Below are 67,988 nucleotides of genomic sequence, written 5' to 3'. Positions count from 1 at the left end.
TGCTGCTGCTGTTGTATTCCTGTGGCTGTTCCTTCTGCTGCTGCTGTATTCCTGAGGCTGTTCCTGCTGCTGCTATATTCCTGTGGCTGTTCCAGCTGCTGCTGTTTTCCTGTCACTGTTCCTGCTGCTGCTGTATTTCTGTTGCGGTTCCTGCTGCTGCTGCCGCAGTCCTGTGGCTGTTCCTGCTGTTGCTGTATTCCTGTGGTTGTTCCTGCTGCTGCTGTATTCCTGTGGTTGTTCCTGCTGCTGCTGCATATCTGTGGCTGTTCCTGCTGCTGCTGCTGCTGCTGTATTTCTGTGGCTATTCCTGCTGTTGCTGTATTCCTGTGGCCCTTTCTGCTGCTGCTGTATTCCTGTAGCTGTTCCTGCTGCTGTTGCTGCATATCTGTTGCTGTTCCTGCTGCTGCTGCTGTATTTCTGTGGCTATTCCTGCTGCTGCTGTATTCCTGTGGCTCTTTCTGCTGCTGCTGTATTCCTGTAGCTGTTCCTGCTGCTGTTGCTGCATATCTTTTGCTGTTCCTGCTGCTGCTGCTGTATCTCTGTGGCTATTCCTGCTGCTGCTGTATTCCTGTTGCTTTTCCTGCTGCTGTTGTTGCATATCTGTGGCTGTTCCTGCTGCTGCTGCTGTATTTCTGTGGCTATTCCCGCTGCTGCTGTATTCCTGTGGCTGTTCCTGCTGTTACTCTATGACTGTGGCTTTTCCTGCTGCTGCTGTATTCCTGTTGCTGTTCCTGCTGCTGCGTACCTGTGGCTGTTCGTGCTGCTGCTGCTGTATTCCTGTGGCTCTTCCTGCTGCTGCTGTATTCCTGTCGCTGTTCCTGCTGTTGCTGTATTCCAGTGGCTGTTCCTGCTGCTGCTGTATTCCTGTGGCTGTTCCTGCTGCTGCTGTATTCCTTTGGCTTTTCCCGCTGCTGCTGTATTCCTGTGGCTGTTCCTGCTGCTGCTGTATTCCTGTGGCTGTTCCTTCTGCTGCTTCATTCCTGTGGTTGTTCCTGCTGAGGCGACTGTATTCCTGTGGCTGTTCCTTCTATGGGTGCTGTATTCCAGTGGCTGTTCCTGCTGCAGGTGCTGCTGTATTCCTATGGCTGTTCCTGCTGCTGCTGTATTCCTGTGGCTGTTCCTGCTGCTGCTGTATTCCTGTGGCTGTTCCTTCTGCTGCTGTACTCCTGTTGCTGTTCCTGCTGCTGCTGTATTCCTGTTTCTGTAACTGCTGCAGCTGTACTCCTGTGGCTGTTCCTAATGCTGCTGTATTCCTGTCACTGTTCCTGCTGCTGCTGTATTCCTCTGGCTGCACCTGCTGCTGCTGTATTCCCGTTGCTGTTCCTGCTGCTGCTGTATTCCTGTGGCTGTTCCTGCTGCTGCTGTACTCCTGTTGCTGTTCCTGCTGCTGCTGTATTCCTGTGGCTTTTCCTGCTGCTGCTGCTCTATTCCTGTGGCTGTTCCTGCTGCTGCTGTACTCCTGTGGCTGTTCCTGCTGCTGCTGTATTGCTGTGGCTGTTCTTGCTGCTGCTGTATTCCTGTTACTGTCCTGCTGCTGCTGCATTCCTGAGGCTGTTCCTACTGCTGCTGTACTCCTGTCACTGTTCCTGCTGCTGCTGTATTCCTGTGGCTGTACCTGCTGCTGCTGTATTCCTGTTACTGTACCTGCTGCTGCTGTATTCCTTTGGCTGTTCCTACTGCTGCTGTATTCCTGTCACTGTTCCTGCTGCTGCTGTATTCCTGTGGCTGTACCGCTGCTGCTGTATTCCCGTTGCTGTTCCTGCTGCTGCTGTATTCCTGTGGCTGTACCGGCTGCTGCTGTATTCCCGTTGCTGTTCCTGCTGCTGCTGTATTCCTGTGGCTGTTCCTGCTGCTGCTGTATTTCTGTGGCTATTCCTGCAGCTGCTGTATTCCAGTGGCTCTTTCTGCTGCTGCTGTATTCCTGCAGCTGTTCCTGCTGCTGTTGCTGCATATCTGTTGCTGTTCCTGCTGCTGCTGCTGTATTTCTGTGGCTATTCCTGCTGCTGCTGTATTCCTGTGGCTGTTCCTGCTGTTACTCTATGCCTGTGGCTGTTCCTGCTGCTGCTGTATTCCTGTGGCTGTTCCTGCTGCTGCGTACCTGTGGCTGTTCATGCTGCTGCTGCTGTATTCCTGTGGCTCTTCCTGCTGCTGCTGTATTCCTGTCGCTCTTCCTGCTGTTGCTGTATTCCTGTGGCTGTTCCTGCTGCTGCTGTATTCCAGTGGCTGTTCCTGCTGCTGCTGTATTCCTCTGGCTGTACCGGCTGCTGATGTATTCCCGTTGCTGTTCCTGCTGCTGCTGTATTCCTGTCGCTGTTCCAGCTGCTGCTGTTTTCCTGTCACTGTTCCTGCTGCTGCTGTATTTCTGTTGCGGTTCCTGCTGCTGCTGCCGCAGTCCTGTTGCTGTTCCTGCTGTTGCTGTATTCCTGTGGCTCTTCCTGCTGCTGCTGTATTCCTGTCCCTCTTCCTGCTGTTGCTGTATTCCTGTGGCTGTTCCTGCTGCTGCTGTATTCCTGTGGCTGTTCCTGCTGCTGCTGTGTTCCTTTGGCTTCTCCCGCTGCTGCTGTATTCCTGTGATTGTTCCTGCTGCTGCTGTATTTCTGTGGCTGTTCCTTCTGCTTCTTCATTCCTGTGGTTGTTCCTGCTGCCGCGGCTGTATTCCTGTCGCTGTTCCTTCTACTGGTGCTGTATTCCTGTGGCTGTTCCTGCTGCAGGTGCTGCATATCTGTGGCTGTTTCTGCTGCTGCTGTTGTATTCCTATGGCTGTTCCTTCTGCTGGTGCTGTATTACTGTGGCCGTTCATGCTGCTGGTGTATTCATGTGGCTGTACCTGCAGCTGCTGTATTCCTGTCGCTGTTCCTGCTGCTGCTGTATTCCAGTGGCTGTTCCTGCTGCTGCTGCTGCTGTATTCCTATGGCTGTTCCTGCTGCTGCTGTATTCCTGTGGCTGTTCCTTCTGCTGCTGTACTCCTCTTGCTGTTCCTGCTGCTGCTGTATTCCTTTGGATGTTCCTACTGCTGCTGTATTCCTGTCACTGTTCCTGCTGCTGCTCTATTCCTGTGGCTGTACCTGCTGCTGCTGTATTCCTGTTTCTGTACCTGCTGCTGCTGTATTCCTGTGGCTGTTCCTACTGCTGCTGTATTCCTGTCACTGTTCCTGCTGCTGCTGTATTCCTGTGGCTGTACCTGCTGCTGCTGTATTCCCGTTGCTGTTCCTGCTGCTGCTGTATTCCTCTGGCTGTTCCTGCAGCTGCTGCTGTACTCCTGTGGCTGTTCCTGCTGCTGTTGTATTCCTGTGGCTGTTCCTGCTGCTGCTGGATTCCTGTGGCTGTTTCAACTGTTGCTGTATTCTTGTGGCTGTGCATGCTGCTGGTGTATTCCTGTTACTATACCTGCTGCTGCTGTATTCCTGTGGCTGTTCCTACTGCTGCTGTATTCCTGTCACTGTTCCTGCTGCTGCTGTATTCCTGTGGCTGTACCAGCTGCTGCTGTATTCCTGTTTCTGTTCCTGCTGCTGCTGTATTCCTGTGGCTGTTCCTACTGCTGCTGTATTCCTTTCACTGTTCCTGCTGCTGCTGTATTCCTGTGGCTGTTCCTGCTGTTACTCTATGCCTGTGGCTGTTCCTGCTGCTGCTGTATTCTTGTGGCTGCTCCTGCTGCTGCGTACCTGTGGCTGTTCGTGCTGCTGCTGCTGTATTGCTGTGGCGCTTCCTGCTGCTGCTGTATTCCTGTCGCTCTTCCTGCTGTTGCTGTATTCCTGTTGCTGTTCCTGCTGCTGCTGTATTCCTGTGGCTGTTCCTGCTGCTACTGTATTCCTTTGGCTTTTCCCGCTGCTGCTGTATTCCTGTGGCTGTTCCTGATGCTGCTGTATTCCTGTGGCTGTTCCTTCTGCTGCTTCATTCCTGTGGTTGTTCCTGCTGCCGCGGCGGTATTCCTGTGGCTGTTCATTCTACTGGTGCTGTATTCCTGTGGCTGTTCCTGCTGCAGGTGCTACATATATATGGCTGTTCCTGCTGCTGCTGTTGTATTCCTTTGGTTGTTCCTTCTGCTGGTGTTGAATTCCTGTGGCTGTTCCTGCTGCTGGTGTATTCATGTGGCTGTACCTGCAGCTGCTGCATTCCTGTCGCTGTACCTGCTGCTGCTGTATTCCAGTGGCTGTTCCTGCTGCTGCTGCTATATTCCAATGGCTGTTCCTGCTGCTGCTGTATTCCTGTGGCTGTTCCTTCTGCTGCTGTACTCCTGTTGCTGTTCCTGCTGCTGCTGCATTCCTGTGGCTCTTCCTGCTGCTGCTGTATTCCTGTGGCTGTTCCTGCTGCTGCTGTATTGCTGTGGCTGTTCTTGCTGCTGCTGTATTCCTGTCACTGTACCTGCTGCAGCTGTACTCCAGTGGCTGTTCCTACTGCTGCTGTATTCCTGTCACTGTTCCTGCTGCTGCTGTATTGCTGTGGCTGTACCTGCTGCTGCTGTATTCCCGTTGCTGTTCCTGCTGCTGCTGTATTCCTGTGGCTGTTCCTGCTGCTGCTGTACTCCTGTTGGCCTTCCTGCTGCTGCTGTGTTCCTGTGGCTTTTCCTGCTGCTGCTGCTCTATTCCTGTGGCTGTTCCTGCTGCTGCTGTATTCCTGTTACTATACCTGCTGCTGCTGTTTTCCTGAGGCTGTTCCTACTGCTGCTGTACTCCTGTCACTGTTCCTGCTGCTGCTGTATTCCTGTGGCTGTACCTGCTGCTGCTGTATTCCTGTTTCTGTACCTGCTGCTGCTTTATTCCTGTGGCTGTTCCTACTGCTGCTGTATTCCTGTCACTGTTCCTGCTGCTGCTGTATTCCTGTGGCAGTACCGGCTGCTGCTGTATTCCCGTTGCTGTTCCTGCTGCTGCTGTATTCCTGTGGCTGTACCAGATGCTGCTGTATTCCCGTTGCTGTTCCTGCTGCTGCTGTATTCCTGTGGCTGTTCCTGCTGCTGCTGTATTTCTGTGGCTATTCCTGCTGCTGCTGTATTCCAGTGGCTCTTTCTGCTGCTGCTGTATTCCTGCAGCTGTTCCTGCTGCTGTTGCTGCATATCTGTTGCTGTTCCTGCTGCTGCTGCTGTATTTCTGAAGCTATTCCTGCAGCTGCTGTATTACTGTGGCTCTTTCTGCTGCTGCTGTATTCCTGTAGCTGTTCCTGCTGCTGTTGCTGCATATCTGTTGCTGTTCCTGCTGCTGCTGCTGTATTTCTGTGGCTATTCCTGCTGCTGCTGTATTCCTGTCGCTGTTCCTGCTGTTACTCTATGACTGTGGCTGTTCCTGCTGCTGCTGTATTCCTGTGGCTGTTCCTGCTCCTGCGTACCTGTGGCTGTTCGTGCTGCTGCTGCTGTATTCCTATGGCTCTTCCTGCTGCTGCTGTATTCCTGTCGCTCTTCCTGCTGTTGCTGTATTCCTGTGGCTGTTCCTGCTGCTGCTGTATTCCTGTGGCTGTTCCTGCTGCTGCTGTATTCCTTTGGCTTCTCCCGCTGCTGCTGTATTCCTGTGATTGTTCCTGCTGCTGCTGTATTTCTGTGGCTGTTCCTTCTGCTGCTTCATTCCTGTGGTTGTTCCTGCTGCCGCGGCTGTATTCCTGTGGCTGTTCCTTCTACTGGTGCTGTATTCCTGTGGCTGTTCCTGCTGCAGGTGCTGCATATCTGTGGCTGTTTCTGCTGCTGCTGTTGTATTCCTATGGCTGTTCCTTCTGCTGGTGCTGTATTCCTGTCGCTGTTCCTGCTGCTGCTGTATTCCTGTGGCTGTTCCTGCTGCTGCTGCTGCTGTATTCCGATGGCTGTTCCTGCTGCTGCTGTATTCCTGTGGCTGTTCCTTCTGCTGCTGTACTCCTCTTGCTGTTCCTGCTGCTGCTGTATTCCTTTGGCTGTTCCTACTGCTGCTGTATTCCTGTCACTGTTCCTGCTGCTGCTGTATTTCTGTGGCTGTACCTGCTGCTGCTGTATTCCCGTTGCTGTTCCTGCTGCTGCTGTATTCCTCTGGCTGTTCCTGCAGCTGCTGCTGTACTCCTGTGGCTGTTCCTGCTGCTGTTGTACTCCTGTGGCTGTTCCTGCTGCTGCTGGATTCCTGTGGCTGTTGCAACTGCTGCTGTATTCTTGTGGCTGTGCATGCTGCTGGTGTATTCATGTGGCTGTTCCTGCTGCTAGTGCTGCATATCTGTGGCTGTTCCTGATGCTGCTGTAATCCCGTTGCTGTTCCTGCAGCTGCTGTATTCCTTTGGCTTTTCCCACTGCTGCAGTATTCCTGTGGCTGTTCCTGCTGCTGCTGTATTGCTGTGGCTGTTCCTGCTGCTGCTGCTGTATTCCTGTGGCTGTTCCTGCTGCAGGTGCTGCATATCTGCAGCTGTTCCTGCTGCTGCTGTTGTATTCCTGTGGCTGTTCCTTCTGCTGCTGCTGTCTTCCCGAGGCTGTTCCTGCTGCTGCTATATTCCTGTGGCTGTTCCAGCTGCTGCTGTTTTCCTGTCACTGTTCCTGCTGCTGCTGCATATCTGTGGCTGTTCCTGCTGCTGCTGCTGCTGTATTTCTGTGGCTATTCCTGCTGCTGCTGTATTCCTGTGGCTATTCCTGCTGCTGCTGTATTCCTGTGGCTCTTCCTGCTGCTGCTGTATTCCTGTGATTGTTCCTGCTGCTGCTGTATTCCTTTGGCTTCTCCCGCTGCTGCTGTATTCCTGTGATTGTTCCTGCTGCTGCTGTATTTCTGTGGCTGTTCCTTCTGCTGCTTCATTCCTGTCGTTGTTCCTGCTGCCGCGGCTGTATTCCTGTGGCTGTTCCTTCTACTGGTGCTGTATTCCTGTGGCTGTTCCTGCTGCAGGTGCTGCATATCTGTGGCTGTTTCTGCTGCTGCTGTTGTATTCCTATGGCTGTTCCTTCTGCTGGTGCTGTATTCCTGTCGCTGTTCCTGCTGCTGCTGTATTCCTGTGGCTGTTCCTGCTGCTGCTGCTGCTGTATTCCTATGGCTGTTCCTGCTGCTGCTGTATTCCTGTGGCTGTTCCTTCTGCTGCTGTACTCCTCTTGCTGTTCCTGCTGCTGCTGTATTCCTTTGGCTGTTCCTACTGCTGCTGTATTCCTGTCACTGTTCCTGCAGCTGCTGTATTCCTGTGGCTGTACCTGCTGCTGCTGTATTCCCGTTGCTGTTCCTGCTGCTGCTGTATTCCTCTGGCTGTTCCTGCAGCTGCTGCTGTACTCCTGTGGCTGTTCCTGCTGCTGTTGTATTCCTGTGGCTGTTCCTGCTGCTGCTGGATTCCTGTGGCTGTTCCAACTGCTGCTGTATTCTTGTGGCTGTGCATGCTGCTGGTGTATTCATGTGGCTGTTCCTGCTGCTAGTGCTGCATATCTGTGGCTGTTCCTGATGCTGCTGTAATCCTGTTCCTGTTCCTGCAGCTGCTGTATTCCTTTGGCTTTTCCCGCTGCTGCAGTATTCCTGTGGCTGTTCCTGCTGCTGCTGTATTGCTGTGGCTGTTCCTGCTGCTGCTGCTGTATTCCTGTGGCTGTTCCTCCTGCAGGTGCTGCATATCTGCAGCTGTTCCTTCTGCTGCTGTTGTATTCCTGTGGCTGTTCCTTCTGCTGCTGCTGTCTTCCTGAGGCTGTTCCTGCTGCTGCTATATTCCTGTGGCTGTTCCAGCTGCTGCTGTTTTCCTGTCACTGTTCCTCCTGCTGCTGCATATCTGTGGCTGTTCCTGCTGCTGCTGCTGCTGTATTTCTGTGGCTATTCCTGCTGCTGCAGTATTCCTGTGGCTATTCCTGCTGCTGCTGCATTCCTGTGGCTCTTTCTGCTGCTGCTGTATTTCTGTAGCTGTTCCTGCTGCTGTTGCTGCATATCTGTTGCTGTTCCTGCTGCTGCTGCTGTATTTCTGTTGCTATTCCTGCTGCTGCTGTATTCCTGTGGCTGTTCCTGTTGTAACTCTATTCCTGTGGCTGTTCCTGCTGCTGCTGAATTCCTGTGGCTGTTCCTGCTGCTGCTGTATTCCTGTGGCTCTTTCTGCTGCTGCTGTACTCCTGTAGCTGTTCCTGCTGCTGTTGCTGCTTATCTGTTGCTGTTCCTTCTGCTGCTGCTGTATTTCTGTTGCTATTCCTGCTGCTGCTGTATTCCTGTTGCTCTTCCTGCTGCTGCTGTATTCCTGTCGCTCTTCCTGCTGTTGCTGTATTCCTGTGGCTGTTCCTGCTGCTGCTGTATTCCTGTGGCTGTTCCTGCTGCTGCTGTATTCCTTTGGCTTCTCCCGCTGCTGCTGTATTCCTGTGATTGTTCCTGCTGCCGCGGCTGTATTCCTGTGGCTGTTCCTTCTACTGGTGCTGTATTCCTGTGGCTGTTCCTGCTGCAGGTGCTGCATATCTGTGGCTGTTTCTGCTGCTGCTGTTGTATTCCTATGGCTGTTCCTTCTGCTGGTGCTGTATTCCTGTCGCTGTTCCTGCTGCTGCTGTATTCCTGTGGCTGTTCCTGCTGCTGCTGCTGCTGTATTCCTATGGCTGTTCCTGCTGCTGCTGTATTCCTGTGGCTGTTCCTTCTGCTGCTGTACTCCTCTTGCTGTTCCTGCTGCTGCTGTATTCCTTTGGCTGTTCCTACTGCTGCTGTATTCCTGTCACTGTTCCTGCTGCTGCTGTATTTCTGTGGCTGTACCTGCTGCTGCTGTATTCCCGTTGCTGTTCCTGCTGCTGCTGTATTCCTCTGGCTGTTCCTGCTGCTGCTGTATTCCTCTGGCTGTTCCTGCTGCTGCTGTATTCCTGTGGCTCTTACTGCTGCTGCTGTACTCCTGTAGCTGTTCCTGCTGCTGTTGCTGCTTATCTGTTGCTGTTCCTGCTGCTGCTGCTGTATTTCTGTTGCTATTCCTGCTGCTGCTGTATTCCTGTGGCTGTTCCTGCTGTTACTCGATGCCTGTGGCTGTTCCTGCTGCTGCTATATTCCTGTGGCTGTTCCTGCTGCTGTGTACCTGTGGCTGTTCGTGCTGCTGCTGCTGTATTCCTGTGGCTCTTCCTGCTGCTGCGTACCTGTGGCTGTTCGTGCTGCTGCTGCTGTATTCCTCTGGCTCATCCTGCTGCTGCTGTATTCCTGCCGCTGTTCCTGCTGCTGCTGCTGTATTTCTGTGACTATTCCTGCTGCTGCTGTATTCCTGTGGCTGTTCCTGTTGTTACTCTATTCCTGTGGCTGTTCCTACTGCTGCTGAATTCCTGTGGCTGTTCCTGCTGCTGCGTACCTGTGGCTGTTCGTGCTGCTGCTGCTGTATTGCTGTGGCTCTTCCTGCTGCTGCTGTATTCCTGTCGCTGTTCCTTCTGCTGCTGTATTCCTGTGGCTGTTCCTGCTGCTGCTGTATTCCTGTGGCTGTTCTTGCTGCTGCTGTCTTCCTGTTGCTGAAAACGCTGCTAAAATATACCTGTGGCTGTTCCTGCTGCTGCTGTATTCCTGTAGCTGTTCCTGCTGCTGCTGTATTCCTGTCGCTGTTCCTGCTGTGGCTTCATTCCTGTGGCTGTTCCTGCTGCTGCTGTATTTCTGTGGCTGTACCTGCTGCTGCTGTATTCCCGTTGCTGTTCCTGCTGCTGCTGTATTCCTGTGGCCGTTCCTGCTGCTGCTCTATTCCAGTACCTGTTCCTGCTGCTGCTGTATTCCTCTGGCTGTTCCTGCAGCTGCTGCAGTACTCCTGTCGCTGTTCCTGCTGCTGTTGTATTCCTGTGGCTGTTCCTGCTGCAGCTGGATTCCTGTGGCTGTTCCAACTGCTGCTATATTCCTGTGGCTGTTCCTTCTGCTGCTGTACTCCTGTTGCTTTTCCTGCTGCTGCTGCATTCCTGTCGCTGTTCCTTGCTGCTGCTGCTGTATTCCTGTGGCTGTTCCTGCTGCTGCTGTATTGCTGTGGCTGTTCTTGCTGCTGCTGTATTCCTGTCACTGTACCTGCTGCAGCTGTATTACTGTGGCTGTTCCTACTGCTGCTGTATTCCTGTCAGTGTTCCTGTTGCTGCTGTATTCCTGTGGCTGTACTTGCTGTTGCTGTATTCCCGTTGCTGTTCCTGCTGCTGCTGTATTCCTGTGGCTGTTCCTGCTGCTGCTGTGCTCCTGTTGCTGTTCCTGCTGCTGCTGTATTCCTGTGGCTTTTCCTGCTGCTGCTGCTCTATTCCTGTGGCTGGTCCTGCTGCTGCTGTATTGCTGTGGCTGTTCTTGCTGCTGCTGTATTCCTGTTACTATACCTGCTGCTGCTGTATTCCTGGGGCTGTTCCTACTGCTGCTGTATTCCTGTCACCGTTCCTGCTGCTGCTGTATTCCTGTGGCTGTTCCTGTTGTAACTCTATTCCTGTGGCTGTTCCTGCTGCTGCTGAATTCCTGTGGCTGTTCCTGCTGCTGCGTACCTGTGGCTGTTCTTGCTGCTGCTGCTGTATTCCTGTCGCTGTTCCTGCTGCTGCTGTATTCCTGTGGCTGTTCCTGCTGCTGCTGTATTCCTGTGGCTGTTCTTCCTGCTGCTGTATTCCTGTTGCTGAACGCGCTGCTGAAATATACCTGTGGCTGTTCCTGCTGCTGCTGTATTCCTGTAGCTGTGCCTGCTGCTGCTGTATTCCTGTCTCTGTTCCTGCTGTTGCTGTATTGCTGTGGCTGTTCCTGCTGCTGCTGTATTGCTGTGGCTGTTCTTGCTGCTGCTGTATTCCTGTCACTGTACCTGCTGCAGCTGTATTCCTGTGGCTGTTCCTTCTGCTGCTGCTGTTTTCCTGTCACTGTTCCTGCTGCTGCTGTATTCCTGTGGCTGTTCCTGCTGCTGCTTTATTGCTGTGGCTGGTCTTGCTGCTGCTGTATTCCTGTTACTATACTTGCTGCTGCTGTATTCCTGTGGCTGTTCCTACTGCTGCTGTATTCCTGACACTGTTCCTGCTGCTGCTGTATTCCTGTGGCTGTACCTGCTGCTGCTGTATTCCTGTTACTGTACCTGCTGCTGCTGTATTCCTGTGGCTGTACCTACTGCTGCTGTATTCCTGTCACTGTTCCTGCTGCTGCTGTATTCCTGTGGCTGTACCTGCTGCTGCTGTATTCCAGTTGCTGTTCCTGCTGCTGCTGTATTCCTGTGGCCGTTCCTGCTGCTGCTGTATTCCAGTGGCTGTTCCTGCTGCTGCTGTATTCCTCTGGCCGTTCCTGCAGCTGCTGCTGTACTCCTGTCGCTGTTCCTGCTGCTGTTGTATTCCTGTGGCTGTTCCTGCTGCTGCTGGATTCCTGTGGCTGTTCCTGCTGCTGCTGTATTCTTGTGGCTGTTCATGCTGCTGGTGTATTCATGTGGCTGTTCCTGCTGCTAGTGCTGCATATCTGTGGCTGTTCCTGATGCTGGTGTATTCTCGTGGCTGTTCCTGCTGCTGCTGTATTCCGGTGTCTTTCACTGCTGCTGCTGTATTCCTGTGGCTGTTCCTACTGCTGCTGTATTCCTGTCACTGTTCCTGCTGCTGCTGTATTCCTGTGGCTGTACCTGCTGCTGCTGTATTCCTGTTACTGTACCTGCTGCTGCTGTATTCCTGTGGCTGTTCCTACTGTTGCTGTATTCCTGTCACTGTTCCTGCTGCTGCTGTATTCCTGTGGATGTACCTGCTGCTGCTGTATTCCCGTTGCTGTTCCTGCTGCTGCTGCTGTATTCCTGTGGCTGTTCCTGCTGCTGCTGTATTCCTCTGGCTGTTCCTGCAGCTGCTGCTGTACTCCTGTTGCTGTTTCTGCTGCTGTTGTATTCCTGTGGCTGTTCCTGCTGCTGCTGGATTCCTGTGGATGTTCCTGCGGCTGCTGTATTCATGTGGCTGTTCCTGCTGCTAGTGCTGCCTATCTGTGGCTGTTCCTGCTGCTGCTGTTTTCCTGTGGCTGTTCCTTCTGCTGACGCTGTTTTCCTGTCACTTTTCCTGCTGCTGCTGTATTCCTGTGGCTGTTCTTGCTGCTGCTGTATTCCTGTTGCTGATCCTGCTGCTGCAATACACCTGTGGCTGTTCCTGCTGCTGCTGTATTCTTGTAACTGTTCCTGCTGCTGCTGTATTCCTGTAGCTGTTCCTGCTGTTGCTGTATGCCTGTGGCAGTACCTGCTGCTGTATTCCTGTGGCTGTTCCTCTTGCTGCTGTATTCCTTTGGCTTTTCCCGCTGCTGCTGTATTCCTATGGCTGGTCCTGCTGCTGCTGTATTCCTGTGGCTGTTCCTGCTGCTGCTCTATTCCTGTGGCTGTTCCTGCTGCTGCTGTATTCTTGTGGCTTTTCCGGCTGCTGCTGTATTCCTGTGGCTGTTCCTGCTGCTGTTGTATTCCTGTGGCTGTTCCTGCTGCTGCTGTATTCTTGTGGCTTTTCCCGCTGCTGCTGTATTCCTGTGGCTGTTCCTGCTGCTGCTGTATTCCTGTGGCTGATCCTGCTGCTGCTGTATTCCTGTGGCTGTTCCTGCTGTTGTTGTATTCCTGTGGCTGTTCCTGCTGCTGCTGGATTCCTGTGGCTGTTACTGCGGCTGCTGTATTCATGTGGCTGTTCCTGCTGCTAGTGCTGCCTATCTGTGGCTGTTCCCGCTTCTGCTATATTCCTGTGGCTGATCCTGCTGCTGCTGTTTTCCTGTGGCTGTTCTTGCTGCTGCTGTATTCCTGTTGCTGATCCTGCTGCTGCAATATACCGCTGTCTGTTCCTGCTGCTGCTGTATTCTTGCAGCTGTTCCTGCTGCTGCTGTATTCCTGTGGCTGTTCTTGCTGCTTCTGTATTCCTGTCGCTGATCCTGCTGCTGCAATATACCTGTGGCTGTTCCTGCTGCTGCTGTATTCTTGTAGCTGTTCCGGCTGCTGCTGTATTCCTGTCGCTGTTCCTGCGGCTGCTGTATTCCAGTGGCTGTTCCTGCTGCTGCTGTATTCCTCTGGCTGTTCCTGCAGCTGCTGCTGTACTCCTGTGGCTGTTCCTGCTGCTGTTGTATTCCTGTGGCTGTTCCTGCTGATGCTGGATTCCTGTGGCTGTTCCTGCTGCTGCTGTATTCTTGTGGCTCTTCATGCTGCTGCTGTATTCCTGTGGCTGTTCCTTCTGCTGCTGTACTCCTGTTGCTGTTCCTGCTGCTGCTGCATTCCTGTGGTTCTTCCTGCTGCTGCTGCTGTATTCCTCTGGCTGTTCCTGCTGCTGCTGTATTGCTGTGGCTGTTCTTGCTGCTGCTGTATTCCTGTCACTGTACCTGCTGCAGCTGTATTCCTGTGGCTGTTCCTACTGCTGCTGTATTCCTGTCACTGTACCTGCTGCAGCTGTATTACTGTGGCTGTTCCTACTGCTGCTGTATTCCTGTCAGTGTTCCTGTTGCTGCTGTATTCCTGTGGCTGTACTTGCTGCTGCTGTATTCCCGTTGCTGTTCCTGCTGCTGCTGTACTCCTGTTGCTGTTCCTGCTGCTGCTGTATTCCTGTGGCTTTTCCTGCTGCTGCTGCTCTATTCCTGTGGCTGGTCCTGCTGCTGCTGTATTGCTGTGGCTGTTCTTGCTGCTGCTGTATTCCTGTTACTATACCTGCTGCTGCTGTATTCCTGGGGCTGTTCCTACTGCTGCTGTATTCCTGTCACTGTTCCTGCTGCTGCTGTATTCCTGTGGCTGTTCCTGTTGTAACTCTATTCCTGTGGCTGTTCCTGCTGCTGCTGAATTCCTGTGGCTGTTCCTGCTGCTGCGTACCTGTGGCTGTTCTTGCTGCTGCTGCTGTATCCCTGTCGCTGTTCCTGCTGCTGCTGTATTCCTGTGGCTGTTCCTGCTGCTGCTGTATTCCTGTGGCTGTTCTTCCTGCTGCTGTATTCCTGTTGCTGAACGCGCTGCTGAAATATACCTGTGGCTGTTCCTGCTGCTGCTGTATTCCTGTAGCTGTGCCTGCTGCTGCTGTATTCCTGTCTCTGTTCCTGCTGTTGCTGTATTGCTGTGGCTGTTCCTGCTGCTGCTGTATTCCTGTGGCTGTTCCTGCTGCTGCTGTATTCCTTTGGCTTTTCCCGTTGCTGCTGTGTTCCTGTGGCTATTCCTGCTGCAGCTGTATTCCTGTGGCTGTTCCTTCTGCTGCTGTATTCCTGTGGTTTTTCCCGATGCTGCTGTAGTCCTTTGGCTGTTCCTGCCGCTGCTGTATTGCTGTGGCTATTCCTGCTGCTGCTGCTGTATTCCTGTGTCTGTTCCTCCTGCAGGTGGTGCATATCTGCGGCTGTTCCTACTGCTGCTGTTGTATTCCTGTGGCTGTTACTTCTGCTGCTGTTGTATTCCTGAGGCTGTTCCTGCTGCTGCTGCTGTATTCCTGTGGCTGTTCCTGCTGTTGCTGTATTCCTGTGGTTGTTCCTGTTGCTGCTGTATTCCTGTGGTTGTTCCTTCTACAGCTGCATATCTGTGGCTGTTCCTGCTGCTGCTGCTGTATTTCTGTGGCTGTTCCTGCTGCTGCTGTATTCCTGTGGCTGTTCTTGCTCCTGCTGTATTCCTGTTGCTGAACATGCTGCTGAAATATACCTGTGGCTGTTCCTGCTGCTGCTGTATTCCTGTCACTGTTCCTGCTGCTGCTGTATTTCTGTGGCTGTACCTGCTGCTGCTCTATTCCCGTTGCTGTTCCTGCTGCTGCTCTATTCCTGTGGCCGTTCCTGCTGCTGCTCTATTCCAGTGGTTGTTCCTGCTTCTGCTGTATTCCTCTGGCTGTTCCTGCAGCTGCTGCAGTACTCCTGTGGCTGTTCCTGCTGCTGCTGGATTCCTGTGGCTGTTCCAACTGCTGCTGTATTCTTGTGGCTGTTCCTGCTGCTGGTGTATTCATGTTGCTGTTCCTGCTGCTAGTGCTGCATATCTGTGGCTATTCCTGATGCTGCTGTAATCCCGTGGCTTTCCTGCTGCTGCTGTATTCCGGTGTCTGTTACTGCTGCTGCTGTATTCCTGTGGCTGATCCTGCTGCTGCTGTATTCCTGTGGCTGTTCCTGCTGCTGCTGCTGCTCTATTCCTGTGGCTGTTTCTACTGCTGCTGTATTCCTGTGGATGTACCTGCTGCTGCAGTATTCCCGTTGCTGTTCCTAATGCTGCTGTATTCCTGTGGCTGTTCCTGCTGCTGCTGTATTCCTGTGGCTGTTCCTGCTGCTGCTGGATTCCTGTGGCTGTTCCAACTGCTGCTGTATTCTTGTAGCTGTTCCTGCTCCTGGTGTATTCATGTGGCTGTTCCTGCTGCTAGTGCTGCATATCTGTGGCTATTCCTGATGCTGCTGTAATCCCGTGGCTGTTCCTGCTGCTGCTGTATTCCGGTGTCTGTTACTGCTGCTGCTGTTTTCCTGTCACTGTTGCTGCTGCTGCTGTATTCCTGTGGCTGTACCTGCTGCTGCTGTATTCCCGTTGCTGTTCCTGCTGCTGCTGTATTCCTGTGGCTGTTCCTGCTGCTGCTGTACTCCTGTTGCTGTTCCTGCTGCTGCTGTATTCCTGTGGCTTTTCCTGCTGCTGCTGCTCTATTCCTGTGGCTGTTCCTGCTGCTGCTGTATTGCTCTGGCTGTTCTTGCTGCTGCTGTATTCCTGTTACTATACCTTCTGCAGCTGTAATCCTGTGGCTGTTCCTGCTGCTGCTGTATTCCTGTGGCTGTACCTGCTGCTGCTGTATTCCCGTTGCTGTTCCTGCTGCTGCTGTATTCCTGTGGCCGTTCCTGCTGCTGCTGTATTCCAGTGGCTGTTCCTGCTGCTGCTGTATTCCTCTGGCGGTTCCTGCAGCTGATGCTGTACTCCTGTCGCTGTTCCTGCTGCTGTTGTATTCCTGTGGCTGTTCCTGCTGCTGCTGGATTCCTGTGGCTGTTCCTGCTGCTGCTGTATTCTTGTGGCTGTTCATGCTGCTGGCGTATTCATGTGGCTGTTCCTGCTGCTAGTGCTGCAGATCTGTGGCTGTTCCTGATGCTGGTGTAATCTCGTGGCTGTTCCTGCTGCTGCTGTATTCCGGTGTCTTTTACTGCTGCTGATGTATTCCTGTGGCTGTTCCTACTGCTGCTGTATTCCTGTCACTGTTCCTGCTGCTGCTGTATTCTTGTGGCTGTACCTGCTGCTGCTGTATTCCTGTTACTGTACCTGCTGCTGCTGTATTCCTGTGGCTGTTCCTACTGTTGCTGTATTCCTGTCACTGTTCCTGCTGCTGCTGTATTCCTGTGGATGTACCTGCTGCTGCTGTATTCCCGTTGCTGTTCCTGCTGCTGCTGTATTCCTGTGGCTGTTCCTGCTGCTGCTGGATTCCTGCGGCTGTTCCTGCGGCTGCTGTATTCATGTGGCTGTTCCTGCTGCTAGTGCTGCCTATCTGTGGCTGTTCCTGCTGCTGCTATATTCCTGTGGCTGATCCTGCTGCTGCTGTTTTCCTGTGGCTGTTCTTGCAGCTGCTGTATTCCTGTTGCTGATCCTGCTGCTGCAATAAAGCTGTGGCTGTTCCTGCTGCTGCTGTTTTCCTGTCATTGTTCCTGCTGCTGCTGTATTCCTGTGGCTGTTCCTTCTGCTGCTGCTGTTTTCCTGTCATTGTTCCTGCTGCTGCTGTATTCCTGTGGCTGTTCTTGCTGCTGCTGTATTCCTGTCGCTGATCCTGCTGCTGCAATATACCGGTGGCTGTTCCTGCTGCTGCTGTATTCTTGCAGCTGTTCCTGCTGCTGCTGTATTCCTGTGGCTGTTCTTGCTGCTGCTGTATTCCTGTCGCTGATCCTGCTGCTGCAATATACCTGTGGCTGTTCCTGCTGCTGCTGTATTCTTGTAGCTGTTCCTGCTGCTGCTGTATTCCTGTCGCTGTTCCTGCTGCTGCTGTATTCCAGTGGCTGTTCCTGCTGCTGCTGTATTCCTCTGGCTGTTCCTGCAGCTGCTGCTGTACTCCTGTGGCTGTTCCTGCTGCTGTTGTATTCCTGTGGCTGTTCCTGCTGCTGCTGGATTCCTGTGGCTGTTCCTGCTGCTGCTGTATTCTTGTGGCTCTTCATGCTGCTGCTGTATTCTGTGGCTGTACCTTCTGCTGCTGTACTCCTGTTGCTGTTCCTGCTGCTGCTGCATTCCTGTGGCTCTTCTTGCTGCTGCTGCTGTATTCCTGTGGCTGTTCCTGCTGCTGCTGTATTGCTGTGGCTGTTCTTGCTGCTGCTGTATTCCTGTCACTGTACCTGCTGCTGCTGTATTCCTGTGGCTGTTCCCACTGCTGCTGTATTCCTGTCACTGTTCCTGCAGCTGCTGTATTCCTGTGGCTGTACCTGCTGCTGCTGTATTCCTGTTGCTGTTCCTGCTGCTAATGTATTCCTGTGGCTGGTCCTGCTGCTGCTGTACTCCTGTTGCTGTTCCTGCTGCTGCGGTATTCCAGGTGCTTTCCCTGCTGCTGCTGCTCTATTCCTGTGGCTGTTCCTGCTGCTGCTGTATTGCTGTGGCTGTACTTGCTGCTGGTGTATTCCTGTTATTATACCTGCTGCTGCTGTATTCCTGTGGCTGTTCCTACTGCTGCTGTATTCCTGTCACTGTTCCTGCTGCTGCTGTATTCCTGTGGCTGTACCTGTTGCTGCTGTAATCCTGTTACTGTATATGCTGCTGCTATATTCCTGTGGCTGTACCTGCTGCTGCTGTATTCCCGTTGCTGTTCCTGCTGCTGCTGTAATCCCGTGGCTGTTCCTCCTGCTGCTGTATTCCTGTGGCTTTTCCCGCTGCTGCTGTATTCCTGTGGCTGTTCCTGCTGCTGTTGTATTCCTGTGGCTGTTCCTGCTGCTGCTGTATTCTTGTTGCTTTTCCTGCTGCTGCTATATTCCTGTGGCTGTTCCTGCTGCTGCTGTATTCCTGTGGCTGTTCCTTCTGCTGCTGCTGTTTTCCTGTCACTGTTCCTGCTGCTGCTGTATTCCTGTGGCTGTTCCTGCTGCTGCTTTATTGCTGTGGCTGGTCTTGCTGCTGCTGTATTCCTGTTACTATACTTGCTGCTGCTGTATTCCTGTGGCTGTTCCTACTGCTGCTGTATTCCTGACACTGTTCCTGCTGCTGCTGTATTCCTGTGGCTGTACCTGCTGCTGCTGTATTCCTGTTACTGTACCTGCTACTGCTGTATTCCTGTGGCTGTACCTACTGCTGCTGTATTCCTGTCACTGTTCCTGCTGCTGCTGTATTCCTGTGGCTGTACCTGCTGCTGCTGTATTCCCGTTGCTGTTCCTGCTGCTGCTGTATTCCTGTGGCCGTTCCTGCTGCTGCTGTATTCCAGTGGCTGTTCCTGCTGCTGCTGTATTCCTCTGGCCGTTCCTGCAGCTGCTGCTGTACTCCTGTCGCTGTTCCTGCTGCTGTTGTATTCCTGTGGCTGTTCCTGCTGCTGCTGGATTCCTGTGGCTGTTCCTGCTGCTGCTGTATTCTTGTGGCTGTTCCTTCTGCTGCTGTACTCCTGTTGCTGTTCCTGCTGCTGCTGCATTCCTGTGGCTCTTCCTGCTGCTGCTGCTGTATTCCTGTGGCTGTTCCTGCTGCTGCTGTATTGCTGTGGCTGTTCTTGCTGCTGCTGTATTCCTGTCACTGTACCTGCTGCAGCTGTATTCCTGTGGCTGTTCCTACTGCTGCTGTATTCCTGTCACTGTTCCTGCAGCTGCTGTATTCCTGTGGCTGTACCTGCTGCTGCTGTATTCCTGTTGCTGTTCCTGCTGCTAATGTATTCCTGTGGCTGGTCCTGCTGCTGCTGTACTCCTGTTGCTGTTCCTGCTGCTGCGGTATTCCAGTGGCTTTCCCTGCTGCTGCTGCTCTATTCCTGTGGCTGTTCCTGCTGCTGCTGTATTGCTGTGGCTGTTCTTGCTGCTGGTGTATTCCTGTTATTATACCTGCTGCTGCTGTATTCCTGTGGCTGTTCCTACTGCTGCTGTATTCCTGTCACTGTTCCTGCTGCTGCTGTATTCCTGTGGCTGTACCTGCTGCTGCTGTAATCCTGTTACTGTACCTGCTGCTGCTATATTCCTGTGGCTGTTCCTACTGCTGCTGTATTCCTGTCACTGTTCCTGCTGCTGCTGTATTCCTGTGGCTGTACCTGCTGCTGCTGTATTCCCGTTGCTGTTCCTGCTGCTGCTGTATTCCTGTGGCTGTTCCTGCTGCTGCTGTATTCCTCTGGCTGTTACTGATGCTGCTGTAATCCCGTGGCTGTTCCTCCTGCTGCTGTATTCCTGTGGCTTTTCCCGCTGCTGCTGTATTCCTGTGGCTGTTCCTGCTGCTGTTGTATTCCTGTGGCTGTTCCTGCTGCTGCTGTATTCTTGTTGCTTTTCCTGCTGCTGCTATATTCCTGTGGCTGTTCCTGCTGCTGCTGTATTCCTGTGGCTGTTCCTTCTGCTGCTGCTGTTTTCCTGTCACTGTTCCTGCTGCTGCTGTATTCCTGTGGCTGTTCCTGCTGCTGCTTTATTGCTGTGGCTGGTCTTGCTGCTGCTGTATTCCTGTTACTATACTTGCTGCTGCTGTATTCCTGTGGCTGTTCCTACTGCTGCTGTATTCCTGACACTGTTCCTGCTGCTGCTGTATTCCTGTGGCTGTACCTGCTGCTGCTGTATTCCTGTTACTGTACCTGCTGCTGCTGTATTCCTGTGGCTGTACCTACTGCTGCTGTATTCCTGTCACTGTTCCTGCTGCTGCTGTATTCCTGTGGCTGTACCTGCTGCTGCTGTATTCCCGTTGCTGTTCCTGCTGCTGCTGTATTCCTGTGGCCGTTCCTGCTGCTGCTGTATTCCAGTGGCTGTTCCTGCTGCTGCTGTATTCCTCTGGCCGTTCCTGCAGCTGCTGCTGTACTCCTGTCGCTGTTCCTGCTGCTGTTGTATTCCTGTGGCTGTTCCTGCTGCTGCTGGATTCCTGTGGCTGTTCCTGCTGCTGCTGTATTCTTGTGGCTGTTCATGCTGCTGGTGTATTCATGTGGCTGTTCCTGCTGCTAGTGCTGCATATCTGTGGCTGTTCCTGATGCTGGTGTAATCTCGTGGCTGTTCCTGCTGCTGCTGTATTCCGGTGTCTTTCACTGCTGCTGCTGTATTCCTGTGGCTGTTCCTACTGCTGCTGTATTCCTGTCACTGTTCCTGCTGCTGCTGTATTCCTGTGGCTGTACCTGCTGCTGCTGTATTCCTGTTACTGTACCTGCTGCTGCTGTATTCCTGTGGCTGTTCCTACTGTTGCTGTATTCCTGTCACTGTTCCTGCTGCTGCTGTATTCCTGTGGATGTACCTGCTGCTGCTGTATTCCCGTTGCTGTTCCTGCTGCTGCTGCTGTATTCCTGTGGCTGTTCCTGCTGCTGCTGTATTCCTCTGGCTGTTCCTGCAGCTGCTGCTGTACTCCTGTGGCTGTTCCTGCTGCTGTTGTATTCCTGTGGCTGTTCCTGCTGCTGCTGGATTCCTGTGGATGTTCCTGCGGCTGCTGTATTCATGTGGCTGTTCCTGCTGCTAGTGCTGCCTATCTGTGGCTGTTCCTGCTGCTGCTGTTTTCCTGTGGCTGTTCCTTCTGCTGACGCTGTTTTCCTGTCACTTTTCCTGCTGCTGCTGTATTCCTGTGGCTGTTCTTGCTGCTGCTGTATTCCTGTTGCTGATCCTGCTGCTGCAATACACCTGTGGCTGTTCCTGCTGCTGCTGTATTCTTGTAACTGTTCCTGCTGCTGCTGTATTCCTGTAGCTGTTCCTGCTGTTGCTGTATGCCTGTGGCAGTACCTGCTGCTGTATTCCTGTGGCTGTTCCTCTTGCTGCTGTATTCCTTTGGCTTTTCCCGCTGCTGCTGTATTCCTATGGCTGGTCCTGCTGCTGCTGTATTCCTGTGGCTGTTCCTGCTGCTGCTCTATTCCTGTGGCTGTTCCTGCTGCTGCTGTATTCTTGTGGCTTTTCCGGCTGCTGCTGTATTCCTGTGGCTGTTCCTGCTGCTGTTGTATTCCTGTGGCTGTTCCTGCTGCTGCTGTATTCTTGTGGCTTATCCCGCTGCTGCTGTATTCCTGTGGCTGTTCCTGCTGCTGCTGTATTCCTGTGGCTGATCCTGCTGCTGCTGTATTCCTGTGGCTGTTCCTGCTGTTGTTGTATTCCTGTGGCTGTTCCTGCTGCTGCTGGATTCCTGTGGCTGTTCCTGCGGCTGCTGTATTCATGTGGCTGTTCCTGCTGCTAGTGCTGCCTATCTGTGGCTGTTCCCGCTTCTGCTATATTCCTGTGGCTGATCCTGCTGCTGCTGTTTTCCTGTGGCTGTTCTTGCTGCTGCTGTATTCCTGTTGCTGATCCTGCTGCTGCAATATACCTGTGGCTGTTCCTGCTGCTGCTGTATTCTTGTAGCTGTTCCTGCTGCTGCTGTATTCCTGTGGCTGTTCCTTCTGCTGCTGCTGTTTTCCTGTCATTGTTCCTGCTGCTGCTGTATTCCTGTGGCTTTTCTTGCCGCTGCTGTATTCCTGTCGCTGATCCTGCTGCTGCAATATACCGCTGTCTGTTCCTGCTGCTGCTGTATTCTTGCAGCAGTTCCTGCTGCTGCTGTATTCCTGTGGCTGTTCTTGCTGCTTCTGTATTCCTGTCGCTGATCCTGCTGCTGCAATATACCTGTGGCTGTTCCTGCTGCTGCTGTATTCTTGTAGCTGTTCCGGCTGCTGCTGTATTCCTGTCGCTGTTCCTGCTGATGCTGGATTCCAGTGGCTGTTCCTGCTGCTGCTGTATTCCTCTGGCTGTTCCTGCAGCTGCTGCTGTACTCTTGTGGCTGTTCCTGCTGCTGTTGTATTCCTGTGGCTGTTCCTGCTGATGCTGGATTCCTGTGGCTGTTCCTGCTGCTGCTGTATTCCTCTGGCCGTTCCTGCAGCTGCTGCTGTACTCCTGTCGCTGTTCCTGCTGCGGTTGTATTCCTGTGGCTGTTCCTGCTGCTGCTGGATTCCTGTGGCTGTTCCTGCTGCTGCTGTATTCTTGTGGCTGTTCCTTCTGCTGCTGTACTCCTGTTGCTGTTCCTGCTGCTGCTGCATTCCTGTGGCTCTTCCTGCTGCTGCTGCTGTATTCCTGTGGCTGTTCCTGCTGCTGCTGTATTGCTGTGGCTGTTCTTGCTGCTGCTGTATTCCTGTCACTGTACCTGCTGCAGCTGTATTCCTGTGGCTGTTCCTACTGCTGCTGTATTCCTGTCACTGTTCCTGCAGCTGCTGTATTCCTGTGGCTGTACCTGCTGCTGCTGTATTCCTGTTGCTGTTCCTGCTGCTAATGTATTCCTGTGGCTGGTCCTGCTGCTGCTGTACTCCTGTTGCTGTTCCTGCTGCTGCGGTATTCCAGTGGCTTTCCCTGCTGCTGCTGCTCTATTCCTGTGGCTGTTCCTGCTGCTGCTGTATTGCTGTGGCTGTTCTTGCTGCTGGTGTATTCCTGTTATTATACCTGCTGCTGCTGTATTCCTGTGGCTGTTCCTACTGCTGCTGTATTCCTGTCACTGTTCCTGCTGCTGCTGTATTCCTGTGGCTGTACCTGCTGCTGCTGTAATCCTGTTACTGTACCTGCTGCTGCTATATTCCTGTGGCTGTTCCTACTGCTGCTGTATTCCTGTCACTGTTCCTGCTGCTGCTGTATTCCTGTGGCTGTACCTGCTGCTGCTGTATTCCCGTTGCTGTTCCTGCTGCTGCTGTATTCCTGTGGCTGTTCCTGCTGCTGCTGTATTCCTCTGGCTGTTACTGATGCTGCTGTAATCCCGTGGCTGTTCCTCCTGCTGCTGTATTCCTGTGGCTTTTCCCGCTGCTGCTGTATTCCTGTGGCTGTTCCTGCTGCTGTTGTATTCCTGTGGCTGTTCCTGCTGCTGCTGTATTCTTGTTGCTTTTCCTGCTGCTGCTATATTCCTGTGGCTGTTCCTGCTGCTGCTGTATTCCTGTGGCTGTTCCTTCTGCTGCTGCTGTTTTCCTGTCACTGTTCCTGCTGCTGCTGTATTCCTGTGGCTGTTCCTGCTGCTGCTTTATTGCTGTGGCTGGTCTTGCTGCTGCTGTATTCCTGTTACTATACTTGCTGCTGCTGTATTCCTGTGGCTGTTCCTACTGCTGCTGTATTCCTGACACTGTTCCTGCTGCTGCTGTATTCCTGTGGCTGTACCTGCTGCTGCTGTATTCCTGTTACTGTACCTGCTGCTGCTGTATTCCTGTGGCTGTACCTACTGCTGCTGTATTCCTGTCACTGTTCCTGCTGCTGCTGTATTCCTGTGGCTGTACCTGCTGCTGCTGTATTCCCGTTGCTGTTCCTGCTGCTGCTGTATTCCTGTGGCCGTTCCTGCTGCTGCTGTATTCCAGTGGCTGTTCCTGCTGCTGCTGTATTCCTCTGGCCGTTCCTGCAGCTGCTGCTGTACTCCTGTCGCTGTTCCTGCTGCTGTTGTATTCCTGTGGCTGTTCCTGCTGCTGCTGGATTCCTGTGGCTGTTCCTGCTGCTGCTGTATTCTTGTGGCTGTTCATGCTGCTGGTGTATTCATGTGGCTGTTCCTGCTGCTAGTGCTGCATATCTGTGGCTGTTCCTGATGCTGGTGTAATCTCGTGGCTGTTCCTGCTGCTGCTGTATTCCGGTGTCTTTCACTGCTGCTGCTGTATTCCTGTGGCTGTTCCTACTGCTGCTGTATTCCTGTCACTGTTCCTGCTGCTGCTGTATTCCTGTGGCTGTACCTGCTGCTGCTGTATTCCTGTTACTGTACCTGCTGCTGCTGTATTCCTGTGGCTGTTCCTACTGTTGCTGTATTCCTGTCACTGTTCCTGCTGCTGCTGTATTCCTGTGGATGTACCTGCTGCTGCTGTATTCCCGTTGCTGTTCCTGCTGCTGCTGCTGTATTCCTGTGGCTGTTCCTGCTGCTGCTGTATTCCTCTGGCTGTTCCTGCAGCTGCTGCTGTACTCCTGTGGCTGTTCCTGCTGCTGTTGTATTCCTGTGGCTGTTCCTGCTGCTGCTGGATTCCTGTGGATGTTCCTGCGGCTGCTGTATTCATGTGGCTGTTCTTTCTGCTAGTGCTGCCTATCTGTGGCTGTTCCTGCTGCTGCTGTTTTCCTGTGGCTGTTCCTTCTGCTGACGCTGTTTTCCTGTCACTTTTCCTGCTGCTGCTGTATTCCTGTGGCTGTTCTTGCTGCTGCTGTATTCCTGTTGCTGATCCTGCTGCTGCAATACACCTGTGGCTGTTTCTGCTGCTGCTGTATTCTTGTAACTGTTCCTGCTGCTGCTGTATTCCTGTAGCTGTTCCTGCTGTTGCTGTATGCCTGTGGCAGTACCTGCTGCTGTATTCCTGTGGCTGTTCCTCTTGCTGCTGTATTCCTTTGGCTTTTCCCGCTGCTGCTGTATTCCTATGGCTGGTCCTGCTGCTGCTGTATTCCTGTGGCTGTTCCTGCTGCTGCTCTATTCCTGTGGCTGTTCCTGCTGCTGCTGTATTCTTGTGGCTTTTCCGGCTGCTGCTGTATTCCTGTGGCTGTTCCTGCTGCTGTTGTATTCCTGTGGCTGTTCCTGCTGCTGCTGTATTCTTGTGGCTTATCCCGCTGCTGCTGTATTCCTGTGGCTGTTCCTGCTGCTGCTGTATTCCTGTGGCTGATCCTGCTGCTGCTGTATTCCTGTGGCTGTTCCTGCTGTTGTTGTATTCCTGTGGCTGTTCCTGCTGCTGCTGGATTCCTGTGGCTGTTCCTGCGGCTGCTGTATTCATGTGGCTGTTCCTGCTGCTAGTGCTACCTATCTGTGGCTGTTCCCGCTTCTGCTATATTCCTGTGGCTGATCCTGCTGCTGCTGTTTTCCTGTGGCTGTTCTTGCTGCTGCTGTATTCCTGTTGCTGATCCTGCTGCTGCAATATACCTGTGGCTGTTCCTGCTGCTGCTGTATTCTTGTAGCTGTTCCTGCTGCTGCTGTATTCCTGTGGCTGTTCCTTCTGCTGCTGCTGTTTTCCTGTCATTGTTCCTGCTGCTGCTGTATTCCTGTGGCTTTTCTTGCCGCTGCTGTATTCCTGTCGCTGATCCTGCTGCTGCAATATACCGCTGTCTGTTCCTGCTGCTGCTGTATTCTTGCAGCTGTTCCTGCTGCTTCTGTATTCCTGTGGCTGTTCTTGCTGCTTCTGTATTCCTGTCGCTGATCCTGCTGCTGCAATATACCTGTGGCTGTTCTTGCTGCTGCTGTATTCTTGTAGCTGTTCCGGCTGCTGCTGTATTCCTGTCGCTGTTCCTGCTGATGCTGGATTCCAGTGGCTGTTCCTGCTGCTGCTGTATTCCTCTGGCTGTTCCTGCAGCTGCTGCTGTACTCCTGTGGCTGTTCCTGCTGCTGTTGTATTCCTGTGGCTGTTCCTGCTGATGCTGGATTCCTGTGGCTGTTCCTGCTGCTGCTGTATTCTTGTGGCTCTTCATGCTGCTGCTGTATTCCTGTGGCTGTTCCTTCTGCTGCTGTACTCCTGTTGCTGTTCCTGCTGCTGCTGCATTCCTGTGGTTCTTCCTGCTGCTGCTGCTGTATTCCTCTGGCTGTTCCTGCTGCTGCTGTATTGCTGTGGCTGTTCTTGCTGCTGCTGTATTCCTGTCACTGTACCTGCTGCAGCTGTATTCCTGTGGCTGTTCCTACTGCTGCTGTATTCCTGTCACTGTTCCTGCAGCTGCTGTATTCCTGTGGCTGTACCTGCTGCTGCTGTTTTCCCGTTGCTGTTCCTGCTGCTGCTGTATTCCTGTGGCTGTTCTTGCTGCTGCTGTATTCCTGTCGCTGATCCTGCTGCTGCAATATACCTGTGGCTGTTGCTGCTGCTGCTGTATTCTTGTAGCTGTTCCTGCTGCTGCTGTATTCCTGTCGCTGTTCCTGCTGCTGCTGTATTCCAGTGGCTGTTCCTGCTGCTGCTGTATTCCTGTCGCTGATCCTGCTGCTGCAATATACCTGTGGCTGTTGCTGCTGCTGCTGTATTCATGTAGCTGTTCCTGCTGCTGCTGTATTCCTGTCGCTGTTCCTGCTGCTGCTGTAATCCAGTGGCTGTTCCTGCTGCTGCTGTATTCCTCTGGCTGTTCCTGCAGCTGCTGCTGTACTCCTGTGGCTGTTCCTGCTGCTGTTGTATTCCTGTGGCTCTTCCTGCTGCTGCTGGATTCCTGTGGCTGTTCCTGCTGCTGCTGTATTCTTGTGGCTCTTCATGCTGCTGCTGTATTCTGTGGCTGTTCCTTCTGCTGCTGTACTCCTGTTGCTGTTCCTGCTGCTGCTGCATTCCTGTGGCTCTTCCTGCTGCTGCTGCTGTATTCCTGTGGCTGTTCCTGCTGCTGCTGTATTGCTGTGGCTGTTCTTGCTGCTGCTGTATTCCTGTCACTGTACCTGCTGCAGCTGTATTCCTGTGGCTGTTCCTTCTGCTGCTGCTGTTTTCCTGTCACTGTTCCTGCTGCTGCTGTATTCCTGTGGCTGTTCCTGCTGCTGCTTTATTGCTGTGGCTGGTCTTGCTGCTGCTGTATTCCTGTTACTATACTTGCTGCTGCTGTATTCCTGTGGCTGTTCCTACTGCTGCTGTATTCCTGACACTGTTCCTGCTGCTGCTGTATTCCTGTGGCTGTACCTGCTGCTGCTGTATTCCTGTTACTGTACCTGCTGCTGCTGTATTCCTGTGGCTGTACCTACTGCTGCTGTATTCCTGTCACTGTTCCTGCTGCTGCTGTATTCCTGTGGCTGTACCTGCTGCTGCTGTATTCCCGTTGCTGTTCCTGCTGCTGCTGTATTCCTGTGGCCGTTCCTGCTGCTGCTGTATTCCAGTGGCTGTTCCTGCTGCTGCTGTATTCCTCTGGCCGTTCCTGCAGCTGCTGCTGTACTCCTGTGGCTGTTCCTGCTGCTGTTGTATTCCTGTGGCTGTTCCTGCTGCTGCTGGATTCCTGTGGCTGTTCCTGCTGCTGCTGTATTCTTGTGGCTGTTCATGCTGCTGGTGTATTCATGTGGCTGTTCCTGCTGCTAGTGCTGCATATCTGTGGCTGTTCCTGATGCTGGTGTAATCTCGTGGCTGTTCCTGCTGCTGCTGTATTCCGGTGTCTTTCACTGCTGCTGCTGTATTCCTGTGGCTGATCCTACTGCTGCTGTATTCCTGTCACTGTTCCTGCTGCTGCTGTATTCCTGTGGCTGTACCTGCTGCTGCTGTATTCCTGTTACTGTACCTGCCTGCTGCTGTATTCCTGTGGCTGTTCCTACTGTTGCTGTATTCCTGTCACTGTTCCTGCTGCTGCTGTATTCCTGTGGATGTACCTGCTGCTGCTGTATTCCCGTTGCTGTTCCTGCTGCTGCTGCTGTATTCCTGTGGCTGTTCCTGCTGCTGCTGTATTCCTCTGGCTGTTCCTGCAGCTGCTGCTGTACTCCTGTTGCTGTTTCTGCTGCTGTTGTATTCCTGTGGCTGTTCCTGCTGCTGCTGGATTCCTGTGGATGTTCCTGCGGCTGCAGTATTCATGTGGCTGTTCCTGCTGCTAGTGCTGCCTATCTGTGGCTGTTCCTGCTGCTGCTGTTTTCCTGTGGCTGTTCCTTCTGCTGCCGCTGTTTTCCTGTCACTTTTCCTGCTGCTGCTGTATTCCTGTGGCTGTTCTTGCTGCTTCTGTATTCCTGTCGCTGATCCTGCTGCTGCAATATACCTGTTGCTGTTGCTGCTGCTGCTGTATTCTTGTAGCTGTTCCGGCTGCTGCTGTATTCCTGTCGCTGTTCCTGCTGCTGCTGTATTCCAGTGGCTGTTCCTGCTGCTGCTGTATTCCTCTGGCTGTTCCTGCAGCTGCTGCTGTACTCCTGTGGCTGTTCCTGCTGCTGTTGTATTCCTGTGGCTGTTCCTGCTGATGCTGGATTCCTGTGGCTGTTCCTGCTGCTGCTGTATTCTTGTGGCTCTTCATGCTGCTGCTGTATTCCTGTGGCTGTTCCTTCTGCTGCTGTACTCCTGTTGCTGTTCCTGCTGCTGCTGCATTCCTGTGGTTCTTCCTGCTGCTGCTGCTGTATTCCTCTGGCTGTTCCTGCTGCTGCTGTATTGCTGTGGCTGTTCTTGCTGCTGCTGTATTCCTGTCACTGTACCTGCTGCAGCTGTATTCCTGTGGCTGTTCCTACTGCTGCTGTATTCCTGTCACTGTTCCTGCAGCTGCTGTATTCCTGTGGCTGTACCTGCTGCTGCTGTATTCCCGTTGCTGTTCCTGCTGCTGCTGTATTCCTGTGGCTGTTCTTGCTGCTGCTGTATTCCTGTCGCTGATCCTGCTGCTGCAATATACCTGTGGCTGTTGCTGCTGCTGCTGTATTCTTGTAGCTGTTCCTGCTGCTGCTGTATTCCTGTCGCTGTTCCTGCTGCTGCTGTATTCCAGTGGCTGTTCCTGCTGCTGCTGTATTCCTCTGGCTGTTCCTGCAGCTGCTGCTGTACTCCTGTGGCTGTTCCTGCTGCTGTTGTATTCCTGTGGCTGTTCCTGCTGCTGCTGGATTCCTGTGGCTGTTCCTGCTGCTGCTGTATTCTTGTGGCTCTTCATGCTGCTGCTGTATTCTGTGGCTGTTCCTTCTGCTGCTGTACTCCTGTTGCTGTTCCTGCTGCTGCTACATTCCTGTGGCTCTTCCTGCTGCTGCTGCTGTATTCCTGTGGCTGTTCCTGCTGCTGCTGTATTGCTGTTGGTGTTCTTGCTGCTGCTGTATTCCTGTCACTGTACCTGCTGCAGCTGTATTCCTGTGGCTGTTCCTTCTGCTGCTGCTGTTTTCCTGTCACTGTTCCTGCTGCTGCTGTATTCCTGTGGCTGTTCCTGCTGCTGCTTTATTGCTGTGGCTGGTCTTGCTGCTGCTGTATTCCTGTTACTATACTTGCTGCTGCTGTATTCCTGTGGCTGTTCCTACTGCTGCTGTATTCCTGACACTGTTCCTGCTGCTGCTGTATTCCTGTGGCTGTACCTGCTGCTGCTGTATTCCTGTTACTGTACCTGCTGCTGCTGTATTCCTGTGGCTGTACCTACTGCTGCTGTATTCCTGTCACTGTTCCTGCTGCTGCTGTATTCCTGTGGCTGTACCTGCTGCTGCTGTATTCCCGTTGCTGTTCCTGCTGCTGCTGTATTCCTGTGGCCGTTCCTGCTGCTGCTGTATTCCAGTGGCTGTTCCTGCTGCTGCTGTATTCCTCTGGCCGTTCCTGCAGCTGCTGCTGTACTCCTGTCGCTGTTCCTGCTGCTGTTGTATTCCTGTGGCTGTTCCTGCTGCTGCTGGATTCCTGTGGCTGTTCCTGCTGCTGCTGTATTCTTGTGGCTGTTCATGCTGCTGGTGTATTCATGTGGCTGTTCCTGCTGCTAGTGCTGCATATCTGTGGCTGTTCCTGATGCTGGTGTAATCTCGTGGCTGTTCCTGCTGCTGCTGTATTCCGGTGACTTTCACTGCTGCTGCTGTATTCCTGTGGCTGTTCCTACTGCTGCTGTATTCCTGTCACTGTTCCTGCTGCTGCTGTATTCCTGTGGCTGTACCTGCTGCTGCTGTATTCCTGTTACTGTACCTGCTGCTGCTGTATTCCTGTGGCTGTTCCTACTGTTGCTGTATTCCTGTCACTATTCCTGCTGCTGCTGTATTCCTGTGGATGTACCTGCTGCTGCTGTATTCCCGTTGCTGTTCCTGCTGCTGCTGCTGTATTCCTGTGGCTGTTCCTGCTGCTGCTGTATTCCTCTGGCTGTTCCTGCAGCTGCTGCTGTACTCCTGTTGCTGTTTCTGCTGCTGTTGTATTCCTGTGGCTGTTCCTGCTGCTGCTGGATTCCTGTGGATGTTCCTGCGGCTGCTGTATTCATGTGGCTGTTCCTGCTGCTAGTGCTGCCTATCTGTGGTGTTCCTGCTGCTGCTGTTTTCCTGTGGCTGTTCCTTCTGCTGCCGCTGTTTTCCTGTCACTTTTCCTGCTGCTGCTGTATTCCTGTGGCTGTTCTTGCTGCTGCTGTATTCCTGTTGCTGATCCTGCTGCTGCAATACACCTGTGGCTGTTCCTGCTGCTGCTGTATTCTTGTAACTGTTCCTGCTGCTGCTGTATTCCTGTAGCTGTTCCTGCTGTTGCTGTATGCCTGTGGCAGTACCTGCTGCTGTATTCCTGTGGCTGTTCCTCTTGCTGCTGTATTCCTTTGGCTTTTCCCGCTGCTGCTGTATTCCTATGGCTGGTCCTGCTGCTGCTGTATTCCTGTGGCTGTTCCTGCTGCTGCTCTATTCCTGTGGCTGTTCCTGCTGCTGCTGTATTCTTGTGGCTTTTCCGGCTGCTGCTGTATTCCTGTGGCTGTTCCTGCTGCTGTAGTATTCCTGTGGCTGTTCCTGCTGCTGCTGTATTCTTGTGGCTTTTCCCGCTGCTGCTGTATTCCTGTGGCTGTTCCTGCTGCTGCTGTATTCCTGTGGCTGATCCTGCTGCTGCTGTATTCCTGTGGCTGTTCCTGCTGTTGTTGTATTCCTGTGGCTGTTCCTGCTGCTGCTGGATTCCTGTGGCTGTTCCTGCGGCTGCTGTATTCATGTGGCTGTTCCTGCTGCTAGTGCTGCCTATCTGTGGCTGTTCCCGCTTCTGCTATATTCCTGTGGCTGATCCTGCTGCTGCTGTTTTCCTGTGGCTGTTCTTGCTGCTGCTGTATTCCTGTTGCTGATCCTGCTGCTGCAATATACCCCTGTCTGTTCCTGCTGCTGCTGTATTCTTGCAGCTGTTCCTGCTGCTGCTGTATTCCTGTGGCTGTTCTTGCTGCTTCTGTATTCCTGTCGCTGATCCTGCTGCTGCAATATACCTGTGGCTGTTCCTGCTGCTGCTGTATTCTTGTAGCTGTTCCGGCTGCTGCTGTATTCCTGTCGCTGTTCCTGCGGCTGCTGTATTCCAGTTGCTGTTCCTGCTGCTGCTGTATTCCTCTGGCTGTTCCTGCAGCTGCTGCTGTACTCCTGTGGCTGTTCCTGCTGCTGTTGTATTCCTGTGGCTGTTCCTGCTGATGCTGGATTCCTGTGGCTGTTCCTGCTGCTGCTGTATTATTGTGGCTCTTCATGCTGCTGCTGTATTCCTGTGGCTGTTCCTTCTGCTGCTGTACTCCTGTTGCTGTTCCTGCTGCTGCTGCATTCCTGTTGTTCTTCCTGCTGCTGCTGCTGTATTCCTCTGGCTGTTCTTGCTGCTGCTGTATTGCTGTGGCTGTTCTTGCTGCTGCTGTATTCCTGTCACTGTACCTGCTGCAGCTGTATTCCTGTGGCTGTTCCTACTGCTGCTGTATTCCTGTCACTGTACCTGCTGCAGCTGTATTCCTGTGGCTGTTCCTACTGCTGCTGTATTCCTGTCAGTGTTCCTGTTGCTGCTGTATTCCTGTGGCTGTACTTGCTGCTGCTGTATTCCCGTTGCTGTTCTTGCTGCTGCTGTACTCCTGTTGCTGTTCCTGCTGCTGCTGTATTCCTGTGGCTTTTCCTGCTGCTGCTGCTCTATTCCTGTGGCTGGTCCTGCTGCTGCTGTATTGCTGTGGCTGTTCTTGCTGCTGCTGTATTCCTGTTACTATACCTGCTGCTGCTGTATTCCTGGGGCTGTTCCTACTGCTGCTGTATTCCTGTCACTGTTCCTGCTGCTGCTGTATTCCTGTGGCTGTTCCTGTTGTAACTCTATTCCTGTGGCTGTTCCTGCTGCTGCTGAATTCCTGTGGCTGTTCCTGCTGCTGCGTACCTGTGGCTTTTCTTGCTGCTGCTGCTGTATTCCTGTCGCTGTTCCTGCTGCTGCTGTATTCCTGTGGCTGTTCCTGCTGCTGCTGTATTCCTGTGGCTGTTCTTCCTGCTGCTGTATTCCTGTTGCTGAACGCGCTGCTGAAATATACCTGTGGCTGTTCCTGCTGCTGCTGTATTCCTGTAGCTGTGCCTGCTGCTGCTGTATTCCTGTCTCTGTTCCTGCTGTTGCTGTATTGCTGTGGCTGTTCCTGCTGCTGCTGTATTCCTGTGGCTGTTCCTGCTGCTGCTGTATTCCTTTGGCTTTTCCCGTTGCTGCTGTATTCCTGTGGCTATTCCTGCTGCAGCTGTATTCCTGTGGCTGTTTCTTCTGCTGCTGTATTCCTGTGGTTTTTCCCGATGCTGCTGTAGTCCTTTGGCTGTTCCTGCTGCTGCTGTATTGCTGTGGCTATTCCTGCTGCTGCTGCTGTATTCCTGTGTCTGTTCCTCCTGCAGGTGGTGCATATCTGCGGCTGTTCCTACTGCTGCTGTTGTATTCCTGTGGCTGTTACTTCTGCTGCTGTTGTATTCCTGAGGCTGTTCCTGCTGCTGCTGCTGTATTCCTGTGGCTGTTCCTGCTGTTGCTGTATTCCTGTGGTTGTTCCTGTTTCTGCTGTATTCCTGTGGTTGTTCCTTCTACAGCTGCATATCTGTGGCTGTTCCTGCTGCTGCTGCTGTATTTCTGTGGCTGTTCCTGCTGCTGCTGTATTCCTGTGGCTGTTCTTGCTCCTGCTGTATTCCTGTTGCTGAACATGCTGCTGAAATATACCTGTGGCTGTTCCTGCTGCTGCTGTATTCCTGTCGCTGTTCCTGCTGCTGCTGTATTTCTGTGGCTGTACCTGCTGCTGCTCTATTCCCGTTGCTGTTCCTGCTGCTGCTCTATTCCTGTGGCCGTTCCTGCTGCTGCTCTATTCCAGTGGCTGTTCCTGCTTCTGCTGTATTCCTCTGGCTGTTCCTGCAGCTGCTGCAGTACTCCTGTGGCTGTTCCTGCTGCTGCTGGATTCCTGTGGCTGTTCCAACTGCTGCTGTATTCTTGTGGCTGTTCCTGCTGCTGGTGTATTCATGTTGCTGTTCCTGCTGCTAGTGCTGCATATCTGTGGCTATTCCTGATGCTGCTGTAATCCCGTGGCTTTCCTGCTGCTGCTGTATTCCGGTGTCTGTTACTGCTGCTGCTGTATTCCTGTGGCTGATCCTGCTGCTGCTGTATTCCTGTGGCTGTTCCTGCTGCTGCTGCTGCTCTATTCCTGTGGCTGTTTCTACTGCTGCTGTATTCCTGTGGATGTACCTGCTGCTGCAGTATTCCCGTTGCTGTTCCTAATGCTGCTGTATTCCTGTGGCTGTTCCTGCTGCTGCTGTATTCCAGTGGCTGTTCCTGCTGCTGTTGTATTCCTGTGGCTGTTCCTGCTGCTGCTGGATTCCTGTGGCTGTTCCAACTGCTGCTGTATTCTTGTAGCTGTTCCTGCTCCTGGTGTATTCATGTGGCTGTTCCTGCTGCTAGTGCTGCATATCTGTGGCTATTCCTGATGCTGCTGTAATCCCGTGGCTGTTCCTGCTGCTGCTGTATTCCGGTGTCTGTTACTGCTGCTGCTGTTTTCCTGTCACTGTTGCTGCTGCTGCTGTATTCCTGTGGCTGTACCTGCTGCTGCTGTATTCCCGTTGCTGTTCCTGCTGCTGCTGTATTCCTGTGGCTGTTCCTGCTGCTGCTGTACTCCTGTTGCTGTTCCTGCTGCTGCTGTATTCCTGTGGCTGTTCTTGCTCCTGCTGTATTCCTGTTGCTGAACATGCTGCTGAAATATACCTGTGGCTGTTCCTGCTGCTGCTGTATTCCTGTCGCTGTTCCTGCTGCTGCTGTATTTCTGTGGCTGTACCTGCTGCTGCTCTATTCCCGTTGCTGTTCCTGCTGCTGCTCTATTCCTGTGGCCGTTCCTGCTGCTGCTCTATTCTAGTGGCTGTTCCTGCTTCTGCTGTATTCCTCTGGCTGTTCCTGCAGCTGCTGCAGTACTCCTGTGGCTGTTCCTGCTGCTGCTGGATTCCTGTGGCTGTTCCAACTGCTGCTGTATTCTTGTGGCTGTTCCTGCTGCTGGTGTATTCATGTTGCTGTTCCTGCTGCTAGTGCTGCATATCTGTGGCTATTCCTGATGCTGCTGTAATCCCGTGGCTTTCCTGCTGCTGCTGTATTCCGGTGTCTGTTACTGCTGCTGCTGTATTCCTGTGGCTGATCCTGCTGCTGCTGTATTCCTGTGGCTGTTCCTGCTGCTGCTGCTGCTCTATTCCTGTGGCTGTTTCTACTGCTGCTGTATTCCTGTGGATGTACCTGCTGCTGCAGTATTCCCGTTGCTGTTCCTAATGCTGCTGTATTCCTGTGGCTGTTCCTGCTGCTGCTGTATTCCAGTGGCTGTTCCTGCTGCTGTTGTATTCCTGTGGCTGTTCCTGCTGCTGCTGGATTCCTGTGGCTGTTCCAACTGCTGCTGTATTCTTGTAGCTGTTCCTGCTCCTGGTGTATTCATGTGGCTGTTCCTGCTGCTAGTGCTGCATATCTGTGGCTATTCCTGATGCTGCTGTAATCCCGTGGCTGTTCCTGCTGCTGCTGTATTCCGGTGTCTGTTACTGCTGCTGCTGTTTTCCTGTCACTGTTGCTGCTGCTGCTGTATTCCTGTGGCTGTACCTGCTGCTGCTGTATTCCCGTTGCTGTTCCTGCTGCTGCTGTATTCCTGTGGCTGTTCCTGCTGCTGCTGTACTCCTGTTGCTGTTCCTGCTGCTGCTGTATTCCTGTGGCTTTTCCTGCTGCTGCTGCTCTATTCCTGTGGCTGTTCCTGCTGCTGCTGTATTGCTCTGGCTGTTCTTGCTGCTGCTGTATTCCTGTTACTATACCTTCTGCTGCTGTAATCCTGTGGCTGTTCCTGCTGCTGCTGTATTCCTGTGGCTGTACCTGCTGCTGCTGTATTCCCGTTGCTGTTCCTGCTGCTGCTGTATTCCTGTGGCCGTTCCTGCTGCTGCTGTATTCCAGTGGCTGTTCCTGCTGCTGCTGTATTCCTCTGGCCGTTCCTGCAGCTGATGCTGTACTCCTGTCGCTGTTCCTGCTGCTGTTGTATTCCTGTGGCTGTTCCTGCTGCTGCTGGATTCCTGTGGCTGTTCCTGCTGCTGCTGTATTCTTGTGGCTGTTCATGCTGCTGGCGTATTCATGTGGCTGTTCCTGCTGCTAGTGCTGCAGATCTGTGGCTGTTCCTGATGCTGGTGTAATCTCGTGGCTGTTCCTGCTGCTGCTGTATTCCGGTGTCTTTTACTGCTGCTGATGTATTCCTGTGGCTGTTCCTACTGCTGCTGTATTCCTGTCACTGTTCCTGCTGCTGCTGTATTCTTGTGGCTGTACCTGCTGCTGCTGTATTCCTGTTACTGTACCTGCTGCTGCTGTATTCCTGTGTCTGTTCCTGCTGCTGTTGTATTCCTGTGGCTGTTCCTGCTGCTGCTGTATTCCTGTGGATGTACCTGCTGCTGCTGTATTCCCGTTGCTGTTCCTGCTGCTGCTGTATTCCTGTGGCTGTTCCTGCTGCTGCTGTATTCCTCTGGCTGTTCCTGCAGCTGCTGCTGTACTCCTGTGTCTGTTCCTGCTGCTGTTGTATTCCTGTGGCTGTTCCTGCTGCTGCTGGATTCCTGCGGCTGTTCCTGCGGCTGCTGTATTCATGTGGCTGTTCCTGCTGCTAGTGCTGCCTATCTGTGGCTGTTCCTGCTGCTGCTATATTCCTGTGGCTGATCCTGCTGCTGCTGTTTTCCTGTGGCTGTTCTTGCTGCTGCTGTATTCCTGTTGCTGATCCTGCTGCTGCAATAAAGCTGTGGCTGTTCCTGCTGCTGCTGTATTCCTGTAGCTGTTCCTGCTGCTGCTGTATTCCTGTGGCTGTTCCTTCTGCTGCTGCTGTTTTCCTGTCATTGTTCCTGCTGCTGCTGTATTCCTGTGGCTGTTCTTGCTGCTGCTGTATTCCTGTCGCTGATCCTGCTGCTGCAATATACCGGTGGCTGTTCCTGCTGCTGCTGTATTCTTGCAGCTGTTCCTGCTGCTGCTGTATTCCTGTGGCTGTTCTTGCTGCTGCTGTATTCCTGTCGCTGATCCTGCTGCTGCAATATACCTGTGGCTGTTCCTGCTGCTGCTGTATTCTTGTAGCTGTTCCTGCTGCTGCTGTATTCCTGTCGCTGTTCCTGCTGATGCTATATACCAGTGGCTGTTCCTGCTGCTGCTGTATTCCTCTGGCTGTTCCTGCAGCTGCTGCTGTACTCCTGTGGCTGTTCCTGCTGCTGTTGTATTCCTGTGGCTGTTCCTGCTGCTGCTGGATTCCTGTGGCTGTTCCTGCTGCTGCTGTATTCTTGTGGCTCTTCATGCTGCTGCTGTATTCCTGTGGCTGTTCCTGCTGCTGTTGTATTCCTGTGGCTGTTCCTGCTGCTGCTGTATTCTTGTTGCTTTTCCTGCTGCTGCTATATTCCTGTGGCTGTACCTGCTGCTGCTGTATTCCTGTGGCTGTTCCTTCTGCTGCTGCTGTTTTCCTGTCACTGTTCCTGCTGCTGCTGTATTCCTGTGGCTGTTCCTGCTGCTGCTTTATTGCTGTGGCTGGTCTTGCTGCTGCTGTATTCCTGTTACTATACTTGCTGCTGCTGTATTCCTGTGGCTGTTCCTACTGCTGCTGTATTCCTGACACTGTTCCTGCTGCTGCTGTATTCCTGTGGCTGTACCTGCTGCAGCTGTATTCCTGTTACTGGACCTGCTGCTGCTGTATTCCTGTGGCTGTACCTACTGCTGCTGTATTCCTGTCACTGTTACTGCTGCTGCTGTATTCCTGTGGCTGTACCTGCTGCTGCTGTATTCCCGTTGCTGTTCCTGCTGCTGCTGTATTCCTGTGGCTGTTCCTGCTGCTGCTGTATTCCAGTGGCTGTTCCTGCTGCTGCTGTATTCCTCTGGCCGTTCCTGCAGCTGCTGCTGTACTCCTGTCGCTGTTCCTGCTGCTGTTGTATTCCTGTGGCTGTTCCTGCTGCTGCTGGATTCCTGTGGCTGTTCCTGCTGCTGCTGTATTCTTCTGGCTGTTCCTTCTGCTGCTGTACTCCTGTTGCTGTTCCTGCTGCTGCTGCATTCCTGTGGCTCTTCCTGCTGCTGCTGCTGTATTCCTGTGGCTGCTCCTGCTGCTGCTGTATTGCTGTGGCTGTTCTTGCTGCTGCTGTATTCCTGTCACTGTACCTGCTGCAGCTGTATTCCTGTGGCTGTTCCTACTGCTGCTGTATTCCTGTCACTGTTCCTGCAGCTGCTGTATTCCTGTGGCTGTACCTGCTGCTGCTGTATTCCTGTTGCTGTTCCTGCTGCTAATGTATTCCTGTGGCTGGTCCTGCTGCTGCTGTACTCCTGTTGCTGTTCCTGCTGCTGCGGTATTCCAGTGGCTTTCCCTGCTGCTGCTGCACTATTCCTGTGGCTGTTCCTGCTGCTGCTGTATTGCTGTGGCTGTTCTTGCTGCTGGTGTATTCCTGTTATTATACCTGCTGCTGCTGTATTCCTGTGGCTGTTCCTACTGCTGCTGTATTCCTGTCACTGTTCCTGCTGCTGCTGTATTCCTGTGGCTGTACCTGCTGCTGCTGTAATCCAGTTACTGTACCTGCTGCTGCTATATTCCTGTGGCTGTTCCTACTGCTGCTGTATTCCTGTCACTGTTCCTGCTGCTGCTGTATTCCTGTGGCTGTACCTGCTGCTGCTGTATTCCCGTTGCTGTTCCTGCTGCTGCTGTATTCCTGTGGCTGTTCCTGCTGCTGCTGTATTCCTCTGGCTGTTACTGATGCTGCTGTAATCCCGTGGCTGTTCCTCCTGCTGCTGTATTCCTGTGGCTTTTCCCGCTGCTGCTGTATTCCTGTGGCTGTTCCTGCTGCTGTTGTATTCCTGTGGCTGTTCCTGCTGCTGCTGTATTCTTGTTGCTTTTCCTGCTGCTGCTATATTCCTGTGGCTGTTCCTGCTGCTGCTGTATTCCTGTGGCTGTTCCTTCTGCTGCTGCTGTTTTCCTGTCACTGTTCCTGCTGCTGCTGTATTCCTGTGGCTGTTCCTGCTGCTGCTGTATTCCTGTGGCTGTACCTACTGCTGCTGTATTCCTGTCACTGTTCCTGCTGCTGCTGTATTCCTGTGGCTGTACCTGCTGCTGCTGTATTCCCGTTGCTGTTCCTGCTGCTGCTGTATTCCTGTGGCCGTTCCTGCTGCTGCTGTATTCCAGTGGCTGTTCCTGCTGCTGCTGTATTCCTCTGGCCGTTCCTGCAGCTGCTGCGGTACTCCTGTCGCTGTTCCTGCTGCTGTTGTATTCCTGTGGCTGTTCCTGCTGCTGCTGGATTCCTGTGGCTGTTCCTGCTGCTGCTGTATTCTTGTGGCTGTTCATGCTGCTGGTGTATTCATGTGGCTGTTCCTGCTGCTAGTGCTGCATATCTGTGGCTGTTCCTGATGCTGGTGTAATCTCGTGGCTGTTCCTGCTGCTGCTGTATTCCGGTGTCTTTCACTGCTGCTGCTGTATTCCTGTGGCTGTTCCTACTGCTGCTGTATTCCTGTCACTGTTCCTGCTGCTGCTGTATTCCTGTGGCTGTACCTGCTGCTGCTGTATTCCTGTTACTGTACCTGCTGCTGCTGTATTCCTGTGGCTGTTCCTACTGTTGCTGTATTCCTGTCACTATTCCTGCTGCTGCTGTATTCCTGTGGATGTACCTGCTGCTGCTGTATTCCCGTTGCTGTTCCTGCTGCTGCTGCTGTATTCCTGTGGCTGTTCCTGCTGCTGCTGTATTCCTCTGGCTGTTCCTGCAGCTGCTGCTGTACTCCTGTTGCTGTTTCTGCTGCTGTTGTATTCCTGTGGCTGTTCCTGCTGCTGCTGGATTCCTGTGGATGTTCCTGCGGCTGCTGTATTCATGTGGCTGTTCCTGCTGCTAGTGCTGCCTATCTGTGGCTGTTCCTGCTGCTGCTGTTTTCCTGTGGCTGTTCCTTCTGCTGCCGCTGTTTTCCTGTCACTTTTCCTGCTGCTGCTGTATTCCAGTGGCTGTTCTTGCTGCTGCTGTATTCCTGTTGCTGATCCTGCTGCTGCAATACACCTGTGGCTGTTCCTGCTGCTGCTGTATTCTTGTAACTGTTCCTGCTGCTGCTGTATTCCTGTAGCTCTTCCTGCTGTTGCTGTATGCCTGTGGCAGTACCTGCTGCTGTATTCCTGTGGCTGTTCCTCTTGCTGCTGTATTCCTTTGGCTTTTCCCGCTGCTGCTGTATTCCTATGGCTGGTCCTGCTGCTGCTGTATTCCTGTGGCTGTTCCTGCTGCTGCTCTATTCCTGTGGCTGTTCCTGCTGCTGCTGTATTCTTGTGGCTTTTCCGGCTGCTGCTGTATTCCTGTGGCTGTTCCTGCTGCTGTAGTATTCCTGTGGCTGTTCCTGCTGCTGCTGTATTCTTGTGGCTTTTCCCGCTGCTGCTGTATTCCTGTGGCTCTTCCTGCTGCTGCTGTATTCCTGTGGCTGATCCTGCTGCTGCTGTATTCCTGTGGCTGTTCCTGCTGTTGTTGTATTCCTGTGGCTGTTCCTGCTGCTGCTGGATTCCTGTGGCTGTTCCTGCGGCTGCTGTATTCATGTGGCTGTTCCTGCTGCTAGTGCTGCCTATCTGTGGCTGTTCCCGCTTCTGCTATATTCCTGTGGCTGATCCTGCTGCTGCTGTTTTCCTGTGGCTGTTCTTGCTGCTGCTGTATTCCTGTTGCTGATCCTGCTGCTGCAATATACCGCTGTCTGTTCCTGCTGCTGCTGTATTCTTGCAGCTGTTCCTGCTGCTGCTGTATTCCTGTGGTTCTTCCTGCTGCTGCTGCTGTATTCCTCTGGCTGTTCTTGCTGCTGCTGTATTGCTGTGGCTGTTCTTGCTGCTGCTGTATTCCTGTCACTGTACCTGCTGCAGCTGTATTCCTGTGGCTGTTCCTACTGCTGCTGTATTCCTGTCACTGTACCTGCTGCAGCTGTATTACTGTGGCTGTTCCTACTGCTGCTGTATTCCTGTCAGTGTTCCTGTTGCTGCTGTATTCCTGTGGCTGTACTTGCTGCTGCTGTATTCCCGTTGCTGTTCCTGCTGCTGCTGTACTCCTGTTGCTGTTCCTGCTGCTGCTGTATTCCTGTGGCTTTTCCTGCTGCTGCTGCTCTATTCCTGTGGCTGGTCCTGCTGCTGCTGTATTGCTGTGGCTGTTCTTGCTGCTGCTGTATTCCTGTTACTATACCTGCTGCTGCTGTATTCCTGGGGCTGTTCCTACTGCTGCTGTATTCCTGTCACTGTTCCTGCTGCTGCTGTATTCCTGTGGCTGTTCCTGTTGTAACTCTATTCCTGTGGCTGTTCCTGCTGCTGCTGAATTCCTGTGGCTGTTCCTGCTGCTGCGTACCTGTGGCTTTTCTTGCTGCTGCTGCTGTATTCCTGTCGCTGTTCCTGCTGCTGCTGTATTCCTGTGGCTGTTCCTGCTGCTGCTGTATTCCTGTGGCTGTTCTTCCTGCTGCTGTATTCCTGTTGCTGAACGCGCTGCTGAAATATACCTGTGGCTGTTCCTGCTGCTGCTGTATTCCTGTAGCTGTGCCTGCTGCTGCTGTATTCCTGTCTCTGTTCCTGCTGTTGCTGTATTGCTGTGGCTGTTCCTGCTGCTGCTGTATTCCTGTGGCTGTTCCTGCTGCTGCTGTATTCCTTTGGCTTTTCCCGTTGCTGCTGTATTCCTGTGGCTATTCCTGCTGCAGCTGTATTCCTGTGGCTGTTTCTTCTGCTGCTGTATTCCTGTGGTTTTTCCCGATGCTGCTGTAGTCCTTTGGCTGTTCCTGCTGCTGCTGTATTGCTGTGGCTATTCCTGCTGCTGCTGCTGTATTCCTGTGTCTGTTCCTCCTGCAGGTGGTGCATATCTGCGGCTGTTCCTACTGCTGCTGTTGTATTCCTGTGGCTGTTACTTCTGCTGCTGTTGTATTCCTGAGGCTGTTCCTGCTGCTGCTGCTGTATTCCTGTGGCTGTTCCTGCTGTTGCTGTATTCCTGTGGTTGTTCCTGTTTCTGCTGTATTCCTGTGGTTGTTCCTTCTACAGCTGCATATCTGTGGCTGTTCCTGCTGCTGCTGCTGTATTTCTGTGGCTGTTCCTGCTGCTGCTGTATTCCTGTGGCTGTTCTTGCTCCTGCTGTATTCCTGTTGCTGAACATGCTGCTGAAATATACCTGTGGCTGTTCCTGCTGCTGCTGTATTCCTGTCGCTGTTCCTGCTGCTGCTGTATTTCTGTGGCTGTACCTGCTGCTGCTCTATTCCCGTTGCTGTTCCTGCTGCTGCTCTATTCCTGTGGCCGTTCCTGCTGCTGCTCTATTCCAGTGGCTGTTCCTGCTTCTGCTGTATTCCTCTGGCTGTTCCTGCAGCTGCTGCAGTACTCCTGTGGCTGTTCCTGCTGCTGCTGGATTCCTGTGGCTGTTCCAACTGCTGCTGTATTCTTGTGGCTGTTCCTGCTGCTGGTGTATTCATGTTGCTGTTCCTGCTGCTAGTGCTGCATATCTGTGGCTATTCCTGATGCTGCTGTAATCCCGTGGCTTTCCTGCTGCTGCTGTATTCCGGTGTCTGTTACTGCTGCTGCTGTATTCCTGTGGCTGATCCTGCTGCTGCTGTATTCCTGTGGCTGTTCCTGCTGCTGCTGCTGCTCTATTCCTGTGGCTGTTTCTACTGCTGCTGTATTCCTGTGGATGTACCTGCTGCTGCAGTATTCCCGTTGCTGTTCCTAATGCTGCTGTATTCCTGTGGCTGTTCCTGCTGCTGCTGTATTCCAGTGGCTGTTCCTGCTGCTGTTGTATTCCTGTGGCTGTTCCTGCTGCTGCTGGATTCCTGTGGCTGTTCCAACTGCTGCTGTATTCTTGTAGCTGTTCCTGCTCCTGGTGTATTCATGTGGCTGTTCCTGCTGCTAGTGCTGCATATCTGTGGCTATTCCTGATGCTGCTGTAATCCCGTGGCTGTTCCTGCTGCTGCTGTATTCCGGTGTCTGTTACTGCTGCTGCTGTTTTCCTGTCACTGTTGCTGCTGCTGCTGTATTCCTGTGGCTGTTCCTGCTGCTGCTGTACTCCTGTTGCTGTTCCTGCTGCTGCTGTATTCCTGTGGCTGTTCTTGCTCCTGCTGTATTCCTGTTGCTGAACATGCTGCTGAAATATACCTGTGGCTGTTCCTGCTGCTGCTGTATTCCTGTCGCTGTTCCTGCTGCTGCTGTATTTCTGTGGCTGTACCTGCTGCTGCTCTATTCCCGTTGCTGTTCCTGCTGCTGCTCTATTCCTGTGGCCGTTCCTGCTGCTGCTCTATTCCAGTGGCTGTTCCTGCTTCTGCTGTATTCCTCTGGCTGTTCCTGCAGCTGCTGCAGTACTCCTGTGGCTGTTCCTGCTGCTGCTGGATTCCTGTGGCTGTTCCAACTGCTGCTGTATTCTTGTGGCTGTTCCTGCTGCTGGTGTATTCATGTTGCTGTTCCTGCTGCTAGTGCTGCATATCTGTGGCTATTCCTGATGCTGCTGTAATCCCGTGGCTTTCCTGCTGCTGCTGTATTCCGGTGTCTGTTACTGCTGCTGCTGTATTCCTGTGGCTGATCCTGCTGCTGCTGTATTCCTGTGGCTGTTCCTGCTGCTGCTGCTGCTCTATTCCTGTGGCTGTTTCTACTGCTGCTGTATTCCTGTGGATGTACCTGCTGCTGCAGTATTCCCGTTGCTGTTCCTAATGCTGCTGTATTCCTGTGGCTGTTCCTGCTGCTGCTGTATTCCAGTGGCTGTTCCTGCTGCTGTTGTATTCCTGTGGCTGTTCCTGCTGCTGCTGGATTCCTGTGGCTGTTCCAACTGCTGCTGTATTCTTGTGGCTGTTCCTGCTCCTGGTGTATTCATGTGGCTGTTCCTGCTGCTAGTGCTGCATATCTGTGGCTATTCCTGATGCTGCTGTAATCCCGTGGCTGTTCCTGCTGCTGCTGTATTCCGGTGTCTGTTACTGCTGCTGCTGTTTTCCTGTCACTGTTGCTGCTGCTGCTGTATTCCTGTGGCTGTACCTGCTGCTGCTGTATTCCCGTTGCTGTTCCTGCTGCTGCTGTATTCCTGTGGCTGTTCCTGCTGCTGCTGTACTCCTGTTGCTGTTCCTGCTGCTGCTGTATTCCTGTGGCTTTTCCTGCTGCTGCTGCTCTATTCCTGTGGCTGTTCCTGCTGCTGCTGTATTGCTCTGGCTGTTCTTGCTGCTGCTGTATTCCTGTTACTATACCTTCTGCTGCTGTAATCCTGTGGCTGTTCCTGCTGCTGCTGTATTCCTGTGGCTGTACCTGCTGCTGCTGTATTCCCGTTGCTGTTCCTGCTGCTGCTGTATTCCTGTGGCCGTTCCTGCTGCTGCTGTATTCCAGTGGCTGTTCCTGCTGCTGCTGTATTCCTCTGGCCGTTCCTGCAGCTGATGCTGTACTCCTGTCGCTGTTCCTGCTGCTGTTGTATTCCTGTGGCTGTTCCTGCTGCTGCTGGATTCCTGTGGCTGTTCCTGCTGCTGCTGTATTCTTGTGGCTGTTCATGCTGCTGGCGTATTCATGTGGCTGTTCCTGCTGCTAGTGCTGCAGATCTGTGGCTGTTCCTGATGCTGGTGTAATCTCGTGGCTGTTCCTGCTGCTGCTGTATTCCTGTTACTGTACCTGCTGCTGCTGTATTCCTGTGGCTGTTCCTACTGTTGCTGTATTCCTGTCACTGTTCCTGCTGCTGCTGTATTCCTGTGGATGTACCTGCTGCTGCTGTATTCCCGTTGCTGTTCCTGCTGCTGCTGTATTCCTGTGGCTGTTCCTGCTGCTGCTGTATTCCTCTGGCTGTTCCTGCAGCTGCTGCTGTACTCCTGTGTCTGTTCCTGCTGCTGTTGTATTCCTGTGGCTGTTCCTGCTGCTGCTGGATTCCTGCGGCTGTTCCTGCGGCTGCTGTATTCATGTGGCTGTTCCTGCTGCTAGTGCTGCCTATCTGTGGCTGTTCCTGCTGCTGCTATATTCCTGTGGCTGATCCTGCTGCTGCTGTTTTCCTGTGGCTGTTCTTGCTGCTGCTGTATTCCTGTTGCTGATCCTGCTGCTGCAATAAAGCTGTGGCTGTTCCTGCTGCTGCTGTATTCCTGTAGATGTTCCTGCTGCTGCTGTATTCCTGTGGCTGTTCCTTCTGCTGCTGCTGTTTTCCTGTCATTGTTCCTGCTGCTGCTGTATTCCTGTGGCTGTTCTTGCTGCTGCTGTATTCCTGTCGCTGATCCTGCTGCTGCAATATACCGGTGGCTGTTCCTGCTGCTGCTGTATTCTTGCAGCTGTTCCTGCTGCTGCTGTATTCCTGTGGCTGTTCTTGCTGCTGCTGTATTCCTGTCGCTGATCCTGCTGCTGCAATATACCTGTGGCTGTTCCTGCTGCTGCTGTATTCTTGTAGCTGTTCCTGCTGCTGCTGTATTCCTGTCGCTGTTCCTGCTGATGCTATATACCAGTGGCTGTTCCTGCTGCTGCTGTATTCCTCTGGCTGTTCCTGCAGCTGCTGCTGTACTCCTGTGGCTGTTCCTGCTGCTGTTGTATTCCTGTGGCTGTTCCTGCTGCTGCTGGATTCCTGTGGCTGTTCCTGCTGCTGCTGTATTCTTGTGGCTCTTCATGCTGCTGCTGTATTCCTGTGGCTGTTCCTGCTGCTGTTGTATTCCTGTGGCTGTTCCTGCTGCTGCTGTATTCTTGTTGCTTTTCCTGCTGCTGCTATATTCCTGTGGCTGTACCTGCTGCTGCTGTATTCCTGTGGCTGTTCCTTCTGCTGCTGCTGTTTTCCTGTCACTGTTCCTGCTGCTGCTGTATTCCTGTGGCTGTTCCTGCTGCTGCTTTATTGCTGTGGCTGGTCTTGCTGCTGCTGTATTCCTGTTACTATACTTGCTGCTGCTGTATTCCTGTGGCTGTTCCTACTGCTGCTGTATTCCTGACACTGTTCCTGCTGCTGCTGTATTCCTGTGGCTGTACCTGCTGCTGCTGTATTCCTGTTACTGGACCTGCTGCTGCTGTTTTCCTGTGGCTGTACCTACTGCTGCTGTATTCCTGTCACTGTTCCTGCTGCTGCTGTATTCCTGTGGCTGTACCTGCTGCTGCTGTATTCCCGTTGCTGTTCCTGCTGCTGCTGTATTCCTGTGGCCGTTCCTGCTGCTGCTGTATTCCAGTGGCTGTTCCTGCTGCTGCTGTATTCCTCTGGCCGTTCCTGCAGCTGCTGCTGTACTCCTGTCGCTGTTCCTGCTGCTGTTGTATTCCTGTGGCTGTTCCTGCTGCTGCTGGATTCCTGTGGCTGTTCCTGCTGCTGCTGTATTCTTCTGGCTGTTCCTTCTGCTGCTGTACTCCTGTTGCTGTTCCTGCTGCTGCTGCATTCCTGTGGCTCTTCCTGCTGCTGCTGCTGTATTCCTGTGGCTGCTCCTGCTGCTGCTGTATTGCTGTGGCTGTTCTTGCTGCTGCTGTATTCCTGTCACTGTACCTGCTGCAGCTGTATTCCTGTGGCTGTTCCTACTGCTGCTGTATTCCTGTCACTGTTCCTGCAGCTGCTGTATTCCTGTGGCTGTACCTGCTGCTGCTGTATTCCTGTTGCTGTTCCTGCTGCTAATGTATTCCTGTGGCTGGTCCTGCTGCTGCTGTACTCCTGTTGCTGTTCCTGCTGCTGCGGTATTCCAGTGGCTTTCCCTGCTGCTGCTGCACTATTCCTGTGGCTGTTCCTGCTGCTGCTGTATTGCTGTGGCTGTTCTTGCTGCTGGTGTATTCCTGTTATTATACCTGCTGCTGCTGTATTCCTGTGGCTGTTCCTACTGCTGCTGTATTCCTGTCACTGTTCCTGCTGCTGCTGTATTCCTGTGGCTGTACCTGCTGCTGCTGTAATCCAGTTACTGTACCTGCTGCTGCTATATTCCTGTGGCTGTTCCTACTGCTGCTGTATTCCTGTCACTGTTCCTGCTGCTGCTGTATTCCTGTGGCTGTACCTGCTGCTGCTGTATTCCCGTTGCTGTTCCTGCTGCTGCTGTATTCCTGTGGCTGTTCCTGCTGCTGCTGTATTCCTCTGGCTGTTACTGATGCTGCTGTAATCCCGTGGCTGTTCCTCCTGCTGCTGTATTCCTGTGGCTTTTCCCGCTGCTGCTGTATTCCTGTGGCTGTTCCTGCTGCTGTTGTATTCCTGTGGCTGTTCCTGCTGCTGCTGTATTCTTGTTGCTTTTCCTGCTGCTGCTATATTCCTGTGGCTGTTCCTGCTGCTGCTGTATTCCTGTGGCTGTTCCTTCTGCTGCTGCTGTTTTCCTGTCACTGTTCCTGCTGCTGCTGTATTCCTGTGGCTGTTCCTGCTGCTGCTGTATTCCTGTGGCTGTACCTACTGCTGCTGTATTCCTGTCACTGTTCCTGCTGCTGCTGTATTCCTGTGGCTGTACCTGCTGCTGCTGTATTCCCGTTGCTGTTCCTGCTGCTGCTGTATTCCTGTGGCCGTTCCTGCTGCTGCTGTATTCCAGTGGCTGTTCCTGCTGCTGCTGTATTCCTCTGGCCGTTCCTGCAGCTGCTGCGGTACTCCTGTCGCTGTTCCTGCTGCTGTTGTATTCCTGTGGCTGTTCCTGCTGCTGCTGGATTCCTGTGGCTGTTCCTGCTGCTGCTGTATTCTTGTGGCTGTTCATGCTGCTGGTGTATTCATGTGGCTGTTCCTGCTGCTAGTGCTGCATATCTGTGGCTGTTCCTGATGCTGGTGTAATCTCGTGGCTGTTCCTGCTGCTGCTGTATTCCGGTGTCTTTCACTGCTGCTGCTGTATTCCTGTGGCTGTTCCTACTGCTGCTGTATTCCTGTCACTGTTCCTGTTGCTGCTGTATTCCTGTGGCTGTACCTGCTGCTGCTGTATTCCTGTTACTGTACCTGCTGCTGCTGTATTCCTGTGGCTGTTCCTACTGTTGCTGTATTCCTGTCACTATTCCTGCTGCTGCTGTATTCCTGTGGATGTACCTGCTGCTGCTGTATTCCCGTTGCTGTTCCTGCTGCTGCTGCTGTATTCCTGTGGCTGTTCCTGCTGCTGCTGTATTCCTCTGGCTGTTCCTGCAGCTGCTGCTGTACTCCTGTTGCTGTTTCTGCTGCTGTTGTATTCCTGTGGCTGTTCCTGCTGATGCTGGATTCCTGTGGATGTTCCTGCGGCTGCTGTATTCATGTGGCTGTTCCTGCTGCTAGTGCTGCCTATCTGTGGCTGTTCCTGCTGCTGCTGTTTTCCTGTGGCTGTTCCTTCTGCTGCCGCTGTTTTCCTGTCACTTTTCCTGCTGCTGCTGTATTCCAGTGGCTGTTCTTGCTGCTGCTGTATTCCTGTTGCTGATCCTGCTGCTGCAATACACCTGTGGCTGTTCCTGCTGCTGCTGTATTCTTGTAACTGTTCCTGCTGCTGCTGTATTCCTGTAGCTGTTCCTGCTGTTGCTGTATGCCTGTGGCAGTACCTGCTGCTGTATTCCTGTGGCTGTTCCTCTTGCTGCTGTATTCCTTTGGCTTTTCCCGCTGCTGCTGTATTCCTATGGCTGGTCCTGCTGCTGCTGTATTCCTGTGGCTGTTCCTGCTGCTGCTCTATTCCTGTGGCTGTTCCTGCTGCTGCTGTATTCTTGTGGCTTTTCCGGCTGCTGCTGTATTCCTGTGGCTGTTCCTGCTGCTGTAGTATTCCTGTGGCTGTTCCTGCTGCTGCTGTATTCTTGTGGCTTTTCCCGCTGCTGCTGTATTCCTGTGGCTCTTCCTGCTGCTGCTGTATTCCTGTGGCTGATCCTGCTGCTGCTGTATTCCTGTGGCTGTTCCTGCTGTTGTTGTATTCCTGTGGCTGTTCCTGCTGCTGCTGGATTCCTGTGGCTGTTCCTGCGGCTGCTGTATTCATGTGGCTGTTCCTGCTGCTAGTGCTGCCTATCTGTGGCTGTTCCCGCTTCTGCTATATTCCTGTGGCTGATCCTGCTGCTGCTGTTTTCCTGTGGCTGTTCTTGCTGCTGCTGTATTCCTGTTGCTGATCCTGCTGCTGCAATATACCGCTGTCTGTTCCTGCTGCTGCTGTATTCTTGCAGCTGTTCCTGCTGCTGCTGTATTCCTGTGGCTGTTCTTGCTGCTTCTGTATTCCTGTCGCTGATCCTGCTGCTGCAATATACCTGTGGCTGTTCCTGCTGCTGCTGTATTCTTGTAGCTGTTCCGGCTGCTGCTGTATTCCTGTCGCTGTTCCTGCGGCTGCTGTATTCCAGTGGCTGTTCCTGCTGCTGCTGTATTCCTCTGGCTGTTCCTGCAGCTGCTGCTGTACTCCTGTGGCTGTTCCTGCTGCTGTTGTATTCCTGTGGCTGTTCCTGCTGATGCTGGATTCCTGTGGCTGTTCCTGCTGCTGCTGTATTATTGTGGCTCTTCATGCTGCTGCTGTATTCCTGTGGCTGTTCCTTCTGCTGCTGTACTCCTGTTGCTGTTCCTGCTGCTGCTGCATTCCTGTGGTTCTTCCTGCTGCTGCTGCTGTATTCCTCTGGCTGTTCTTGCTGCTGCTGTATTGCTGTGGCTGTTCTTGCTGCTGCTGTATTCCTGTCACTGTACCTGCTGCAGCTGTATTCCTGTGGCTGTTCCTACTGCTGCTGTATTCCTGTCACTGTACCTGCTGCAGCTGTATTACTTTGGCTGTTCCTACTGCTGCTGTATTCCTGTCAGTGTTCCTGTTGCTGCTGTATTCCTGTGGCTGTACTTGCTGCTGCTGTATTCCCGCTGCTGTTCCTGCTGCTGCTGTACTCCTGTTGCTGTTCCTGCTGCTGCTGTATTCCTGTGGCTTTTCCTGCTGCTGCTGCTCTATTCCTGTGGCTGGTCCTGCTGCTGCTGTATTGCTGTGGCTGTTCTTGCTGCTGCTGTATTCCTGTTACTATACCTGCTGCTGCTGTATTCCTGGGGCTGTTCCTACTGCTGCTGTATTCCTGTCACTGTTCCTGCTGCTGCTGTATTCCTGTGGCTGTTCCTGTTGTAACTCTATTCCTGTGGCTGTTCCTGCTGCTGCTGAATTCCTGTGGCTGTTCCTGCTGCTGCGTACCTGTGGCTGTTCTTGCTGCTGCTGCTGTATCCCTGTCGCTGTTCCTGCTGCTGCTGTATTCCTGTGGCTGTTCCTGCTGCTGCTGTATTCCTGTGGCTGTTCTTCCTGCTGCTGTATTCCTGTTGCTGAACGCGCTGCTGAAATATACCTGTGGCTGTTCCTGCTGCTGCTGTATTCCTGTAGCTGTGCCAGCTGCTGCTGTATTCCTGTCTCTGTTCCTGCTGTTGCTGTATTGCTGTGGCTGTTCCTGCTGCTGCTGTATTCCTGTGGCTGTTCCTGCTGCTGCTGTATTCCTTTGGCTTTTCCCGTTGCTGCTGTATTCCTGTGGCTATTCCTGCTGCAGCTGTATTCCTGTGGCTGTTCCTTCTGCTGCTGTATTCCTGTGGTTTTTCCCGATGCTGCTGTAGTCCTTTGGCTGTTCCTGCTGCTGCTGTATTGCTGTGGCTATTCCTGCTGCTGCTGCTCTATTCCTGTGTCTGTTCCTCCTGCAGGTGGTGCATATCTGCGGCTGTTCCTACTGCTGCTGTTGTATTCCTGTGGCTGTTACTTCTGCTGCTGTTGTATTCCTGAGGCTGTTCCTGCTGCTGCTGCTGTATTCCTGTGGCTGTTCCTGCTGTTGCTGTATTCCTGTGGTTGTTCCTGTTGCTGCTGTATTCCTGTGGTTGTTCCTTCTACAGCTGCATATCTGTGGCTGTTCCTGCTGCTGCTGCTGTATTTCTGTGGCTGTTCCTGCTGCTGCTGTATTCCTGTGGCTGTTCTTGCTCCTGCTGTATTCCTGTTGCTGAACATGCTGCTGAAATATACCTGTGGCTGTTCCTGCTGCTGCTGTATTCCTGTCGCTGTTCCTGCTGCTGCTGTATTTCTGTGGCTGTACCTGCTGCTGCTCTATTCCCATTGCTGTTCCTGCTGCTGCTCTATTCCTGTGGCCGTTCCTGCTGCTGCTCTATTCCAGTGGCTGTTCCTGCTTCTGCTGTATTCCTCTGGCTGTTCCTGCAGCTGCTGCAGTACTCCTGTGGCTGTTCCTGCTGCTGCTGGATTCCTGTGGCTGTTCCAACTGCTGCTGTATTCTTGTGGCTGTTCCTGCTGCTGGTGTATTCATGTTGCTGTTCCTGCTGCTATGCTGCATATCCGTGGCTATTCCTGATGCTGCTGTAATCCCGTGGCTTTCCTGCTGCTGCTGTATTCCGGTGTCTGTTACTGCTGCTGCTGTATTCCTGTGGCTGATCCTGCTGCTGCTGTATTCCTGTGGCTGTTCCTGCTGCTGCTGCTGCTCTATTCCTGTGGCTGTTTCTACTGCTGCTGTATTCCTGTGGATGTACCTGCTGCTGCAGTATTCCCGTTGCTGTTCCTAATGCTGCTGTATTCCTGTGGCTGTTCCTGCTGCTGCTGTATTCCAGTGGCTGTTCCTGCTGCTGTTGTATTCCTGTGGCTGTTCCTGCTGCTGCTGGATTCCTGTGGCTGTTCCAACTGCTGCTGTATTCTTGTAGCTGTTCCTGCTCCTGGTGTATTCATGTGGCTGTTCCTGCTGCTAGTGCTGCATATCTGTGGCTATTCCTGATGCTGCTGTAATCCCGTGGCTGTTCCTGCTGCTGCTGTATTCCGGTGTCTGTTACTGCTGCTGCTGTTTTCCTGTCACTGTTGCTGCTGCTGCTGTATTCCTGTGGCTGTACCTGCTGCTGCTGTATTCCCGTTGCTGTTCCTGCTGCTGCTGTATTCCTGTGGCTGTTCCTGCTGCTGCTGTACTCCTGTTGCTGTTCCTGCTGCTGCTGTATTCCTGTGGCTTTTCCTGCTGCTGCTGCTCTATTCCTGTGGCTGTTCCTGCTGCTGCTGTATTGCTCTGGCTGTTCTTGCTGCTGCTGTATTCCTGTTACTATACCTTCTGCTGCTGTAATCCTGTGGCTGTTCCTGCTGCTGCTGTATTCCTGTGGCTGTACCTGCTGCTGCTGTATTCCCGTTGCTGTTCCTGCTGCTGCTGTATTCCTGTGGCCGTTCCTGCTGCTGCTGTATTCCAGTGGCTGTTCCTGCTGCTGCTGTATTCCTCTGGCCGTTCCTGCAGCTGATGCTGTACTCCTGTCGCTGTTCCTGCTGCTGTTGTATTCCTGTGGCTGTTCCTGCTGCTGCTGGATTCCTGTGGCTGTTCCTGCTGCTGCTGTATTCTTGTGGCTGTTCATGCTGCTGGCGTATTCATGTGGCTGTTCCTGCTGCTAGTGCTGCAGATCTGTGGCTGTTCCTGATGCTGGTGTAATCTCGTGGCTGTTCCTGCTGCTGCTGTATTCCGGTGTCTTTTACTGCTGCTGATGTATTCCTGTGGCTGTTCCTACTGCTGCTGTATTCCTGTCACTGTTCCTGCTGCTGCTGTATTCTTGTGGCTGTACCTGCTGCTGCTGTATTCCTGTTACTGTACCTGCTGCTGCTGTATTCCTGTGGCTGTTCCTACTGTAGCTGTATTCCTGTCACTGTTCCTGCTGCTGCTGTATTCCTGTGGATGTACCTGCTGCTGCTGTATTCCCGTTGCTGTTCCTGCTGCTGCTGTATTCCTGTGGCTGTTCCTGCTGCTGCTGTATTCCTCTGGCTGTTCCTGCAGCTGCTGCTGTACTCCTGTGTCTGTTCCTGCTGCTGTTGTATTCCTGTGGCTGTTCCTGCTGCTGCTGGATTCCTGCGGCTGTTCCTGCGGCTGCTGTATTCATGTGGCTGTTCCTGCTGCTAGTGCTGCCTATCTGTGGCTGTTCCTGCTGCTGCTATATTCCTGTGGCTGATCCTGCTGCTGCTGTTTTCCTGTGGCTGTTCTTGCTGCTGCTGTATTCCTGTTGCTGATCCTGCTGCTGCAATAAAGCTGTGGCTGTTCCTGCTGCTGCTGTATTCCTGTAGCTGTTCCTGCTGCTGCTGTATTCCTGTGGCTGTTCCTTCTGCTGCTGCTGTTTTCCTGTCATTGTTCCTGCTGCTGCTGTATTCCTGTGGCTGTTCTTGCTGCTGCTGTATTCCTGTCGCTGATCCTGCTGCTGCAATATACCGGTGGCTGTTCCTTCTGCTGCTGTATTCTTGCAGCTGTTCCTGCTGCTGCTGTATTCCTGTGACTGTTCTTGCTGCTGCTGTATTCCTGTCGCTGATCCTGCTGCTGCAATATACCTGTGGCTGTTCCTGCTGCTGCTGTATTCTTGTAGCTGTTCCTGCTGCTGCTGTATTCCTGTCGCTGTTCCTGCTGCTGCTGTATACCAGTGGCTGTTCCTGCTGCTGCTGTATTCCTCTGGCTGTTCCTGCAGCTGCTGCTGTACTCCTGTGGCTGTTCCTGCTGCTGTTGTATTCCTGTGGCTGTTCCTGCTGCTGCTGGATTCCTGTGGCTGTTCCTGCTGCTGCTGTATTCTTGTGGCTCTTCATGCTGCTGCTGTATTCTGTGGCTGTTCCTTCTGCTGCTGTACTCCTGTTGCTGTTCCTGCTGCTGCTGCATTCCTGTGGCTCTTCTTGCTGCTGCTGCTGTATTCCTGTGGCTGTTCCTGCTGCTGCTCTATTGCTGTGGCTGTTCTTGCTGCTGCTGTATTCCTGTCACTGTACCTGCTGCAGCTGTATTCCTGTGGCTGTTCCTACTGCTGCTGTATTCCTGTCACTGTTCCTGCAGCTGCTGTATTCCTGTGGCTGTACCTGCTGCTGCTGTATTCCTGTTGCTGTTCCTGCTGCTAATGTATTCCTGTGGCTGGTCCTGCTGCTGCTGTACTCCTGTTGCTGTTCCTGCTGCTGCGGTATTCCAGGTGCTTTCCCTGCTGCTGCTGCTCTATTCCTGTGGCTGTTCCTGCTGCTGCTGTATTGCTGTGGCTGTTCTTGCTGCTGGTGTATTCCTGTTATTATACCTGCTGCTGCTGTATTCCTGTGGCTGTTCCTACTGCTGCTGTATTCCTGTCACTGTTCCTGCTGCTGCTGTATTCCTGTGGCTGTACCTGCTGCTGCTGTAATCCTGTTACTGTATCTGCTGCTGCTATATTCCTGTGGCTGTTCCTACTGCTGCTGTATTCCTGTCACTGTTCCTGCTGCTGCTGTATTCCTGTGGCTGTACCTGCTGCTGCTGTATTCCCGTTGCTGTTCCTGCTGCTGCTGTATTCCTGTGGCTGTTCCTGCTGCTGCTGTATTCCTCTGGCTGTTACTGATGCTGCTGTAATCCCGTGGCTGTTCCTCCTGCTGCTGTATTCCTGTGGCTTTTCCCGCTGCTGCTGTATTCCTGTGGCTGTTCCTGCTGCTGTTGTATTCCTGTGGCTGTTCCTGCTGCTGCTGTATTCTTGTTGCTTTTCCTGCTGCTGCTATATTCCTGTGGCTGTACCTGCTGCTGCTGTATTCCTGTGGCTGTTCCTTCTGCTGCTGCTGTTTTCCTGTCACTGTTCCTGCTGCTGCTGTATTCCTGTGGCTGTTCCTGCTGCTGCTTTATTGCTGTGGCTGGTCTTGCTGCTGCTGTATTCCTGTTACTATACTTGCTGCTGCTGTATTCCTGTGGCTGTTCCTACTGCTGCTGTATTCCTGACACTGTTCCTGCTGCTGCTGTATTCCTGTGGCTGTACCTGCTGCTGCTGTATTCCTGTTACTGTACCTGCTGCTGCTGTATTCCTGTGGCTGTACCTACTGCTGCTGTATTCCTGTCACTGTTCCTGCTGCTGCTGTATTCCTGTGGCTGTACCTGCTGCTGCTGTATTCCCGTTGCTGTTCCTGCTGCTGCTGTATTCCTGTGGCCGTTCCTGCTGCTGCTGTATTCCAGTGGCTGTTCCTGCTGCTGCTGTATTCCTCTGGCCGTTCCTGCAGCTGCTGCTGTACTCCTGTCGCTGTTCCTGCTGCTGTTGTATTCCTGTGGCTGTTCCTGCTGCTGCTGGATTCCTGTGGCTGTTCCTGCTGCTGCTGTATTCTTGTGGCTGTTCCTTCTGCTGCTGTACTCCTGTTGCTGTTCCTGCTGCTGCTGCATTCCTGTGGCTCTTCCTGCTGCTGCTGCTGTATTCCTGTGGCTGCTCCTGCTGCTGCTGTATTGCTGTGGCTGTTCTTGCTGCTGCTGTATTCCTGTCACTGTACCTGCTGCAGCTGTATTCCTGTGGCTGTTCCTACTGCTGCTGTATTCCTGTCACTGTTCCTGCAGCTGCTGTATTCCTGTGGCTGTACCTGCTGCTGCTGTATTCCTGTTGCTGTTCCTGCTGCTAATGTATTCCTGTGGCTGGTCCTGCTGCTGCTGTACTCCTGTTGCTGTTCCTGCTGCTGCGGTATTCCAGTGGCTTTCCCTGCTGCTGCTGCACTATTCCTGTGGCTGTTCCTGCTGCTGCTGTATTGCTGTGGCTGTTCTTGCTGCTGGTGTATTCCTGTTATTATACCTGCTGCTGCTGTATTCCTGTGGCTGTTCCTACTGCTGCTGTATTCCTGTCACTGTTCCTGCTGCTGCTGTATTCCTGTGGCTGTACCTGCTGCTGCTGTAATCCTGTTACTGTACCTGCTGCTGCTATATTCCTGTGGCTGTTCCTACTGCTGCTGTATTCCTGTCACTGTTCCTGCTGCTTCTGTATTCCTGTGGCTGTACCTGCTGCTGCTGTATTCCCGTTGCTGTTCCTGCTGCTGCTGTATTCCTGTGGCTGTTCCTGCTGCTGCTGTATTCCTCTGGCTGTTACTGATGCTGCTGTAATCCCGTGGCTGTTCCTCCTGCTGCTGTATTCCTGTGGCTTTTCCCGCTGCTGCTGTATTCCTGTGGCTGTTCCTGCTGCTGTTGTATTCCTGTGGCTGTTCCTGCTGCTGCTGTATTCTTGTTGCTTTTCCTGCTGCTGCTATATTCCTGTGGCTGTTCCTGCTGCTGCTGTATTCCTGTGGCTGTTCCTTCTGCTGCTGCTGTTTTCCTGTCACTGTTCCTGCTGCTGCTGTATTCCTGTGGCTGTTCCTGCTGCTGCTTTATTGCTGTGGCTGGTCTTGCTGCTGCTGTATTCCTGTTACTATACTTGCTGCTGCTGTATTCCTGTGGCTGTTCCTACTGCTGTTGTATTCCTGACACTGTTCCTGCTGCTGCTGTATTCCTGTGGCTGTACCTGCTGCTGCTGTATTCCTGTTACTGTATCTGCTGCTGCTGTATTCCTGTGGCTGTACCTACTGCTGCTGTATTCCTGTCACTGTTCCTGCTGCTGCTGTATTCCTGTGGCTGTACCTGCTGCTTCTGTATTCCCGTTGCTGTTCCTGCTGCTGCTGTATTCCTGTGGCCGTTCCTGCTGCTGCTGTATTCCAGTGGCTGTTCCTGCTGCTGCTGTATTCCTTGACCGTTCCTGCAGCTGCTGCTGTACTCCTGTCGCTGTTCCTGCTGCTGTTGTATTCCTGTGGCTGTTCCTGCTGCTGCTGGATTCCTGTGGCTGTTCCTGCTGCTGCTGTATTCTTGTGGCTGTTCATGCTGCTGGTGTATTCATGTGGCTGTTCCTGCTGCTAGTGCTGCATATCCCGGCATTTCCTGATGCTGGTGTAATCTCGTGGCTGTTCCTGCTGCTGCTGTATTCCGGTGTCTTTCACTGCTGCTGTTGTATTCCTGTGGCTGTTCCTACTGCTGCTGTATTCCTGTCACTGTTCCTGCTGCTGCTGTATTCCTGTGGCTGTACCTGCTGCTGCTGTATTCCTGTTACTGTACCTGCTGCTGCTGTATTCCTGTGGCTGTTCCTACTGTTGCTGTATTCCTGTCACTGTTCCTGCTGCTGCTGTATTCCTGTGGATGTACCTGCTGCTGCTGTATTCCCGTTGCTGTTCCTGCTGCTGCTGCTGTATTCCTGTGGCTGTTCCTGCTGCTGCTGTATTCCTCTGGCTGTTCCTGCAGCTGCTGCTGTACTCCTGTGGCTGTTCCTGCTGCTGTTGTATTCCTGTGGCTGTTCCTGCTGCTGCTGGATTCCTGTGGATGTTCCTGCGGCTGCTGTATTCATGTGGCTGTTCCTGCTGCTAGTGCTGCCTATCTGTGGCTGTTCCTGCTGCTGCTGTTTTCCTGTGGCTGTTCCTTCTGCTGACGCTGTTTTCCTGTCACTTTTCCTGCTGCTGCTGTATTCCTGTGGCTGTTCTTGCTGCTGCTGTATTCCTGTTGCTGATCCTGCTGCTGCAATACACCTGTGGCTGTTCCTGCTGCTGCTGTATTCTTGTAACTGTTCCTGCTGCTGCTGTATTCCTGTAGCTGTTCCTGCTGTTGCTGTATGCCTGTGGCAGTACCTGCTGCTGTATTCCTGTGGCTGTTCCTCTTGCTGCTGTATTCCTTTGGCTTTTCCCGCTGCTGCTGTATTCCTATGGCTGGTCCTGCTGCTGCTGTATTCCTGTGGCTGTTCCTGCTGCTGCTCTATTCCTGTGGCTGTTCCTGCTGCTGCTGTATTCTTGTGGCTTTTCCGGCTGCTGCTGTATTCCTGTGGCTGTTCCTGCTGCTGTTGTATTCCTGTGGCTGTTCCTGCTGCTGCTGTATTCTTGTGGCTTATCCCGCTGCTGCTGTATTCCTGTGGCTGTTCCTGCTGCTGCTGTATTCCTGTGGCTGATCCTGCTGCTGCTGTATTCCTGTGGCTGTTCCTGCTGTTGTTGTATTCCTGTGGCTGTTCCTGCTGCTGCTGGATTCCTGTGGCTGTTCCTGCGGCTGCTGTATTCATGTGGCTGTTCCTGCTGCTAGTGCTGCCTATCTGTGGCTGTTCCCGCTTCTGCTATATTCCTGTGGCTGATCCTGCTGCTGCTGTTTTCCTGTGGCTGTTCTTGCTGCTGCTGTATTCCTGTTGCTGATCCTGCTGCTGCAATATACCTGTGGCTGTTCCTGCTGCTGCTGTATTCTTGTAGCTGTTCCTGCTGCTGCTGTATTCCTGTGGCTGTTCCTTCTGCTGCTGCTGTTTTCCTGTCATTGTTCCTGCTGCTGCTGTATTCCTGTGGCTTTTCTTGCCGCTGCTGTATTCCTGTCGCTGATCCTGCTGCTGCAATATACCGCTGTCTGTTCCTGCTGCTGCTGTATTCTTGCAGCTGTTCCTGCTGCTGCTGTATTCCTGTGGCTGTTCTTGCTGCTTCTGTATTCCTGTCGCTGATCCTGCTGCTGCAATATACCTGTGGCTGTTCTTGCTGCTGCTGTATTCTTGTAGCTGTTCCGGCTGCTGCTGTATTCCTGTCGCTGTTCCTGCTGCTGCTGTATTCCAGTGGCTGTTCCTGCTGCTGCTGTATTCCTCTGGCTGTTCCTGCAGCTGCTGCTGTACTCCTGTGGCTGTTCCTGCTGCTGTTGTATTCCTGTGGCTGTTCCTGCTGATGCTGGATTCCTGTGGCTGTTCCTGCTGCTGCTGTATTCTTGTGGCTCTTCATGCTGCTGCTGTATTCCTGTGGCTGTTCCTTCTGCTGCTGTACTCCTGTTGCTGTTCCTGCTGCTGCTGCATTCCTGTGGTTCTTCCTGCTGCTGCTGCTGTATTCCTCTGGCTGTTCCTGCTGCTGCTGTATTGCTGTGGCTGTTCTTGCTGCTGCTGTATTCCTGTCACTGTACCTGCTGCAGCTGTATTCCTGTGGCTGTTCCTACTGCTGCTGTATTCCTGTCACTGTTCCTGCAGCTGCTGTATTCCTGTGGCTGTACCTGCTGCTGCTGTATTCCCGTTGCTGTTCCTGCTGCTGCTGTATTCCTGTGGCTGGTCCTGCTGCTGCTGTACTCCAGTTGCTGTTCCTGCTGCTGCGGTATTCCAGTGGCTTTCCCTGCTGCTGCTGCTCTATTCCTGTGGCTGTTCCTGCTGCTGCTGTATTGCTGAGGCTGTTCTTGCTGCTGGTGCATTCCTGTTATTATACCTGCTGCTGCTGTATTCCTGTGGCTGTTCCTACTGCTGCTGTATTCCTGTAGCTGTTCCTGCTGCTGCTGTATTCCTGTGGCTGTACCTGCTGCTGCTGTATTCCTGTTACTGTACCTGCTGCTGCTATATTCCTGTGGCTGTTCCTACTGCTGCTGTATTCCTGTCACTGTTCCTGCTGCTGCTGTATTCCTGTGGCTGTACCTGCTGCTGCTGTATTCCCGTTGCTGTTCCTGCTGCTGCTGTATTCCTGTGCCTGTTCCTGCTGCTGCTGTATTCCTCTGGCTGTTCCTGCAGCTGCTGCTGTACTCCAGTAGCTGTTCCTGCTGCTGTTGTATTCCTGTGGCTGTTGCTGATGCTGCTGTAATCCCGTGGCTGTACCTGCTGCTGCTGTATTCCTGTGGCTTTTCCCGCTGCTGTTGTATTCCTGTGGCTGTTCCTGCTGCTGTTGTATTCCTGTGTCTGTTCCTGCTGCTGCTGTATTCTTGTTGCTTTTCACGCTGCTGCTGTATTCCTGTGGCTGTTCCTGCTGCTGCTGTATTCTTGTTGCTTTTCCCGCTGCTGCTGTATTCCTGTGGCTGTTCCTGCTGCTGTTGTATTCCTGTGGCTGTTCCTGCTGCTGCTGTATTCTTGTGGCTGTTCATGCTGCTGGTGTATTCATGTGGCTGATCCTGCTGCTAGTGCTGCATATCTGTGGCTGTTCCTGCTGCTGCTGTATTCTTGTAGCTGTTCCTGCTGCAGCTGTATTCCTGTGGCTGTTCCTTCTGCTGCTGTATTCCTGTGGCTTTTCCCTCTGCTGCTATTTTCCTTTGGCTGTTCCAGCTGCTGCTGTATTGCTGTGGCTGTTCCTGCTGCTGCTGCTGTATTCCTGTGGCTGTTCCTCCTGCAGGTGCTGCATATCTGCGGCTGCTCCGGCTGCTGCTGTTGTATTCCAGTGGCTGTTCCTTCTGCTGCTGCTGTATTCCTGAGGCTGTTCCTGCTGCTGCTATATTACTGTGGCTGTTCCAGCTGCTGCTGTATTTCTGTTGCGGTTCCTGCTGCTGCTGCCGCAGTCCTGTGGCTGTTCCTGCTGTTGCTGTATTCCTGTGGTTGTTCCTGCTGCTGCTGTATTCCTGTGGTTGTCCCTGCTGCTGCTGCGTATCTGTGGCTTTTCCTGCTGCTGCTGCTGCTGTATTTCTGTGGCTATTCCTGCTGCTGCTGTTTTCCTGTGGCTCTTTCTGCTGCTGCTGTATTCCTGTAGCTGTTCCTGCTGCTGTTGCTGCATATCTGTTGCTGTTCCTGCTGCTGCTGCTGTATTTCTGTTGCTATTCCTGCTGCTGCTGTATTCCTGTGGCTCTTTCTGCTGTTGCTGCATATCTGTTGCTGTTACTGCTGCTGCTGCTGTATTTCTGTGGCTATTCCTGCTGCTGCTGTATTCCTGTGGCTGTTCCTGCTGTTACTCTATGCCTGTGGCTGTTCCTGCTGCTGCAGTGTTCCTTTGGCTGTTCCTGCTGCTGCGTACCTGTGGCTGTTCGTGCTGTTGCTGCTGTATTGCTGTCGCTGTTCCTGCTGCTGCTGTATTCCTGTCGCTGTTCCTGCTGCTGCTGCATTCCAGTTGCTGTTCCTGCTGCTGCTGTATTCCTCTGGCTGTTCCTGCAGCTGCTGCTGTACTCCTGTGGCTGTTCCTGCTGCTGTTGTATTCCTGTGGCTGTTCTTGCTGCTGCTGGATTCCTGTGGCTGTTCCTGCTGCTGCTGTATTCTTGTGGCTCTTCATGCTGCTGCTGTATTCATGTGGCTGTTCCTGCTGCTAGTGCTGCATATCTGTGGCTGTTCCTGATGCTGCTGTAATCCCGTGGCTGTTCCTGCTGCTGTTGTATTCTTGCAGCTGTTCCTGCTGCGACTGTATTTCTGTGGCTGTTCCTGCTGCTGCTGTATTCCAGTGTCTGTTACTGCTGCTGTTGTATTCCAGTGTCTGTTACTGCTGCTGCTGTATTCCTGTGGCTGTTCCTACTGCTGCTGTATTCCTGTCACTGTTCCTGCTGCTGCTGTATTCCTGTGGCTGTACCTGCTGCTGCTGTATTCCTGTTACTATACCTGCTGCTTCTGTATTCCTGTGGCTGTTCCTACTGCTGCTGTATTCCTGTCACTGTTCCTGCAGCTGCTGTATTCCTGTGGCTGTACCTGCTGCTGCTGTATTCCCGTTGCTGTTCCTGCTGCTGCTGTATTCCTGTGGCTGGTCCTGCTGCTGCTGTACTCCAGTTGCTGTTCCTGCTGCTGCGGTATTCCAGTGGCTTTCCCTGCTGCTGCTGCTCTATTCCTGTGGCTGTTCCTGCTGCTGCTGTATTGCTGTGGCTGTTCTTGCTGCTGGTGTATTCCTGTTATTATACCTGCTGCTGCTGTATTCCTGTGGCTGTTCCTACTGCTGCTGTATACCTGTAGCTGTTCCTGCTGCTGCTGTATTCCTGTGGCTGTACCTGCTGCTGCTGTATTCCTGTTACTGTACCTGCTGCTGCTATATTCCTGTGGCTGTTCCTACTGCTGCTGTATTCCTGTCACTGTTCCTGCTGCTGCTGTATTCCTGTGGCTGTACCTGCTGCTGCTGTATTCCCGTTGCTGTTCCTGCTGCTGCTGTATTCCTGTGCCTGTTCCTGCTGCTGCTGTATTCCTCTGGCTGTTCCTGCAGCTGCTGCTGTACTCCAGTAGCTGTTCCTGCTGCTGTTGTATTCCTGTGGCTGTTCCTGATGCTGCTGTAATCCCGTGGCTGTACCTGCTGCTGCTGTATTCCTGTGGCTTTTCCCGCTGCTGTTGTATTCCTGTGGCTGTTCCTGCTGCTGTTGTATTCCTGTGGCTGTTCCTGCTGCTGCTGTATTCTTGTTGCTTTTCCCGCTGCTGCTGTATTCCTGTGGCTGTTCCTGCTGCTGCTGTATTCTTGTTGCTTTTCCCGCTGCTGCTGTATTCCTGTGGCTGTTCCTGCTGCTGCTGTATTCCTGTGGCTGTTCCTTCTGCTGCTGCTGTTTTCCTGTCACTGTTCCTGCTGCTGCTGTATTCCTGTCACTGTTCCTGCTGCTGCTTTATTGCTGTGGCTGGTCTTGCTGCTGCTGTATTGCTGTTACTATACTTGCTGCTGCTGTATTCCTGTGGCTGTTCCTACTGCTGCTGTATTCCTGACACTGGTCCTGCTGCTGCTGTATTCCTGTGGCTGTACCTGCTGCTGCTGTGTTCCTGTTACTGTACCTGCTGCTGCTGTATTCCTGTGGCTGTTCCTACTGCTGCTGCATTCCTGTCACTGTTCCTGCTGCTGCTGTATTCCTGTGGCTGTACCTGCTGCTGCTGTGTTCCTGTGGCCGTTCCTGCTGCTGCTGTATTCCAGTGGCTGTTCCTGCTGCTGCTGTATTCCTCTGGCTGTTCCTGCAGCTGCTGCTGTACTCCTGTGGCTGTTCCTGCTGCTGTTGTATTCCTGTGGCTGTTCCTGCTGCTGCTGTATTCTTGTGGCTGTTCATGCTGCTGGTGTATTCATGTGGCTGATCCTGCTGCTAGTGCTGCATATCTGTGGCTGTTCCTGATGCTGCTGTAATCCCGTGGCTGTTCCTGCTGTTGCTGTATTCCTTTGGCTTTTCCCGCTGCTGCTGTACTCCTGTGGCTGTTCCTGCTGCAGCTGTATTCCTGTGGCTGTTCCTTCTGCTGCTGTATTCCTGTGGCTTTTCCCTCTGCTGCTATTTTCCTTTGGCTGTTCCAGCTGCTGCTGTATTGCTGTGGCTGTTCCTGCTGCTGCTGCTGTATTCCTGTGGCTGTTCCTCCTGCAGGTGCTGCATATCTGCGGCTGCTCCGGCTGCTGCTGTTGTATTCCAGTGGCTGTTCCTTCTGCTGCTGCTGTATTCCTGAGGCTGTTCCTGCTGCTGCTATATTCCTGTGGCTGTTCCAGCTGCTGCTGTATTTCTGTTGCGGTTCCTGCTGCTGCTGCCGCAGTCCTGTGGCTGTTCCTGCTGTTGCTGTATTCCTGTGGTTGTTCCTGCTGCTGCTGTATTCCTGTGGTTGTCCCTGCTGCTGCTGCGTATCTGTGGCTTTTCCTGCTGCTGCTGCTGCTGTATTTCTGTGGCTATTCCTGCTGCTGCTGTATTCCTGTGGCTCTTTCTGCTGCTGCTGTATTCCTGTAGCTGTTCCTGCCGCTGTTGCTGCATATCTGTTGCTGTTCCTGCTGCTGCTGCTGTATTTCTGTTGCTATTCCTGATGCTGCTGTATTCCTGTGGCTCTTTCTGCTGTTGCTGCATATCTGTTGCTGTTCCTGCTGCTGCTGCTGTATTTCTGTGGCTATTCCTGCTGCTGCTGTATTCCTGTGGCTGTTCCTGCTGTTACTCTATGCCTGTGGCTGTTCCTGCTGCTGCAGTATTCCTTTGGCTGTTCCTGCTGCTGCGTACCTGTGGCTGTTCGTGCTGCTGCTGCTGTATTGCTGTGGCTCTTCCTGCTGCTGCTGTACTCCTGTTGCTGTTCCTACTGCTGCTGTATTGCAGTGGCTTTTCCTGCTGCTGCTGCTCTATTCCTGTGGCTGTTCCTGCTGCTGCTGTATTGCTGTGGCTGTTCTTGCTGCTGCTGTATTCCTGTGGCTGTTCCTACTGCTGCTGTATTCCTGTCACTGTTCCCGCTGCTGCTGTATTCCTGTGGCTGTTTCTGCTGCTGCTGTATTCCTGTTTCTGTACCTGCTGCTGCTGTATTCCTGTGGCTTTTCCTACTGCTGCTGTATATCTGTCACTGTTCCGGCTGCTGCTGTATTCCTGTGGTTGTACCTGCTGCTGCTGTATTCCCGTTGCTGTTCCTGATGCTGCTGTATTCCTGTGGCTGCTCCTGCTGCTGTTGTATTCCTGTGGCTGTTCCTGCTGCTGCTGTATTCCTGTTGCTGATCCTGCTGCTGCAATATACCTGTGGCTGTTCCTGCTGCTGCTGTATTCCTGTGGCTTTTCCTGATGCTGCTGCTCTATTACTGTGGCTTTTCCTGCTGCTGCTGTATTGCTCTGGCTGTTCTTGCTGCTGCTGTATTCTTGTTACTATACCTGCTGCAGCTGTATTCCTGTGGCTGTTCCTACTGCTGCTGTATTCCTTCACTGTTCCTGCTGCTGCTGTATTCCTGTGGCTGTTCCTGCTACTGCTGTATTCCCGTTGCTGCTCCTGCTGCTGCTGTACTCCTGTGGCCGTTCCTGCTGCTGCTGTATTCCAGTGGCTGTTCGTGCTGCCGCTGTTTTCCTCTGAGCGTTCCTGCAGCTGCTGCTGTACTCCTGTGGCTGTTCTTGCTGCTGCTGTATTCCTGTTGCTGATCCTGCTGCTGCAATATACCTGTGGCTGTTCCTGCTGCTGCTGTATTCTTGTAACTGTTCCTGCTGCTGCTGTATTCCTGTAGCTGTTCCTGCTGTTGCTGTATGCCTGTGGCAGTACCTGCTGCTGCTGTATTGCTGTTGCTGTTCCTCTTGCTGCTGTATTCCTTTGGCTTTTCCCGCTGCTGCTGTATTCCAATGGCTGTTCCTGCTGCTGCTGTATTCCTGTGGCTGTACCTGCTGCCGCTCTATTCCTGTGGCTGTTCCTTCTGCTGCAGTATTCCTGTGGCTTTTCCGGCTGCTGCTGTATTCCTGTGGCTGTTCCTGCTGCTGTTGTATTCCTGTGGCTGTTCCTGCTGATGCTGTATTCTTGTGGCTTTTCCTGCTGCTGCTGTATTCCTGTGGCTGTTCCTGCTGCTGCTGTATTACTGTGGCTGATCCTGCTGCTGCTGTATTCCTGTGGCTGTTCCTGCTGCTGCTGTATTCCTGTGGCTGTTCCTGCTGCAGCTGTATTCCTGTGGCTGTTCCTGCTGCTGCTGTATTCCTGTGGCTGTTCCTGCTGCTGCTGTATTCCTGTGGCTTTTCCCGTTGCTGCTGTATTCCTGTGGCTGATCCTGCTGCTGCTGTATTCCTGTGGCTGTTCCTGCTGCTGCTGTATTCCTGTGGCTGTACCTGCTGCTGCTGTATTCCTGTTACTGTACCTGCTGCTTCTGTATTCCTGTGGCTGTTCCTACTGCTGCTGTATTCCTGTCACTGTTCCTGCTGCTGCTGTATTCCTGTGGCTGTTCTTGCTGCTGCTGTATTGCTGTCGCTGATCCTGCTGCTGCAATATACCTGTGGCTCTTCCTGCTGCAGCTGTATTCTTGTAGCTGTTCCTGCTGCTGCTGTATTCCTGTGGCTGTTCTTGATGCTGCTGTATTCCTGTCGCTGATCCTGCTGCTGCAATATACCAGTGGCTGTTCCTGCTGCTGCTGTATTCCTGTCGCTGTTCCTGCTGCTGCTGCATTCCAGTGGCTGTTCCTGCTGCTGCTGTATTCCTCTGGCTGTTCCTGCAGCTGCTGCTGTACTCCTGTGGCTGTTCCTGCTGCTGTTGTATTCCTGTGGCTGTTCTTGCTGCTGCTGGATTCCTGTGGCTGTTCCTGCTGCTGCTGTATTCTTGTGGCTCTTCATGCTGCTGCTGTATTCATGTGGCTGTTCCTGCTGCTAGTGCTGCATATCTGTGGCTGTTCCTGATGCTGCTGTAATCCCGTGGCTGTTCCTGCTGCTGTTGTATTCTTGTAGCTGTTCCTGCTGCGACTGTATTTCTGTGGCTGTTCCTGCTGCTGCTGTATTCCAGTGTCTGTTACTGCTGCTGTTGTATTCCAGTGTCTGTTACTGCTGCTGCTTTATTCCTGTGGCTGTTCCTACTGCTGCTGTATTCCTGTCACTGTTCCTGCTGCTGCTGTATTCCTGTGGCTGTACCTGCTGCTGCTGTATTCCTGTTACTGTACCTGCTGCTTCTGTATTCCTGTGGCTGTTCCTACTGCTGCTGTATTCCTGTCACTATTCCTGCTGCTGCTGTATTCCTGTGGCTGTTCTTGCTGCTGCTGTATTGCTGTCGCTGATCCTGCTGCTGCAATATACCTGTGGCTCTTCCTGCTGCAGCTGTATTCTTGTAGCTGTTCCTGCTGCTGCTGTATTCCTGTGGCTGTTCTTGCTGCTGCTGTATTCCTGTCGCTGATCCTGCTGCTGCAATATACCTGTGGCTGTTCCTGCTGCTGCTGTATTCTTGTAGCTGTTCCTGCTGCTGCTGTATTCCTGTCGCCGTTCCTGCTGCTGCTGCATTCCAGTGGCTGTTCCTGCTGCTGCTGTATTCCTCTGGCCGTTCCTGCAGCTGCTGCTGTACTCCTGTGGCTGTTCCTGCTGCTGTTGTATTCCTGTGGCTGTTCCTGCTGCTGCTGGATTCCTGTGGCTGTTCCTGCTGCTGCTGCATTCTTGTGGCTCTTCATGCTGCTGCTGTATTCATGTGGCTGTTCCTGCTGCTAGTGCTGCATATCTGTGGCTGTTCCTGATGCTGCTGTAATCCCGTGGCTGTTCCTGCTGCTGCTGTATTCTTGTAGCTGTTCCTGCTGCTGCTGTATTTCTCTGGCTGTTCCTGCTGCAGCTGTATTCCAGTGTCTGTTACTGCTGCTGCTGTATTACTGTGGCTGTTCCTACTGCTGCTGTATTCCTGTCACTGTTCCTGCTGCTGCTGTATTTCTGTGTCTGTACCTGCTGCTGCTGTATTCCTGTTACTGTACCTGCTGCTTCTGTATTCCTGTGGCTGTTCCTACTGCTGCTGTATTCCTGTCAATGTTCCTGCTGCTGCTGTATTCCTGTGGCTGTTCCTGCTGCTGCTGTATTCCTGTGGCTGTTCCTGCTGCTGCTGTATTCTTGTGGCTTTTCCCGCTGCTGCTGTATTCCTGTGGCTGTTCCTGCTGCTGCTGTATTCCTGTGGCTGATCCTGCTGCTGCTGTATTCCTGTGGCTGTTCCTTCTGCTGCTGCTGTTTTCCTGTCATTGTTCCTGCTGCTGCTGTTTTCCTGTGGCTGTTGTTGCTGCTGCTGTATTGCTGTCGCTGATCCTGCTGCTGCAATATACCTGTGGCTCTTCCTGCTGCGGCTGTATTCTTGCAGCTGTTCCTGCTGCAGCTGTATTCCAGTGTCTGTTACTGCTGCTGCTGTATTCCTGTGGCTGTTCCTACTGCTGCTGTATTCCTGTCACTGTTCCTGCTGCTGCTGTATTCCTGTGGCTGTACCTGCTGCTGCTGTATTCCTGTTACTGTACCTGCTGCTTCTGTATTCCTGTGGCTGTTCCTACTGCTGCTGTATTCCTGTCACTGTTCCTGCTGCTGCTGTATTCCTGTGGCTGTTCCTGCTGCTGCTGTATTCCTCTGGCTGTTCCTGCAGCTGCTGCTGTACTCCTGTGGCTGTTCCTGCTGCTGTTGTATTCCTGTGGCTGTTCCTGCTGCTGCTGGATTCCTGTGGCTGTTCCTGCTGCTGCTGTATTCTTGTGGCTGTTCCTGCTGCTGGTGTATTCATGTGGCTGTTCCTGCTGCTAGTGCTGCATATCTCTGGCTGTTCCTGATGCTGCTGTAATCCCGTGGCTGTTCCTGCTGCTGCTGTATTCCTGTGGCTGATCCTGCTGCTGCTGTATTCCTGTGTCTGTTCCTGCTGCTGCTGTATTCCTGTTGCTCATCCTGCTGCTGCAATATACCTGTGGCTCTTCCTGCTGCTGCTATATTCTTATAGCTGTTCCTGCTGCTGCTGTATTCCTGACGCTGTTCCTGCTGTTGCTGTATTCCTGTGGCTGTTCCTGCTGCTGCTGTATTCCTGTGGCTGTTCCTGCTGCAGCTGTATTCCTGTGGCTGTTCCTGCTGCTGCTGTATTCCTATGGCTGTTCCTGCTGCTGCTGTATTCTTGTGGCTTTTCCCGCTGCTGCTGTATTCCTGTGGCTGATCCTGCTGCTGCTGTATTCCTGTGGCTGATCCTGCTGCTGCTGTATTCCTGTGGCTGTTCCTTCTGCTGCTGCTGTTTTCCTGTCATTGTTCCTGCTGCTGCTGTTTTCCTGTGGCTGTTCTTGCTGCTGCTGTATTGCTGTCGCTGATCTTGCTGCTGCAATATACCTGTGGCTCTTCCAGCTGCGGCTGTATTCTTGTAGCTGTTCCTGCTGCTGCTGTATTCCTGTGGCTGTTCATGCTGCTGCTGTATTCCTGTCGCTGATCCTGCTGCTGCAATATACCTGTGGCTGTTCCTGCTGCTGCTGTATTCTTGTAGCTGTTCCTGCTGCTGCTGTATTCCTGTCGCTGTTCCTGCTGCTGCTGCATTCCAGTGGCTGTTCCTGCTGCTGCTGTATTCCTCTGGCTGTCCCTGCAGATGCTGCTGTACTCCTCTGGCTGTTCCTGCTGCTGTTGTATTCCTGTGGCTGTACCTGCTGCTGCTGGATTCCTGTGGCTGTTCCTGCTGCTGCTGTATTCCTGTGGCTTTTCCCGCTGCTGCTGTATTCCTGTGGCTGATCCTGCTGCTGCTGTATTCCTGTGGCTGATCCTGCTGCTGCTGTATTCCTGTGGCTGTTCCTTCTGCTGCTGCTGTTTTCCTGTCATTGTTCCTGCTGCTGATGTTTTCCTGTGGCTGTTCTTGCTGCTGCTGTATTGCTGTCGCTGATCCTGCTGCTGCAATATACCTGCGGCTCTTCCTGCTGCGGCTTTATTCTTGCAGCTGTTCCTGCTGCTGCTGTATTCCTGTGGCTGTTCATGCTGCTGCTGTATTCCTGTCGCTGATCCTGCTGCAGCTGTATTCCAGTGTCTGTTACTGCTGCTGCTGTATTCCTGTGGCTGTTCCTACTGCTGCTGTATTCCTGTCACTGTTCCTGCTGCTGCTGTATTCCTGTGGCTGTACCTGCTGCTGCTGTATTCCTGTTACTGTACCTGCTGCTTCTGTATTCCTGTGGCTGTTCCTACTGCTGCTGTATTCCTGTCACTGTTCCTGCTGCTGCTGTATTCCTGTGGCTGTTCTTGCTGCTGCTGTATTGCTGTCGCTGATCCTGCTGCTGCAATATACCTGTGGCTCTTCCTGCTGCAGCTGTATTCTTGTAGCTGTTCCTGCTGCTGCTGTATTCCTGTGGCTGTTCTTGCTGCTGCTGTATTCCTGTCGCTGATCCTGCTGCTGCAATATACCAGTGGCTGTTCCTGCTGCTGCTGTATTCTTGTAGCTGTTCCTGCTGCTGCTGTATTCCTGTCGCTGTTCCTGCTGCTGCTGCATTCCAGTGGCTGTTCCCGCTGCTGCTGTATTCCTCTGGCTGTTCCTGCAGCTGCTGCTGTACTCCTGTGGCTGTTCCTGCTGCTGTTGTATTCCTGTGGCTGTTCTTGCTGCTGCTGGATTCCTGGGGCTGTTCCTGCTGCTGCTGTATTCTTGTGGCTCTTCATGCTGCTGCTGTATTCATGTGGCTGTTCCTGCTGCTAGTGCTGCATATCTGTGGCTGTTCCTGATGCTGCTGTAATCCCGTGGCTGTTCCTGCTGCTGTTGTATTCTTGTAGCTGTTCCTGCTGCGACTGTATTTCTGTGGCTGTTCCTGCTGCTGCTGTATTCCAGTGTCTGTTACTGCTGCTGTTGTATTCCAGTGTCTGTTACTGCTGCTGCTGTATTCCTGTGGCTGTTCCTACTGCTGCTGTATTCCTGTCACTGTTCCTGCTGCTGCTGTATTCCTGTGGCTGTACCTGCTGCTGCTGTATTCCTGTTACTGTACCTGCTGCTTCTGTATTCCTGTGGCTGTTCCTACTGCTGCTGTATTCCTGTCACTGTTCCTGCTGCTGCTGTATTCCTGTGGCTGTTCTTGCTGCTGCTGTATTGCTGTCGCTGATCCTGCTGCTGCAATATACCTGTGGCTGTTCCTGCTGCAGCTGTATTCTTGTAGCTGTTCCTGCTGCTGCTGTATTCCTGTGGCTGTTCTTGCTGCT

The sequence above is a fragment of the Cetorhinus maximus genome, chromosome 11 (assembly GCF_964194155.1).
Source record: "Cetorhinus maximus chromosome 11, sCetMax3.hap1.1, whole genome shotgun sequence".
NCBI lineage: Eukaryota > Metazoa > Chordata > Chondrichthyes > Lamniformes > Cetorhinidae > Cetorhinus > Cetorhinus maximus.
The sequence above is the reverse complement of the archived record's forward strand: the minus strand, read 5'-3'. Positions refer to the sequence as shown.